This window comes from Populus alba, chromosome 11 (assembly GCF_005239225.2).
Source record: "Populus alba chromosome 11, ASM523922v2, whole genome shotgun sequence".
In the NCBI taxonomy this organism is placed as follows: Eukaryota; Viridiplantae; Streptophyta; class Magnoliopsida; order Malpighiales; family Salicaceae; genus Populus; species Populus alba.
Window position 1 is genome coordinate 11,961,405 of NC_133294.1, and position 72,089 is coordinate 12,033,493.

The 72,089-nt window shown below is 33.4% G+C and overlaps 2 protein-coding genes across 3 annotated transcripts; both read right to left on the reverse strand.

The window, feature by feature from the left end:
• Positions 1-4,317: 4,317 nt before the first annotated feature.
• Positions 4,318-42,284, reverse strand: LOC118035360 (ABC transporter C family member 2). Of its 2 annotated transcripts, XM_035040900.2 has the most exons (28): positions 42,068-42,284; positions 41,375-41,777; positions 40,340-40,518; positions 40,216-40,255; positions 38,004-38,160; positions 37,064-37,178; positions 36,844-36,924; positions 35,356-35,380; positions 33,244-33,300; positions 32,689-32,754; positions 31,537-31,611; positions 31,140-31,247; positions 29,797-29,931; positions 23,702-23,808; positions 23,531-23,624; positions 22,197-22,364; positions 21,183-21,323; positions 20,393-20,593; positions 20,034-20,132; positions 19,781-19,933; positions 18,317-18,702; positions 12,582-12,762; positions 12,112-12,435; positions 9,514-10,270; positions 9,304-9,425; positions 5,883-6,128; positions 5,100-5,526; positions 4,318-4,710 (listed from the first exon to the last, which is right to left on the reverse strand). In XM_035040900.2, the coding sequence occupies exons 2-28, from the start codon at positions 41,705-41,707 to the stop codon at positions 4,613-4,615; spliced, it is 4,875 nt and encodes a 1,624-aa protein (XP_034896791.1). In that variant the 5' UTR covers positions 41,708-41,777; positions 42,068-42,284; the 3' UTR covers positions 4,318-4,612. The 2 variants fall into 2 exon arrangements, with proteins under 2 accessions (XP_034896791.1, XP_073268706.1); XM_073412605.1 differs by lacking the exons at positions 29,797-29,931; positions 31,140-31,247; positions 31,537-31,611; ... (4 more) ...; positions 37,064-37,178; positions 38,004-38,160 and having other exon boundaries at positions 42,068-42,282.
• A 6,832-nt stretch (positions 42,285-49,116) lies between these two features.
• Positions 49,117-53,926, reverse strand: LOC118035385 (DNA damage-binding protein 1-like). Its single transcript, XM_073412258.1, has 2 exons — positions 53,879-53,926; positions 49,117-49,698 (listed from the first exon to the last, which is right to left on the reverse strand). The coding sequence occupies exons 1-2, from the start codon at positions 53,924-53,926 to the stop codon at positions 49,117-49,119; spliced, it is 630 nt and encodes a 209-aa protein (XP_073268359.1).
• Positions 53,927-72,089: the final 18,163 nt, after the last annotated feature.

Sequence of the window (72,089 nt, forward strand, 5' to 3'; positions counted from 1 at the left end):
ATATGGAGTGAGTGATGTTTCATTTATTACATTTTTCTTTTCTTTTCTATATTGCATGATTTGTTGTCTAAGTGGTAGACAATATATCATCGTCTATAATATTTTTTGATCATCAGATGTGATAAAACAAAATCAAGTTTTTGTTAACTTGTTCTCACATGAAAACATCTAAAACAAATGCTACAACCCTTCAAAACCACGTTTCAAGCTATAAAACGACCTATAATTTCTCTAAAAATAATAATAATCAATTTAAAAAACTTTACAAACCAGATCTATTTTTTTTTTCAACAGTATGAGAAGGAAAACTCACCTCTATCAAACTTCTCTTGAAAGGTGCAACCCATTAACATCAAGATCATACCTTTTGTGGTTGGAATATCAACATCTAATAACTTTTTTTCTCCTTAATATTTTCTAGTAACTTTCTCTTTTCTTTTCAATTTAAGGTCTAAAATATAAACAAAATAAAATTTGTGATCGAAACATTAAATTGCCAATTTGAAGGAAGCAAAAATAAAATATATAAAAATCTTTAGACATAAATATGTTAAAATGCAAGTTTTTGATCAATAAACCCCCAAAAAAGCCTTGTGTGTGTCTATATATATATATATATATATATATATGGTCCCTAAAATGTTAATTTTTTTACAAGCAACAAAAGCAAATTTTTTTCCTAGCAAAATCAAGAATCAATCCTCCAAAGCATTCTTTATAAGTCTACCACTCTAATCCACCAATAGCAGTCTCTATGATTTTTTATGCATATATAAAAACATTGAATCTTTTAATAACTTATTTTAAATTGATAATGTTTAAGAATTACACAATTTCACCTTTTGTTTTAATAAACAATCATGTCTTATTTTATTAAAAGATACAAATCATACCTTTTCATGGTTTTTTTTTTTTTTTTTTTTATGAAAAACCATGGCCCTTATAACATAAAATAACACATTTTTTTGTTAAAGTTATAAATTTAAAAGATTATAATTGTTATCAAATATTATAACTCCGCCCCACCAATAGTTACCAATATAATTTTTCATTGAATATTTAATCGCTTTTTTTTTCAATTAAGTGTTTATAAATTATAATTTTCACATTTGAAATGGATAATCACATCTTATTATATTAAAGAATATAACTTTTCACCACTTTTTTTATGGTAACTTTAATTTTATTTTAAAATCATAAAAAGAAAAGTTTAATACTCAATTACCTCAAGTTTCTAATTGTTTCTCAATTATTATTTTTAGCCTAAACTAGCCTAACATTCTCTAAACTTTTGGTCATATAAGACTTAGTCCTTATATTTTTAATTTTAAGTTTCATCTCCCTTATACTTTGAATCATTTGAAATCAGTTTATTCTATTAGGTCTATCAATTTCAATGAAAAAACACAAAATTACTCGTTTTGATTATTTTCTTGCTTTCTTTTCCTTTTGACACGACTTTCAATGTAGATAGAAGTTAGGTTCTCAAGTTCTAAGATTATAGACCTAAGCTAGAGAGAAATCTAGAAAAAACTCTCAAGTGTTTTATTAAGAGTCTTAAATAATAATATTAATTTCAAAATAACCTAGATATTTCTATTTATATTAGTCCTAAAATCCTTCATAGAAAAATGATTCCTAATTAAAATTAAATCCTTTAAAAATCACCTAATTAATATAATCCATCTTGTATTATGAGTTCTAAATTGTAAGATACTAATTAAATTGAAAGTCCTAACCTAAATAGGAAAAAGAAATTAAATACAATAAGGTAAATAAAAACAATCTCGTACAGTAACATTCAAAGGTCTCCTCGATTTTTTATTATCATAAAATCTAAACCCAATAAGAAACATGGTCTTAAGAATCTTCTGTCGGAATTTTAGCTAGATCAAATAACTGGATTAAAAGTTAAGCTTGATTATATTGAACTGCATCAAATTATACTTGATCACTCCAAATAAATAGATACTTTGAATATAACATTATCACTAATTTATGCACTAGTACCAAATATTTTAAATTCAATTTTAGACAAGATATGTTCATGTATAATTTTTTAGTCTAAGCAGAACTTTTTAAGACCTAAAAAATAACCTCACATGGAACCATCATTTGATTTAATGGCAACATTAATTAACGTGTTTGGTCATCCCTCACAACATCTTTGACCATTGGTTGAATTGGTAATTCTAGAAGATTGATCTAATAAGAATATGCTTGGTTTGGATGACACACCCACACTTAAATCTTCTTCAATGCCAGCTGTAGCTTTTTAAGTTGGATTACACACCCACACTTAAGTCTTCTTTGATGCTAGCTTCAACTTCTTAAGCAATTCAAGCTTGTTTTGGTTTTTTTTTTTTTTTTTTTTTATTATTATTATTGTTTCAAGACCTTGAGAATCATTGCTTGATACTAATTTAAGAGCTTCTTGATTTCTTCTTCACTATTAGCAGATGATACATTGACAAGTAGAGTAGTATTTCTATTAATGTTGTTATCATTACTAAGGTGATTTTGAAGTTGTTTACTTTAAAGAAACGACACCTCCTTTATATTTTTCTTCCTTGCTCTTTTAGAAGTTGAAAAAAAGAGGAAAATAATAATAATAATTTAATTGTTTATTTACCCACTATAAATTTTTTTTCATAACCATATTATATAAATTTCAAAATTAATGATTGTCTCAAATCTTGTCATGATCTAATTAAAGGTTGGCACGAGTTGTAAAGTCTTGAAATTCAAACCACTATTCTCTAGCACCATAAAAACATTTGTGTGTGTGACAAGTCATATCTTTTGATGATAAGAAACCTTGTTGAAATAAAAATAAGTTTCCAACTCTTTCGACCAGTTAATAAATCTTTTCTTTAAAAATCTCTCGTTATAGAATATAATCTCATCAAATTTAGGAATAAATATGGGGTTTGGCCTACTTGAGGTAAGTCTATGAAAGTTCCTTTCTTATTCACAATCCTTGTTAGTGTTATCCATTAGTTGAGTTAGATTTGTTATGGCTTGCTCCAAACGATTCATTTTTTGTTCCTGAGCTAGTGCAAAACAATCTAATTTCTGCTTTTATGCTTGCATAGCACCTTAGAGGGCCTCTACTCTTGTATCACAAAATGAGTTGACACCATTTCTGTTTATTAAATATGTTAACCTACTCTAATACCAATTTATGCCTTGAATAGAAGTTGGAGTTTCCAAATCCTAAGGTTATAAACATAAGCTATAAAGAAAACTCTCTAGTGTTTTATTAAAAATCTAAATAATAATCTTAATATCAAAATAACATAGAAACTTTTATTTATATTAATTTTAAAATTCTTTATAGAAAAAAATTTATAATTAAAACTAAAATCCTTTACAAGAAAGGATTTGTAATTAAAACTCACCTAATTAATATAATTTTTAAATAGTAAAATACTAATTAAATTAAAATTTTTAATTTAAATACAATAATATAAATAAATACAATCTTACATGGTAACTTCTAAACCTTATTTGAAAATCTTTTTATTTTCTAATCGAAATTTTAACTCGACAGTAAAGAGTGCCCTTAGAATAATGCAATAAAAGGAATATGAATTTATATGATACACCGTGCTTTTCAGCAGATTAAAAAGTGTGACGATGGCAAAGCACAAGGCAAGGGCTTGGTTTCGGGCTTTTCTATAATGGCTTAAATTTACCATGACTTGGGTCAAATTTAATTTACTTCTCTCAAAAGACACAAGCAATTTAATTACTTTTATGTAACCAAAAAAATGTAAAAGTAAACCAATGACTTGAATTCATTGTAACAATCACCCTTGGCTGAACTCTCTGTTTTTTAACAAATAAATGGACGGCAGGATCTCTTTTAACTCAAACCTGACTCAGAAACCCATTTGTTCAATTAACATAATAAGAACTGCATTCGTCGGATAAGAAAAAACACAAAAATGTTGGAACGTAACAATCCCCAGACAGAAACACATGGATATCAGCCATTCTTTCCACGTCCAAACGGGTTTCTTTATTTTAGCGAACTTGTAGAGGACGGTGACGGAACTCTACAGATGTCGTAAAGGTATTGCCTTTCCAAAAGGAATATAAGACCAAACCAAGGGGCTTGCACTCAAGTCACCTGACTCACCTTCATGGATCCAACAGCCAACAGCCACAACTCATACCAGTGCGAAAACTTATCTGCTCCCTATTCATAACCTTGAGCTTCTGCAGACTCATCGTGCCACTTGACCTTGGGGCAACATATTCATGTCGAAGAGAACAGAAATGTCAAGCATCGCAAAAGGAAGAACGAGCAGATTGACTAGTTTCTACAGCTTATTTTAGAGTCATCAGAGTTCATACATAGCAAATATCCGGATTCTTCTAATAATAGTACACGTTTAAGAATCCATTTGGCGGTCAAAACCTGGTTCATGAGCCTAGTGTACGTGGAAACCAGTGTTCTTGTATATAACACCCTCAAAATCTTTCGCATGAGTCTGACAAATTCCAGAAGCTAAATTAGAAAAACATCAGGTACTTGCAGTAAGTTGCTACCATTAAGCATAGTTACAAAGCCTTCTTTGAACCCAGAGATAAACCACAGCGATTCCTACATTTCAACATGGTTCCAGTCAATTGTTTTGTCTTCTAAGCCATAGTCTGATTGGTGAAGCCTGTTCCGACCCAGTCTGCTCATCATGGCAAGACCTGAAAAGAAAAGGAAAATGAAATATAGTAAGATTAGATATCACATTAAGAATTAGAATTTTACAGCTCTGTTACTGCTTGTTAGGTGTATGCAAGATTATGTTCGCTTCCAGTTTCAAAAAGTACAACGGGAAAAAACCCTTACACTCGACCATTTATAATAATTAAACATACTGTAATGATCATCAGTAACATTGGGTATGAAACAATGGTGTGATATATCGATGAAGCATTATCCACAAAATACTTGCTAGAAGAAAGATTAAGCATTGCAGGAAATAGAAAAAGTTACAAATTTAAACTGACAGGTTGCTTAAATATATTAATTCAGAAGGCATATCAGGATATACGGGGAATATGCAACACAGCAAAGGAAAATAAATTGTTACCTTCAACCATTTTGTAAAGAGCTGACCACCACCCATCTCTGGATATTTGATATTGATTTAGTGACTCATCAATTACTTTGTCATGCTTCCCTTCCAACACTCTTTGCAAAGTTACCACCGCATCCTTTGTTTTCTTCAGAACAGAGTTTTCATCCTCAATTTCCAACTGCTGGAGGTCATTCTGCGATGAAGTGAGGCTAACAGCAAGAGCGAACTGTGCTGCAGCAGCCCAACGAGAGGAGGCCAGCCATCTCCTTGGTCCATCTAACTGTTTGTTCTCTTCTCTTCCCAACCTACTCTCTCGTTCCCCTCCCATTACCAAGCTGCGTAAGTACTGAGCATTTGCAGCTCCTGTACTTTGAACCATCTTAGAGAATGCACTATCTTCCTTTGAAAGCAGTTCCTCCGGTGTATCATACTCCAGAACCTGAAGGAACAAAAACCAGAAAAATAATATAAGCAAAAAACATTAGAATTCGCTTAACAGTCTATCAGTTGATTCCATAATAGACAGCAGCAGTCTGTTGGTCATTGGAAGTGATTGATGGCAGTTCAATATTACAGGTTCAGGGCTAAACTAATAGTAGCAAGTTTGAAGATATGAAAATGACTTGGGATTTGAAACAGGTAACCTGACATAATTTAAGGTTGATTTTCCTTTAAAAGAATAACATTTCTATTCGTTTGTAGCCTTACACACAGAATGTGAGAAAGGGCTTCCTACAAGTCACTTCCTGTGAAAGAAAAAAGAGCCTGGAATATAATTAAAACACAATGTCATACCCGGCCAGAATCAAGCAGAATGACCCGGTCACAATCAATGATGGTATTGAGTCGATGTGCAATAATTAGCATTGTACATGATCTGAATTCTTCTCGAATAGTTTTCTGAATAAGAGCATCTGTTCTGACATCAACAGCTGCAGTAGCTTCATCAAGAACAAGTATCTTTGATCTTCGCAACAATGCCCTAGCAAGACTTAACAACTGTCTCTGTCCAACACTGAAATTATCCCCTGCCTCTGTAACCTAAACAAATTATGAGGAATGTTATTGTTCAAATTCAACAGAGCATTTACAGAAATTCAAGCAAAAGAGTTAATAATAGGTCAAGCATATAACATATGCATATCCAATCGTAGGGATAAAGGACTGGTGAGTTTAGTTTGCAATTTTATGCATATTCAATCATTCCAGTCACCATCAAATTAAAAGGGATTCCCATGTGTTATTCTATTTGCCCTTCTTTCTTAAGCATTTATCAGAACCATATTGTTACACAATTTTGCTATGAACATGTGCCCTTGATAAATTAACTCCTACTTTTAAGCCACAAAAACCTACGAATAGAGAGAATAGCATAACTACAATGATAAAAATGTCAACCATACAGATAAATTGTTTTTTGAAAAAAATAATCAGTCCCATTTCATGTCTCCATTTCACCCTTTATTTCCTTCGTTTACTTTTCCTTTTGTTCCTTTTTTTTTGTCTTTGTATAAAATGATCAAAAATATATAGCAACTGTGGGAAAAAAATAATTACAAGACACTTTGTCGATGTAATACAAATACAAACTCTATAGTCATATGCTTGAGCTGAGTTCTTTCTACTAGATGAACCCATCCAATGGATTTTAAAATTGGAAATATTTAGGACTTGATAAATTATTGCAACAAACCAGAGTTTTAGCAGAAAAAGATAATGACCATAGAATAGAGGAGTTACTATATGAAATTGAAGCTAGAAAAACGAAAAGCAAAGGAACCTCAAGAGTAAATATTAAGAATTTATGTAAAAGGTTTTAACCAAACTTTTCCTTAACACATGCAAGCAGACACTCTCAATAAAAGGTTAATAACAAAACAGTGAAGAAAAAAATGCAGGAAATTCTATAAGATGGAAAAGCTGTAACAGTACTAAAAGACTAATCAAGAACTCTTCTTAGATATTCTTAAAGGGGAGGACAAGAGAAGAAAAACTCTTCCTGCTTAAAATAATTCAGACTAACAGGACTTAAGAGACATTTACAACAAACTTCTACAACATGTTACTCAGAACACCCATCCCCATCTCCTTGCATTGGGTTCGTGATGCAGACAAGAAAAGAAGCGGAATAATAGCATTATTTTATTATGGGTCGTATTAGTCCCTAGGATTAATACTGTTTTCTTATTTACAAGTTCATCAACTCATTGGAATAGGAATCCGACTACTTAAAGCTTTAGGAGTATATAGAGCCTATGAATACCCATGCTTGTAATGCTTTATTTTCAAATAAGAGTTTATTGTGGAGAATAAAGGGCAATAATGGACAATGGTATTTGTTTATTTTGTAATTTTAATATTGTATGATTATTCTGGATTTTATTATTATCTAGAACTATTAATATTTATTATTTAGTAGTTAAATTAAGATTCTAATTCTCTTAGGATGCATATGGTATACTGGAGAGAATTGGAAGGATGAGACTGGACTGAATTAGGCAATACAGGATAAGCTTGTTTGGTGCACATTGGATTGGACTGGAATAAACAACTCTGTATTGCATTTGACAACCATAAAACAAGACAGATCAACACTATATAAGGACGATAATACTCTCATGCTTTCTCATATGAATAAATAAAAAAATAATAATATAATTATTTTTAATTGTTTTCAATTTATAGAATTAATTCTGTTATAAAATAATACTATATTATGTTATTTAATTCTTATTTGTTTAATAATAAAATACTTAATTAAAATATAATTAATTAATTAATTAAATACAGTAATAAATATCCAATGCATGATTGTACAAACCAGGCTTATAATTAGACTGGCTAGGTCATTGATCCAATTACAACTAGTCAACCGAGTCAAATCCAACCATGACTTCAGGTCAAAAAGTTTACTTTGAAAAACAAAAAATTGCTTACAGTAGAATTCAAACCTTGGACCTATTTTCTAAATGATTCAATTTAGTTTTAATATTAGAAAGTTGAAGTTACAATAACTAATCCATTGAATCAGCTAACTAACTTAGCATGTTGACCCATGAGTTGATGATCTGGGATTTTAGCTAGGTGGCTGTGTTAGGTCTAACAATGATCACAAAAAAGTAATTATGTTTCATAAATAACTCTGTACATAATTAAAAAGTAGTCTTTTATTTATTAATATATTTGAGTATTTTCACAAATAAAGTTTTTATTTTATTTTATTTATTTTGAAATTATAAATCTAAGTATTTTATTTTTTAAATAATTGAAGTAAATAAATTTTATTATTGTTGAAATAATTAATTTCTTTTATTTTATTTTTCATATATAATTAAATTTTCATTAATTTTATTTATTTTAATAAAAAGTTATATGCAAAAGTCCAAAGCTAAAAAATGCAATGATATTTTCCAATTTCAGAGAAATAAGTATGGGTAGCATACAAAGAATGCTTTGATAAGTTTGTCCCAGGGGACACAACACAAGCTTATCCTTGGGGGGTGTTCAAGAAAAAAAAAATTATGAGACAAGATTGAAACCACCTCTTTTCCTGTTTCATGTGTACACCAAATAGCTTCATTGGACAATTTGTGTTGTTATAATGTCCCGTGTACCAAACATATCCTTATGGATTTAAGACTTATTATTTTATTTAGTTTGATGCATCTAAATAAACATCTAGATATTCAGTTATAAGTTCATTGAATTATTGAATAAAAATAAAACCTTTTTCAAGATTGTGTCTCTTGTTTGATGGTCTTCCTGGTGGTTTCACACCAATTTATGAATAAAACTTCCAACTACATACTTTTGAAAGCGTGATGCAATCTCTCTTAGGTGTAATAACTCCTAAGAACTTTAAGTACGAAGCTTAGTATTTCCTCCCAAGTGTGACTTCTAGAAAAACTTTCCATCTTTCTACAGTTTTGCAGCAAACAAACCCCCATATCCTCACCATCAAACAGCCTCCATTGGAACTCCTAAACATCCACCCGTTCATACCCAATCAAACCTATAACCATTAGCCACCAAAAGATCAATTCAAACCCTAAAGTCCCTATTAGGGTTACTGTTTACTGTCTCAATAAAACAGTACCAGAACAAAACCCCTAAGCTGCCGTGCAATAGTTATGTTAGATGATAAAATCAGCCCTTGGAAGCAAAAGATAACTGAACAATAAGAGAGATACATTAAAAGGAAAATCTCAAAATATACCTCAGAATCCAGTCCTAAGGAATTCCTTCGAATAACATCCTTCAAATGAGCCCTCTCCAAAGCCTCCCAAAGATCAGCATCATTGTGTTCACTGAAAGGATCAAGATTAAACCTGACAGTTCCTAAACAAAAGAAAAGTAGGGCAGTCAACTAAGTATAATTCATCATAATAATGGTTCAAACTTCAAAATAAAATTTTAGACAGTGTACCTGAAAAAAGAACAGGTGACTGTGGTATGATACCAAGTACTTTGCGTAGATCCATTAATCCAAACTTTGCAATATCACAATCATCAATCAAAATCCTTCCTCTTTCCAGCTCTACAATTCGAAATAAAGCATTGAGCATGCTGGACTTTCCAGCACCAGTCCTTCCAACAATCCCAACCTTGTCACTAGGAAAAATAGTGAAGGACAACCCATGCAAGACTGGTGGAAGTTCAGGCCTGTAACGTAAGACAACATCTTCAAACTTGATTGCTCCTGATGAAGGCCATCCAGGAGGGGGACGATTGCTCTCAATAACAAGTGGAGCCTCTGATGGCAACTCTATATATGTGCCAACCCGTTCCACAGAATTTAAGCTATTCTCGGCCAAACTAGCAAGTCTCAGTACAGCAGTCAATAAACTAGTGATGTTTAAAGCATAACTGAGAAGTAGACCCATTGTAGATGCAAAAGCCTGCTGGTTATCTGCCCTCCCATTCTGCATAACCGCAAAGGTCGCTGTAAACCAAATCATAATGCCCCCTAATGTTTCCAACCGGATTGCCAGCCAGCGGTTTGCACCCATGTTGACAAGGGTGTATCTGACATTGTTGTCCATTGATTTTCCATTTATTCTGGCCATCCGATCATAAGCTTTGTATGCACGAATAGTTGACAGGCCATTCAGAGCTTCTCCAAATTGTGCATAAACAGGTGATCTAGTTATGGAATCCAGTCGCTTTACTTCACGGGCTGTGCTCTGTAGAACAAAATGGTTCTTAGATAGAACTATGCATTTAGAAATAAAAATGCATCCAAGGATAGAAATTATTTATCTTCCAAAAAGTAACTGAAGCATTATAATATGTTCTTTATCCTAGATATACTGCAGCAAGAATTCATGATAGCAATAGTAAGAGAACAAAAATGATAAAAGCTATTTAGGAGCAAAGCATTGCATCAAACTCCTGCTAGATACAGAACTACTCGTCAATCTACAAGATATTCTGATATTCTTTGATTTCAACAAACATGACATGATACAAACTTTATGCTGTAAACTTCCAAGTACCTTAACAGTGTCCATGACAATAAATGATGAAATCTCGAAATCAAAATGCTGATGAATGGTATGATATGACAGATAAAATAAAAAAATTATTGCAATTGCTAGAATTCAGATGAATGAAGGACATGATGATAAAAAGCTGGCTAGATTGAGTTTTTTGCATAATAGCAGCAGCAAAAGTAGTCTGATTCACATTGAACAGACAAGGAAAGAAAGAAAACATAAACTAACCTGCATGAGGGAACTGAGAATAAACATTGGGGCCAATATCATAGAGCAAACTAACAAAATCTTGTCCTTAGTTCTACAACCAATCCAAATTGATGCGAAAGTATGATGGAGTGGCTGTCATATTTAGAAAAGAATTTTCATGGAACCCAAGGTTAGTTTAATTTCATCAATCAAGAGTTGTTTTTGGTCAAGGAACACATGTCCATGGTTGATTTCTTGTTAGGGATTAAAGTTTGAATCAAGTATAATTTATGCAAAACAGGGGGCTTTCATACTTATCAGACTTTGTGGAGAATCGAGTCTTATTTTGGAGCTTAGCATCTGGCTTTAAGAAATTACTCCTAATTGTAGGGGAAGAATTGTTAATTCTGCATCTTTCTGCAAATTTCAAGATTTGGCAGAAGGTCTAGTTGCTCACAAGCTTTTCCATTACGGTTTCCTTTCGGTTTTGGTTTTCTACAAACCTGATGACTTATTCTCTTTTCCATTAGTGTTGTTTTCTATTCCCACCCTATGTCACCTAATCATATTTTGGAGCATGGTTTCTTAGTCTTTACTCTTTAATTAATAATTATTTTATTTACTTTCCTAGTTAATTCAAGAATAGTTTTGAAGTAGTATTTATAAATCTCAGTCCTAGTCTATTTAGGAGTTCTAATTTTCAATAAGAATGTAAATGTCATAACGGGACATTATTTCATAGGCTTGGTGCCCAAGGCTTTCCCTTGTTTCTCTACTTCATCCTTGCTTTAATATTTGCTGCCACGGTTCTCAGATTATTATCAACAGGCTTAATCTAACCCAAATCCTTAGATTCCTTGGACTTCAATCCAAAAACCTAATTCCCATCAACAGAACTACGATTCTACAATCTTCAAAGCTATCCATCATTATAATTCTGTCAAGTCTGGAATACAAACAGTACATAAGTGTGCATTCTGTCTGTGTGTGTGGGCATACACACACACTTTTTTGTTAAATGTCAATGGTATTCAACAAAGGTGGTCAACTATCATTTCACTACAGTTCAATATATATTTGCATTTATTAAAGATGGAAATGGATGGAAATGATCTGATCATACTTGCTTTGAGTTACTAATTTGCTGATGGAACTAGTGTCTGCTCTAATACTAGCATGAGGTAAAAATATTTAACAGAAAAGATTAGCATGAGGTAAATACAAAATGAAAGAAATTACTAAACAGGAAAAGATAAAATGTCAGAAGAGAGGAACATTTTAGAAACAAGTATTAAAAAGAGGAATAAAAGAGGAATGCAAGAATAAAAGGTTCGGGGTACCTGGTAATAAAGGTAGGCTCCATAGAACAAAACCAAAAGTGGCATTATGGCCCATAAAGACATGGTGCTAACAATTCCAATGAGAACAAATGTAGAAAGAAGCTGTGATATTTGGCCCATGAACATATTTACAAATATGGCAACATTTCGATCAATATCACCTAGATCCTTGGCAAACCTATTGATAATACGTCCAAGTGGATTGGTGTGGAAGAAGACCATTGGAGCTCTTAGTATGGAATTAAGCATCGCATCATGCAGTCTCTTGGCGGCATAGAGACTTGATGTAATCAACCAATATGAATTTAATAATGTCACCGACACCTGGATATAAAAGAAAAAAAGATTTAAAATTAAGTTGGCACAGGATAGAAGATACAAGATTTTGAAACTATTCCTTTAAAACAAAAGGATGGTGAAGATGTTTCTGCATTTTTGGAAAAGCAGGAAACAAAGCAACTGATTGATACCTGACCAATTGATAGAATGGAATAAATTAGATTATAGTAGAGAGGCCCATGTCTCTTTGAAGTGCCTTGATCTGTCCAATTGCTCAACCATGTACTACTTGAAACACGTAAAACTTCTGTCATTAAATAGCATATAAAGAGTACCATCACCACCCATGCACCTCCTAATGCATTCTTGTACCTGGTATGAAGTAATCACAATACTCGTTAGAATATTATGGAAGAAACAAAGGTAAGAACCTATCACTGACAATTAATAAATGATTCAGCACACGTCATGCAGGAATCAATAAAAAGCCATTCTTGGAAAAGGAAATACTTGAATCTCCTCCTTGTGCAATTTAGGTGTGGTACCTGCCGTAGTGTTTAGCAAAGATAAAACTAGGGTTCTCAAGATGTAAAATTACAAACTTAACTGTAGAGAAATCTAGAGAAAATTCTATAGTATTTTATTGAATTTGAATAATAGTCTTTATCTTTATAAAATAAACTAAACATCTCTATTTATATTAGTACTAAAATCCTTTATTGAAAAGGATTGCTAAATAAAACTTACATAATTAATAGGAATCCATGTAGCATTAGAATTTCTAAATAATAAAATATTAATTAAATTAAAAGTTCTAAGTTTAGTAAAAATCAAATAATTAAGATCCAAAATTAAACAGGAAAATAGTATCTTCATGTTTCATATGAGATGCTTTTGGGTTTCTTTGCAGACTTCTTTTTAGGCTTGCCGGCCTTGTCAATCTAGTTCATACACTTCTTCGATAATTGTTCTACGTCAATAATCACCACTTGAGAAAAAAATTTCCTCAAGTTATCTGTCAGAAATTAAACTCTTCCATTCTAAAGGAACAAATACTTTGACTATAATATTGTAGCTAACATATTCATGAAGTAGCATGTCTTTGACCTTTGAACTTCAAAATTTAATTTATGACGTGTATAATAAGAAAAAATCCATTTTGATGTTATATTTTTTTTTCCTATGAAATCCACTTATAGTTCATTCCCACATTTTGCTTCTTCAAACATGAGTTCAACATCATATATGTCCTCCAATATTTCAACTGTTGTATTTAAAGGAACACCAAAATAATTTTCCATAATATCTCTAGAAGACTTGTCAGAAATTATTGGGTCCTTCATGTCCTAGTTTGCAAGATCTTCATCATATAAATCTTCTTCATCAGGTCCGCATAAGACAACCTCATCATCAAAAGATTCTTGCTCATGCTGACATTCAACTCTCAGGTTGTGGTTGTTTGTTTTGATATGAAAATGTCTCATGGTCTCCATCAAGTTCATCTTCACTAACACCCTTCACATAGACAAATAGCTGTCTAAGAGGAATTTCAAGAATAGATCCAAGGTCAGGTTGACCCCAATAAAAGTCTCCAAGCACGTTCATCAACCAATATTGATCTTCTTTATCATATGACCTTACTGACTACAAGGATTTGCATGAACTGGTTTAATGAAAGGTTGGTTGAGAAAGTCATCCCAGGCGTGTGCCTCTCTTCTTCCCCGGTTCATGTTTGTGTGCAGCCCTAATGATGCAAATAAGGAGACGGAGAAGGCGGCCTTTAATTCACGAAGTCTACTAGGCAAAGGAGACGTGTAGGATAAAGAGAAGTTGTTATAAGTTTATTAGCTGTCATTATTTTATTCTAGTTAGCTGTTAGTTTCCTAGTCAAATTAGTATATGGTTTTAGTTACTTATTGGATTGTAATTCCTTAGTTGTAGGGTATTTAAAGGGAGAACATAACAAACAATAAAGATCAATTTGGCAAAGAGATTTTGTGTTGCTAGTGACTAATTGTTCTTATTAGATTCAACGAGAGGTAGAACCAGAAAGCTTTACATCAATTTGGCATCAGAGTTTTTCATGACTGTAACCTGGAATGGTTACTCATATACTATGTCAAACAACCACATTCCTAGCAACTCCCTTCATGAACATACCGAATTACAACTTTCTAACTGAATGGATGCTATGGATGAACGTCAACCTCGAGACGGGGTAACATCTCCCAATAGGAGGGGCCGTGGCCAACTCCATGAGGAATCATTGGATGAAAATCACAGGATTGATGGGGAAGACTTGGAAACTAAATTCATCATAGATTTCGAACCTCATCACCATCGGGTTCAACAGCACAGAGGTATTTCCGCGTAACCGTGACAGGCGAGGACTGGAGAATCAACCCATCGACGAACTCACTAAGATAATGAAGGTGGATGTACCTCACTTCTTTGGAAAAATGGAACCGCATGCTTTTGAAGATTGGTTAATAGCAATTGAGGATTATTTTGACTGGTTCGCCGTCTCAGAAGATTGAAAGGTTCGATATGTTAGAATGAAATTGAAGGGGCATGCACGAACTTGGTGGGGAAGTGTGGAAGAATAGCTAAGGTGCACCCGGCGTCCATCAATTTCAAACTAGGAAGAGATGAAAGAACGACTGAAGGAAAAATACCTGCCCATTGATTATGAACAAATGATGTTTTAAGAAATGCTACAACTGAGGCAAGGGTCCTTAACAGTGGACCAATACACATACCGCTTCCATGAATTGACCGTCCATGGTTGAATTGTGGAGATTGACCACCAAACATTAGCTGGATACCACAATGGATTATGTGAACTATACAAGAAAATGTTAATTGCACGATTAATTGATGTGGACGAAGCATACCAACTGGCATTGGGTGTGGAAAAATAGTTAGGGAACGTGAGTGGGAAGAAAACCACGCCAATAGACTTAAAGTCAGGGCGTACGACAAGCTTTTCCATACAAAAACCACAAGTACCACATGAAAAACTAGGGGGCTCGTTGTTAGGAGAACAAAAAGGCAAAACAAAAGTTACAAGTGATGGCCCACAATGTTACAAATGCAAGGGGTTTGGACACTATGTTGTGGTGCCCCACTAGAGATAAGAAGATTTCTTTTATATGTGAAAAGGAATTGACAATAATGAATAAAGCAAAGGAAGGAGAAACGACAGAGTCTACACATGAGGAGGAACACCTGGGCGCCTCAGAGCTGCCAAGTTGTGTTATTCACCGAGTATATTACTGCCAATGAGGAACACTTGCGCCTCAGAGTCTACGTCGTGGGGGATATTACAAATTTTTAGTCCAATGGAAGCATCGATCCACTTCAGATTCAGCTTGGATCAAAGGTACTGAGCTTCAGCGACTGCATCCAGACTTATTTACTGCATATGTTAATTATAACTTGCCGGAGTCAAGTTCTTCAAAGGAGACAACAATTGATGCAAATCAGGAGATAGAGGAAGGAGTTCACGAAGTCTAGGCAAAGGAGATGCAAGGGATAAAGAGAAGTTGTTATAAGTTTATTAGCTGTAGTTATTTTATTGTAGTTAGCTGTTAGTTTTCTAGACAAATTAGTATTTGGTTTTAGTTACTTATTGGATTGTAATTCCTTAGTTGGAGGGTATTTAACGGGAGAACAGAACGGACAATAAAGATCATTATTTTTTGGCAATTATTTTTGTTAAATATAAATTGGAGCGAATCCTTTGCGAAGAGATTCTGTGTTGCTAGTTACTGAATGTTCTTATTAGATTGAACGAGAGGTTGAACCAAGAAGCTTTACATCACTTAGTGCCTCAAGCCTAGATGTAAGGTCATCAAATCTGGCATTGAGGTTGTCAAACCCAATTTGCATTCACCCCTCTAAGACTTATCGCTACTGAATGGCAATTTAGCTAATCTCAAACAGCTTGTATCCTTTGATCACCATCATGGAGATGGTTGCCACCATCTATTCCACGATTCTCTTCACAATTCACCATCAATCCAGATGTTGACCCACTCTTATACCACCTAATGCAGTGTATAGCGAAAATAAAACTAAGGTTCTCAAGCCCTAAGGTTACAGACCTAACTATAGAGAAATCTAGAGAAAATTCTCTGGTATTTTATTGAATTTGAATAATAGTCTTCATCTCCATAAAATAAACTATACATATCTATTTATATTAGTACTAAAATCATTTATAGGAAACGATTCCTAATTAAAACTTACATAATTAATAGAATTCATCTAGCATTAGGATTCCTAAATAGTAAAATGCTAATTAAATTAAAAGTCTTAAGTTAAGTAGGAAACAAATAATTAAAATCTAAAATTAACTAAGAAAATAATTAAAACAAGAAAATAGTAACTTCATGTTTCATACGAGATGCTTCCAAGTTTCTTTGTGGACTTCTTTCGTCCATTTTAACTAGGATAATTGTTCTACATTGGTACCTGAATTCACCCTTCATTTTGTCCATTTTATCTGAACATTTAGAGCCTAGAACCTTTCTGTTTTACAAGGCTGATTTTCATTTTAGTTGCTCTTCCTTTACAGTATCTCCTCCTGAGCTCCACTGATCAGCATATCAATATGCTGATATAACATCATAAAGATTCCACCAAGGGAAATATTGAGAGCAGTTCTATAATCAAAACACTGTAACCAATATCTCACCTCAAAGATGCCTTGCCATTGCATGCTCATTCATATAAGGAACTACCATTTAATATTTCATTTCAACATCTAAACCATGTTGAGTAAACAAATCTATTACCTTACACTATGATTTCGCAATCCTCAACACATCAGAGGATCAGAATGAGAGGCAGCAGCATGCCAATAGGAATAACCAAGAAACAAACAAGCAGTGCAGTATCTTTTTTCTATATTTTTCCTCAAGCAAGAGAAATTTGATTTAACAATGAAATCATATTTACAGCTGTCAATTGTTAAAATAAACTAAATGAAGAACATGTCAGTAAAGTGCCCATCACCACTAGTGGCAAAGGTAATCTTTTTTGTTACAGCAGTTAGATTTTCTAGTGAATGAGAATAAATATGAGTATGGCACACTATACATATTATCCATGGGCTATTTATAAATATCTATGTACATATTTATAGATGATCACATAATAATGTTTTTGGAAAAATAACATCAAAAGAGTCATGAAAAGAATGAAAAGTAGGTGAATGCAATGATGTATGCTAATTATTATCCATATTGTTGTGTGATTTGCAAATAAGAAACAAAACAACTATCAATAACATATTAAACTTGTATTTAAAGTACAAAATAAATATATTTGACAGCATTTAATGAACTTTCTTTTCAACTTAAAATTATGAGGGGCACCCAATGCAGCTTTGTTTGGAACTGTATGAAAATTGTGGAAAATTTCAAGGATTAAATGAGGAAAGTGCAAGCATTTAAGGGGAGCTAATCCCTTCTCTAACATGCAGCTTGGCCCCTTCACCTTCCAAAATTCCAATTTCTAGCATATGTAATATATTGATACAATTTTTTTTCTTCACCTTCTTTCTTTTAGAGAAGCAATGATTTATTGCACGCAAAAAAGAAAAGAACAAACGACTCCAGCAAGGTCAAACACTAGAAAGGTGATGAAGCCCTTTTTAGAGACAGGAGATAGGGAATATGAATAAGATTGAAATAGAATTATCTTCAACTAGCTATCCAAATTGAGGTACTTAAGGGCATGAAAGAGGTATGGGATCGAGAATCTCTAACTAGCATGACTTATTGTTCTGGTAGTTATGATGGGAGGATTCACCAAAAGTACATTGCATGCCTTCCAATAAATATCATTCAAATAAAAACGAAAATTGCAGTTTCACAAAACACAATATTGAAGCACCAGATTTTAGTCTGTATTTTATTACCTTGTCAGCACTTTCAAATTGACAACACCTGTTTCCCGTTCTTCCTGCTTGATAAGAACAGATTTGCCTTCTTTTGGTTTCTTTGTACCACTTACATTCCTTGGCAAGTTATTCATTACCCCATTAGCAACCTGATTTGAAGAGGTTTTATTATCAACAATTTCATTATTTTCCTGTTCTTCATATTCTTCCATTTTCCCTGCATTTTCCATCAGCTTCTGGAACAGCATTCCATTATTAGAGAGGTCCTCAAAGGTGCCCTCCTCTTTGACCGTTCCCTCATGAACTAGGATGATTCTATCAACTTGAGAAAGAAAATGAAGTTGGTTTGTGACCAGAATTCTCGTTTTCCTGCTTAATTCTCCCTTGATGCATTTATCAAAAACCTGGAGATAATAGGTAGTTGCACATAGATCACCTTTGCTAGAATAAAATAAGGAAATTGCTATGCATACTAAAAAATAACACTGAAATTCCGACAGTGTGGCAAGTGTAGGTGGTGAACTGTAGGTCCCATAAATAATAAATAATTGATTAAGCATTAAAAGAGTAATTGCTGCATCAGATTGTATAAAAAAATTTGTATGTTTGTCCGTATGCATACCAATGCTCTAGAAATAAAAATAAACTTATATGATCAAATTTTAAGAACATATGCAGCAAGTGTTACTAAGACACAAGGACATCCCAAAAAGATGAAAGCAGGTATATTTCTTTTCCTACAAGATGCACACTGGCAATTTCTCAGGTTGAACCCTGGATACCTCCGCAGTGCAATGAGAGTCTACCAGCCCGCACTCCAGCAACACAGCAGGTTATAAATGAGAATCAAATATAATAAACTCACATCTAAGTGAAAGGAATTTGTAAGAGCTTCGAGACATTAGGAAAGCATAAATTATCCATTGGTGTGAACATGAGACCAATCAAAACCCCACCCCAAATACAGTGTTCACTTCCCCACAACATTAGACGCTAGAATAGTAGAATCCTACTTCAGCAGGATCTCCTTGGCAATAGAGTTGTCTTTTCCATTCCCTATTTCTCTAATAAATTTGCAAAGACTTGTCCGTCCACGTGGATATGCACGTGGAAATCATAACCCCACCCCAATACAACATTCTCTTCCCAACAATGTTAGAAATTAGAATCCTGCTTCAGCAGGATCATTCCTTGCAATAGATATTTTTCTTTGGTCCCAATCTCTACTATGTTTGCAAGGAATATTCACATGGACATATGCATGTGCAAAAATTTATTTCATTCCTAAAATTTAGAAGAAGTCAAGCCTATCCTACCAATTGACCCTGCATGGATATCAGAGACCCATATTTAATTCTCATCAATATTAGTGAAAAGTATTAACCCATGTATGCAGTGTCTCGGGACCATAAGTCACATCATATTTTCCATTAGGAGCAACCATGAAAAGAGAGCAGCGTCATTTCTAAATAATGAGCTTACCTGTCGGCCTACATGGGCATCCAGAGCACTTAAGGGATCATCAAAAATATAAACATCTGAATTGGAATATACAGCCCGAGCCATGGAAACTCTTTGCTTTTGCCCACCACTGATATTCACACCTCTTTCACCAATCTCGGTAAGATCACCACCCTAGTAATCAAACAGGTGAGAAAAATAAACAATGCATAATGATTAGACATCTTGAAGTCCATAAGATAGCTCCGTTTTACAAGTTTCACAAATAGCTTACAGGCAGTAAATCAAGGTCATGTTGCAATGCAGTCACATCAATTGCCTTCTCATATCTTGCTGAATCAAAGGGAGATCCAAAGAGAATGTTATCCCGTACCTGAAATGATAGACTATAAGTTCACATAATTGAAGGAAAACACAATCAACTAATTAACGAGTGAACTTAAAGTAATTCAAATGATGTAGCCTAACTGAATAAAATATAATACGCCTTGAATGCATTAATGTAATCAACACAGCTTCATTACAAGATTTTAGTTATTACCTCTAACTGCTATCATGACCAATTTACATATTCACACAGAGGACAAGCATACAATAATATACATGCACACAACATAAGCAAGCACAACTTACTGTAGCATTAAAAATCCAGGAAACTTGTGGAACATAAGCTACTGTTCCTCTAATAACAACACTGGCATCTGATGTTGCAGGAAGCTCCCCCAGCATTGCCGAAACAAGTGAGGTCTTACCCTCTCCAGTGCTGCCAACAACTGCAACTAGGCTACCAATTGGTACATCCAAATTGATATTTGACAATGTGTGTCTCTCTGCCTGGAAACAAAACCAAAATCTTAATGGTTACAAGTGCCAATAACTAGCGAACATGCACTATATCAAAGCCAGAACCATGTCCGCATAAAGAAGTGAGCTGGAAATAAATGTATTAACATTGTACTCCCAGTAACTATAGGATGAATTACAAAAATGAAACTATACTTGTGTTCAATTCTCCATACAATTAGATACTGCATGTATGTATAGCTAATGTTGATAACTAGTCATGTGTAATCATTTCTACATCTTAGGAACAAACAGTAGGCATGCAAGTCTAAAGGGGAACTTCATTTTTCCTAACGCATGCATATAGGACAGATAATTAGCATTTCATCCAACAGCAAGATGCAGTAGAAAGAGTAGCACTGAATTGTGAAACACCCAATCCAAGCTCAAATATGATTACTGAATTTGTATATTTACAGAAATGCATAGTTAAACCTAACAAGCAATCCTGCTAATCCATAAAAAGATGATATCATATATAAATGATTGATGCAATAAAATGCAATTGCATGTGCAAGCATAACTAGAGAAAACAGGAGTAAGCATGTAATGCATAAGCACTATAGTTGATGCATGAAACCTTTGAATCCCAAGAAAAGTATCCATTCTTGATGGAAACGGCTGGTAAGCAAGGATCAAGAAGAGGGTTCGGTAGAAGGATTCTCTCTTCAGCTAAAAATAGTTCCTCCAGACGCTTTAAGGACACATTTGCATTTACCACCTGTAAGATTAAAACCATTAGAAACCAAAAGAGCAAAACAAGGCGGGGGAATGTGGACCAAGCAGTTGGTTCAATTAAATGAACTCAGTATAGATCAATATCATGAATAACAATATCTGAGCTATCAAATCATTAAACTAAGTGCAATATATAATTATACAGCAGCAATCAATAAGTAATGTAAATGAAATGGAATTAAATATGATTAGAAACAAAAAGGACAGTTGCTGAATAGAACATATTATTTTCGTGCCTTGGTTTGGACTAATGACAAAATTAAAAGCTGACCACCAAAAAGTTGTTGGAATATTGAAAAGAAAAAAAGATAGGGTTATTTAAAAGACATATGATCAATTCTCTGTATGTCAGTTTTTCTAGAGTGTCATCTTCAAATTATCAGTCCTATGTGTTAATGTGCCAAGGATAAGATTTTGGCTGGCTAAAGTTTTGTAGAAAAAGACATCTGTTGTCCCCCCATAGTAAATTCCTGGTAAGAGAGTTCAGAAAGTGCCTACTGCCAGCTTTTGGCATGAAGCAGTGTTCTCAAAATTCAGACTTGCATCTTCATGGTTGCAAGCCCAATACTCTTGCAATTAGATCAAGCTATGGCTTCCTGGCTAAACTGTTTTAGCATAATGTATTCTATTTCAGCTAATGCAACATTAGTTTAAAAGAAAGAACTAAGTCAATTTCAGTAATTAAATCAATCTAAACAGTTAAAATTAAGGAGTTAACAGCATGATAAATAGAAGCTAAATTAATGACAGAAAAAAACAGCCATCATAGTTATCTCTCTCCACGCAGAAATACCATAAGCAATATCTCAGCAGTAAGCAGGACTATAAGAGATACAATAAAGAAGGAAGACAAAACCTGAGTAATCATATTAGGAAGCATGAAGAGGGGAAAGCGAAGCACAGCAAACAGAGATAGAGATGTAAATGCCCTTGCAGGTGTCAGATTTCCACCAAGCAAAGTGTACATACCAAACGAAATCACAGTCACCATAACTGGAATGCTGTTTAGTATGAAACTATTACACTGCAAAACAAGGAAATAATTGGAAACATGCATAAGCAAAAAAGTGATGGTGACCTCACAGAAAAACCCACAATTATTTAGCAGCAGCAAATACTATCAATTGATCACCCATGATCTATGTATAAAATTTGAAACTAGAAAACTTCTAAGGTGTAGAATAACCCAATACATTTCCATATATAAACAAGTTTCCTCCTGGGAATCAACATTCAATCAATGAAGTTGTCTTATACTGTCAGTTTCTGATTTTGGACTTTGATTGCATTTCTTCTAGATGTGTTTTTCCTCTAGTCCTCAAGTCAATGGTGGCCTCAATTAGGCTTCCTACCCGAACAAGGCTATGCCCTGTTTTGTTGTTTCTTTCCTTTCTCTTTTTCTGTATTTTTCTGAAAGTAGGTGATGTAGGGAAATAACTTTTATGTCTTTGGTGTTTTTTTTTACAATTTATTTCTATGTTTGTAATTTAGTAATGCTAGAGTTTCATTATTTTAGGAAGCTATGCATGGTTTACTTTTATTAAAAATAATATTCATTAGGAAAATAATTTCCTAGTTGGTTTAGGTTACTAGGTTTCTTGGTGTTTAAGATAGAAATAGACTCGGATTTGAGAGTGCTTCTTCTGTTTTGTTACTACCCTCTTTTATGGGGTTTTCTATCATTTCTTCAGCCCTCTCCGATTGGGTGCTCTTTCTACTGTTCAATTAATCCCTCTCCTACAAGGAATTCTTTGATCGTCTATTTCCATTTCTACCTGTCTTATATCACCAGGTACTGGGTTTCTTTGTTCTATAAATGTTCACCAGATCCATATCAAGAAGCTGCATCTTCTCTTGAAATCAGTTCTGCTATTCAAGCTATCGTTTTGAAGCATCAATTGGGATCATACACTACAACTCACATCCATGTGTTTGACACATAGATAGTGGTGAAACAAATCAAAACATGTATGCGGCTGTTTATTTCAAGCTAAGTGAGCATGTCCAGGAGACATGCATGCAATGCCAAAATCAAGATATGAGTAACGAGATTACCAAACTAACAATTTAAACAACAATAGAGAAAGGTGACACTAATATTATAGAATTTTCAAACGGCAAAGTGAGAAAGAAATGAAAATTTTATCAAATATAAGAATGGAAACTTTGCTAAAAATATTCTTGGCATACCGCTCCTAGTAGTGATGCTTTTCGGAACCATGATAATTCATCATCCCTAACACCTTGAACTTTAGCCTGGAAGCTACTTTCCCATGCATAACATCTAAACCATTTCAGCAAAATCAGATAGTCAGGAACAAAACCATATGAAACAAGGAACTCATAACAAAATAATCATACTTCACAGTATCCATTGCAGCCAAAATTTCATTCATGAGGCCAATTCTCTTGTCTGTACGCTGCAAACCCTCCTTAGATAACTTCTGCATTCTGCTTATAACAAATGTCTTTACCAAAAAAAAGATGGAAAAATTAGGGCTTTTGTGACTTAGGCGATGACAAAGGTACAGAGGCACAAAACAAACTGTCAAATACAGCATCATCAGATCTAAAAAAGGCCTCAAATACTCAGATAAATTATACACTCTTTTACAGCATGCATCATCAAGGATGTTTGTTGAAAAAAGTAGAAAAGTTTCTCTTTTCATTTTTTGATAAAAAAATGTGCCGTGTCCCTTCAACACTATAATTGCGCATGCCACATGAACTAATCCAATAGCATTGGAGAAGAATGTTCAATGAGTTCTGCAGTGGAAATGAGTTCTACGAGAAGTTCATGTCAATAGAAAGGCTGAAGTCAAGCATACAGCTGTAAATGCTTAAATAGAAATATAAATGCTTAAATTGGAAATTTACCTTACTATATTTAGCTTCCTAGATTTCCTCTTTATAATTACTATGTACAACACAACTTTTCCTATATAATGAAAGCCTAGTCGAAAGGTTAAGGCAATTCGAACCATTCTGTTATGGTATCAGAGCTAGGTGTTTTCTCACAGAATTCTTAAGATTTTTTGTTTTCTTTCTTGGTCATAGCTTTATGGAGAAGTGAGATAATGTTTGTGTCAGATTCACTGGCAAAAATTATGTTGCTTGGACATTCCAGTTAGAGATTTTTCTCAAGGAAAAGGAGTTATGGGGCCATATAGATGGTAGTGACAAAGACTTGGCTACTGAAGGATCTGTGGTTGCTAAGGCAGCATGGGCTGCCAAAGATGCACAAATCATGTCCTGGATTCTCAGTTCTATGGAGCCACATCTGATGCTTTCTTTGCGTCCTCATAGATCTGCAAAGGCCGTGTGGGATCATCTCACACAAGTCTATAACCAAGACAACAATGCTAGGCGTTTTCAGCTTGAGTTGGCTATTGCCAACTATACCCAAGGAGATCTTTCTATTCAAGATTACTATTCTGGATTTCTAACTTTATGGAATGATTATTTTGATCTTGTTACGGCCAAGGTTTTTGCAGAAGGTGTGCTGGCAGTGCAGCAAGTCCTTAAAATCAGCCAACGAGATCAATTTTTGATGAAATTGCGACCAAAATACGAACCAGTTTGTGCCTCTCTAGTCAATAGCAATCCTATTACATCTTTGGATGCTTGCTTTGGATAACTATTGCGTGAAAAGCAGCGTCTCCATACTCAAACCATTATGGAGCAAGCAAGAGTTGCCTCTGCCACTGTTGCTTATGTTGCTTCTGCTTACAGCAAGGGAAAGAGTCACGATATGAGCAAGACACAATGCTATAGTTGTAAGAAGTATGGACATATTGCTCCTCATTGTCCTCATAAATTTTGCAACTACTGCAAGCAGCCAAGACACATCATTAAGGAGTGTCCTATTCGTCCTCCTCCACACTCCAACAAAGCTTATCATGCTGCTGTTACTACTGCTGGTTCCCCTGTTTCACAGACTCAGCCTCCAGCAAATTTACTAACACGAGAGATGGTGCAAGAAATGATTGTGAGTGCTTTCTCCACACTTGGCCTTCAAGGTACTGGTTCTTCAACTCTTTCTTGGATTTTAGACTCAGGTGCTTCCACTCATATGACAAACTCTTTGCATGGGTTCAGTAATATCCGCAAATACTGTGGATCCTCACATACTCAAACAGCCAACGGTAGTACTCTTCCCATCATGGTTGTTGGTGATGTACCTCCCTTTTTAAAGGATGTTTGTCTCACCCAAGCTTGCTATAAACTTAGCTTTTGTAGGTCAACTTGTGGACAATAACTATGATGTATACTTTTCTAATCATGGTTGTATTGTACAAGACTAGATGTCAGGACAACTAATAAAGAAGGAGCCTAAGCACAGACGTTTATTTTCTCTCCAACTCCTTATTCCACGCACCTTGCTTCCTTCCTCTGTTTTATCTTTCCTTTGTACTGCACCTAAAGTGTCCAATGAAGTTTGGCATAAACGTCTTGGTCATCCAAATCCTAGAATTTTCTCTCATTTGTTGAAATCTGGGTTAATAAACAATAAAGAACATTCAGCTTCAACTGTGTTCCTTGATTGTGCTACATGTAAACTTGGTAAAAGTAAAATTTTACCCTTTTCTTTTGCAGGCAGTAGAGCCACAAACCCTTTCGAGATAATTCATAGTGATATCTGGGGAATTAGTCCTGTCATTTCTCATGCACATTACATACATTTTGTCACCTTTATCGATGACTACAGCCGCTATACATGGGTTTATTTCTTGCGGAACAAATCAGAAGTTTTCTCTAAGTTCAAACTGTTCTTGGTAATGGTTAACACTCAATTTTTTGCCACTGTTAAACTCTTAGATTAGATTCGGGAGGGGAATATATGTCTCATGCTTTCCAATCTTTCTTGCAATCTAACGATATCATTTCTCAACGATCATGTTCCTATACTCCTCAGCAAAATGGAGTAGCGGAACGCAAGAATCACCATCTTTTGGATATGGTCCATACCTTGCTCATTGAAACTTCTGTTCCTCCTAAGTTTTGGGTAGAAGCACTCATTACAGCAACTTATCTAAACAATAGACTTCCTTCACAAGTCTTAGGTCTAGAGTCTCCATATTTTCGGCTTCATCATTGCCATCCTATATACACCAATCTTCACACCTTTGGGTGTGTATGCTTCATGCATCTTCCTCCACCTCATAGAAATAAACTTTCTGCTCAGTCAATTAGGTGTGCCTTTGTTGGATATAGTATTACTCAAAAAGGTTATCTATGTTTTGATCCACACACTAATCGAGTTAATGTTTCCAGAAATGTTATTTTCTTTGAAAATCAATGTTTCTTTCCTTTTTCTTCATCCTCAGCCACTTCTCTAGCCTCTTTACCCTTTTTTGATGACTCTTCTCCTTTGCAAAGTGTTCCAGTTGACAGGTTCAAGCCACATATGGTGTACAAGAGAAGACTTCTTGTGTTGCCCCCTTCAGCTTTTGTCCTGTCATCTGCTCCTCCTTTGCACCCTTTTATGGCTTCTGAGGTAGCTAAAGAATCATGTTGGTATCAGGCTATGCAGGAAGAGTTTAATGCTCTAGAAGCTAATCAGACTTGGAACATTGTTGATTGTCCTTCTGGTGTGACTCCTCTTGGGTGTCGATGGGTCTATTCTGTTAAAATCAAGGCTGATGGCAGCTTGAACAAATAAAAAGCACGATTGGTGGCTCTTGAAAACCATCAAAACTATGGAGTACATTATGAGGAGACCTTTGCTCTAGTAGCCAAAATGGGTACTATTTGCACAATTCTAGCCATCGCAGCATCTAAACATTGGTGTTTACACCAATTGGATGTGACGAATGCCTTTCTTCATGGTGATCTCACTGAAGATATATATATGCGACCACCAGCCGGCTTATTTTCCACTCATACCTCTGTTATGTGTAAGTTACGTCGCTCCTTGTATGGTCTCAAACAAACTCCTCGTGCTTGGTATGAGAGATTTACTTCTATCCTTCTTCAATTTGATTTCCTCAAAAGTAAATTTGATGCCTTTTTGTTTCTACGTAAGACTAAAATGGAGTTGTGTTTCTATTGGTGTATGTTGATGATATAGTCATAACTGGTACTAATTTAGCTCTAATTAATCAACTAAAGCAGCGTTTGCAGAAATCCTTCCACATGAAGGATCTAGGTCCTCTAACATATTTTCCTGGTTTAGAGATTCATGCTGGTTCACATGGCATTTTTTTATCCCAACACAAGTATGCCATGGACTTGGTGGCGGCTGTTGGTCTCCAGAATTCGCCACCCCTTGATACTCTAATGGAAATTAATCTCAAGCTACGCAAAGATGAGGGTGATTTATTATCAGACCCGGCAGCATATCGTACACTCGTGGGCAACTTGCTCTATCTTACAAACACTAGACCTGATATTTCTTATGCAGTACAGCAGGTTAGTCAGTTCATGGCTTCTCCAAGGCACCTCCATATGGCTGCTATTCGAAAAATAATTCGTTATGTTCATGACACAATTCAAAGAGGACTTTGCTATCCTGCTGGTACTTCTCTTGATCTTATTGCTTATAGTGATGCTGATTATGCAGGGTGTTCCGACACTCCGCGTTCAACTACTGGTTAGTGTATGTTCCTTGGCCCTGCACTAATTTCCTGGAAGATCAAGAAACAAGACCGTGTTTCCAAGTCTTCTACTGAGTGTGAATACAAGGTTATGTCCCAAGCTTGTTCCGAAATCATCTAGCTCCACGGGCTCCTTGTTGAGCTAGGTTTTCAGTAGTGCACTCCTACTCCTCTTTTTGTTGATAATACCAATGTTATTCATATTACCGCCAATCCTATCTTCCATGAGCACACGAAGCATATTGAGGTGGATTGCCACTTCATTCGTGACGCCTTTGCGACTAAGACTATATCACTTCCACGTGTCCAGCAATCTTCAGGTGGCTGATATTTTTACCGAGACTCTCACACGACAACGTCATCATTTTCTTACGACCAAATTGATGCTTATGGACAAGCCCGCATCAATTTGCGGGGGGATGTCAATAGAAAGGTTGAAGTCAAGCATATAGTTGTAAATGCTTAAATAGGAATATAGATGCTTAAATAGGAAATTTACCTTACTATATTTAGCTTCCTAAATTTCCTCTTTGTAATTACTATGTACAGCACAACTTTTCCTATATAATGAAAGCCTAGTCGAAAGGTAAAGGCAATTCGAACCATTCTGTTACTTCAGTCCCAGCAATATAAAAATTGCATAGTTAGCCAATCCATTCAGATTTAGGTTGATCAACACACACCACATATTTTTCATCAAGATATCTAGGATTAGATTCTCCTTCAGACAGTTCTCTAGGGTCAAATATAATATGGTTTAGCAGAAGAGATTCTATATTCTGCATTCTGTTGACACTATTTCATTTTCGACTCTCCTAGTAAAATCACACCAAATGAACAGTGCAATTTTCTCTTCTTTATTCATTGCATGTTTTTGCCTAAATAGCTTCGTGACCTAGGGCTTCTCATGACGGGAGGGCCAATTCTAGAAAAATGAATGCAAAAATATACTTGTTCATTCTTTTCTTTTTTAGGTACTTATAGAACAGTGGGTTGGGTCCCTTGGATCCCCAAAAAAAATTACTTCACGGCTTGGGACTTGTTGTGACAGGTCACATCAGTCCTTGGGTCAATAAGAGGCCATTCTGTTTTTTTAGGCCATGGAGACCCATAAGAATTAGAAATTGAACAAGCCATTCAAGAGTAGGACTTGAACCAATAAATTGTTCTTGTACATTCGATAAAATATTTTTCTAGTAATGGAAGCTAACCATTATAGACTGTGTGCATTTCAGTATAGTATAGGTTAGATGAAAGATGTATCTTGATTGGCTGAAGACAAATACAAAATCATGTTGGGGAGCAATTCATCCTCCAAATCATGAAAGCAAAGCAAAGTGAAATCATATAAGAGTAGCCCAATGAAGCTGGTTATAAACCTGTGAAACTCCCAAAAAGCACCCAAAGCATGACACCACAAAGAAGAGAGAAACTATCCTACCACAAAAAATTAAAAATATTGTGCACTCATACAGTAAGTATAAATGAATTGACCCTGGGGCAAAGGGAAACAGAATAAAGTAACCCTTCTAGACTCCACAACATGATCTAAGAGAACACAAGTTCCGAATAATATAGATGAAGGAAGATCACTAGAAACATTCATCCAACTAAAGAGTGATATCATAAGTAAAATCTACAAAAACTACAAGGTCAAAAGATTGTTAAAGTTCCAAGATTTAAAAAAGAAAACAAGAACAAGAACAGAACGCAAACAAAGATGATTATTGCAAACTTATGCTTACAAATGAAACATATTGCTAGGGCATGAAAAGATGATCAAATTAAAAGACACATGCACCATGAAAACAACACTATTAAAATAAGGAACGATGAGGGAAATAAGGCAAACCCATAAACCTGTATGGGGAACAGAAGAACTAGCATTAGTGCGCCGAGAAGAGAAGCAACATTCAACTGCTGATAAAGAAGAACCATGGCAACAATAATACGGAATGGAGCTGACCACAAAGTGTGAAGTGATTGGCATATTTGCTGTTGATAGCAATAAGCAAATTAGTTGTGGTACCAATGAGGGAAGTTAACTAAATCAAGATCAAACTTTAATCCAAAAAAAGAACTTTGAAATTACATGCGGCATGCCTTGAGCCAGTTTATTCTTCATGTTACATGTATCCACAATAAAGTCATATTAAGGTAATTTTGACAGATTTTCATAAATTTCCTATGTTAAATAGGAAAACTAATTCTAATAATAGTAAGAGGTGGAAAAAAATATCTAATCCCAATGTGAAAAGAAAAACCTAGTAAAAAGAAATACACTATATTCCTATAGTAACGACTACATAGTGAATAATAATATTCCTAAGTAGAACTACATATCTATGACAATCATACAAAATTAACATTCCTACACATTGGACTAGTTTCTGATATATTTGTTCTTCTTTCCCCATCACCTCTACTATAAAATTTAATCACAATGAAGAAACAGGTCTGCACTGGGATCCATGCTTTAGGGATGCATATAGGAGCCAGGGGTGGACAAACCTAAGTTGGCTAAAAGAACCTTCTTTTAAGGATCCTGAAACATTTTTCCAGCATCGTTTTTACACATAATGCCCACCTCAAACTATAAGTTTTAAACTTCAGCCTCATTCCTTTCAGGAACCGACAATGCTCTTCTCATTTTTCTTTTTTACATAACAGCCCCTCAGACTATAAGCATTACACTCCAACCCTCAAACCCAAGAACCTATACATGTCTCTGTCTTCATGCAAAGACCAAACAAGTTTGCACACGAAAGGATGTGTTACAGGTATTAATATTGACAGGCTCCTTAGTAGTTCTTTAGTATTTAGGTTACTGGTTCTCCTTTACAAACATTAACAAGATGTATTCACTCACTTATGTGTTCTCAGGCTTCAAAACAGCCACTTTCACAAAATTGTCAGATTAAAACATTAATCATAATTTCCTTCTCAAAACCTACATCAACAGGGTTATAATTGAACAGCAACCGCTTTTTCTTTCTTTTTCTTTTTTTTTGTTGTAAATATAGGTATAGTTGCACGCAGGCACAATAGATAAATAGTGCACTACATGAATTTTTGACATGAGATTGCTCTAACACAAAATCTTAAACCCACCCTTCCATGTCAGATTATGAAAGCACATGCAGTAATATTGAACAATCAAGAACATTATATATGCATACAAAAGAGATACTGAGCAAGCACACCTGAAGTGCTTCAGCATCAGTTGTCATCAAGTTGGTTATTTTTCCAGATGCAAACTTCCGCCGACCTTCGTGGGTCAGCCTTAGAGATTTTCGAAACACAGCAGCAACCTAGAAAGCATTGGTCACACAGATAAATCATGTCTAAGCTTTCAGGTCAGGCATGACCAATGAGAAAAAATAATGCAGGGTTAGCTCTTGAAGAAGTGACCGATTTTTCTCTTCAAACCACACTTGCACTCCCCTGCTACCATTTGCCTCCACCAATTAATTGGAGGCAAGAAAGAGTTGCATGGCAGTAAAATGGCGATACTGTTTAGTTGTGTTTGATGACACCACATCCAAAAATAAAAAATCATAAACTGCATGCATCAAAAGGTCAACAAGAAAATGAAATTACCAAAGTTGCTCTCAGGCGGTAACCAACACGCATGACATTCTGAAAATACTGTGCTTCACATAACACGCCAAATACCTGGATAAGATTACCCCAGATAAGAGATTCTGAGTTCTTATTGATAATCCATTAATAAAAACAAGAGCATGGTGACAATTTGACAGGGATATGTAGGTGGAAGTAATGTCAAATTTTAAACTATTTGGATTGAATAAGGGCATCAGTTCATTTTCCATATTGTATTCCTCCCTATTCCCTTTGTTAGATTTCTTATTATATGACATAAATCTCAAGTTAACTTTCAAATGCATGAGCTAGAGCTAACCAAGCCATCCCCGAATGATAAAGATAAGAAATCATATGAAGAAAAAACTATTCTTCCATGACAACAAAAGCAACATTGACCATTTCTAATCACAAAGTTAATTATACTCAGCCCCATGATAAGTGGCCACCAGTCCTGTAACATGTCCCAATTTAAGTGGCCACTTCCAAATATAGTACCTTGCAATATCTATGTTTCCAAATTTGCCCTTCATATTGTGAACGGTAACACAACCATTTTAAATAAAATTAGCAAATCATGTCTCCTCACAAAGTTACAAAAACAAAACATGGCCACACATTATGGAACAAAAGGAGTTCTATTCCATAATTCAATTTCGTCATGATACTATTAAATACCTTGCCAGAGTTCTAATAATTTTTCATAAAAATTAACTAAAAAACCTCCAAAGCTTGGGGGATATAACATAAAATGAAAACCTTGTTTTTTGACAGAGTAAACACTTGTAAATACTATTTCACTACTTGTATCAAAAAATAAAATTATTGCATTATTTAATGCCTCTATTCTAATAGCAGGAGATGCTCTAACTTTCCAAATGAATGGGGGAGCAGCATAACTTAGTAAGGGCTAAGGCAGAGGACTATCATCGAGATATAAAACAACAAATTTCTACAACAATCATGCAAACTTTCTATTTGTTGATTCATGAACCCTCCTAATGTCACGAGTCTCATCAAAGTTGTAGGCAATTCTAGTCAAACTCTTCACTACAAAAATGCATGGCATTTCAAGTTATCAAAAGCAGCATGCATTATGAAAATAAAAATCAGAATGTTCAACTCAACATTGATTAAAAGAGATCATACCACTCCAGCAAAAATTGAGAAAGCATAGACATAACCAATCCAAGCCGGATCACCTTCTTGCATAGACTGCAGGTGGTTAAAAAATAATACAATCAAAAATCATAGGAAAAATCATTAAGATAATCACATGATGCATTGGAGAAGTGTAAAAATCCTTCCCCGCAACACACAAGCACATTGTAGTTATGTCAAGACAATATTACCTACCAATCCACTATTAAAAGGATAGCCAATTTTAGCATTCTTACAAATATCAAACTTCTAAAGCTAGCCCGACTCACGAGATGTGATAAAGAACACGTCACAGTCATAAAAATAGATGTACACAAGATGGGAACACCAGCTCTCCACATAACATCATTTTTCCTCACACAAAACTAACATTAAATGATTCATCAAATGGAATTGATGAAAAGTTTAAACCAATGAGAAAAACTAAAATGCATGTTTGATTTGTTTGCTAATGAAAAGGAACCATTAAGTTTAACTTCATGGAGGAGAAAAAAAGAAACCAGATCACTTATCCACTAAAGCATAGACAAAGGAGGAGCTAACCTTTAAGAGTTGGTTCAAGACAAGTGGCCCAACAAATTGGGAAGCATCATTGCCAATCTACAAATGATCAATAGATGAACAAATATGTCAGCTACGTCGGCCCAACAAATTGGGAAACATCATCAAGGATTTCTCCTATTTGTAAAAACTAAAATAAACGGTAAATTTTCAAATCATACAAAAAATATTCACTTTACCATCACACTTGAACTTTGTGTTCTTGCATATTTCACAAAATGATACCCAACAAGGAAAAACACAAAACATTCATGTTTAAGTTGATCATGTAAATGACAGATGGTCTTCTCAAGGTAGAATGAAAAACAAAATAAAAACTTTTAAGCTAGTAAAAGTTCAAACTTTCATCGAAGAATGCAAGAATCAAACAAGAGCTTTGACAGCACACAATTTGAAGTTAATGGTTCACATTTCAAGCAAGGCTATTACGACACAAGCATCAAATCAAGTATGACCATTTGAAGCTCACACTTTGAAACTGAAATTCTAGTACTTGACAACAACCGCACCTGGAATGTTGTTCTATGTCCCCCATCTGTGAAACCCATTGGGAGTAAATGGGTGTTTTCTATTAAGCTTTGTTCTTATGGCTTCGTAGATTGTTACAAGGCTCAATTAGTGGTTCTTGGCAACAAGCAAAAGTATGGCCTTGACTACAATGAGACATTCACACAAGTCACTAGGATGACCACTGTCTGTACAATTAAAGCCTTTGCCGCTTCTCAATTCTAGGAAGTTTACATGAAACTTCCCTCTGGCATATCCACTTCACCAACTACTAATGTTTGCCAACTAAATTGTTCTCTATATGGTTTGAAACAAGCACCAAGAACATGATTTGAGAAATTTCAAACCACTATCCTTGGCTTTTCATTCACTCAGAATCAATATGACTACTCTCTATTTCAATAGAAGACACCTAACAGGATAGTCATCCTCCTTGTTTAGATGAACGACATTATTATCACTAGTTCTTATATAACAACCATCTCTGAGATTTGGAAATTGTTGAATTCTACTTTCCACATGAATGCCAACCGTGTTTATCATAACACCAACGCCATCCAAATCAATGCCAATCTTGTTTATCACAAGCGCCTGAAACATATAGAGGTTGATTGTCACTCTATTTGAGAGGCCTTTAACTACAAAATCATTACTCTTCCACACATCTCCACTACTCTACAAATTGATGGTATCTTCACCAAATCCATTACACATTAGCACCATCATTTCCTTGTTATCAAATTGATGCTTTATGATTTACCAACATCAATTCAAGAGGGATGTCAAAGGAAAGTTTTCCTCAAATTGACAACTATTAGTTGGACATTTATAACCAACAGATTATAAACTTGCAAAACTAATTTCTTTGTTGTAAATCTTTCCTTTAATTAGGATGTTGTGGGCTACCAGTAGACTGTTTTGTAAATTGTAGTTTTGCACATCTAAAGGCTAAAAATCAGTTTGTACTCCTTGTACTCTTTCTATATAATGGAAATTCTCCACCAAGAGAAAGCAATTTTTTCCTCAGAGCTCTCTATTATCATTGATTACATTACACATGAGTAGCAATCACTCAGGGGATGTTCATATGGATTCGCCTTAAAGAGAATACATTTATAGATGTAGAAGATCTACAAATTCTTCTCCTTTCCTTTAACCAAATTTACAAAGCCTCATACTAAGCAGCAAGACAAAGTTAGCAAGCAACAAATAAAAGGCCAAGAGCTAGAGCCTTCATTAGCACCATAGAAAATGTAAACTTTTTCACCAATGACAAGAATTATGGCTATATTAGTAGACAAAACATTAGAACATCTACAGTTCATTTAAAAAATGTTACCAACTATGGATTTGATAGAACCACCACATACAGAGCATGCATATTTCAAAATTTTCTAATGTATGCACCTATATAGATTACCAAAAAAAAATGGTCAAACCTATACCTACCTTAGGAATTTACAAACACTAATTCAAACAAATCAATCTAAATCACTTCTCATGAAATGATAAATACATGAATTTTGAGCTATTAACCCAAGAACCAAATTATAACATAAGTTTAATGTCAAAAGGGTAGTCCATTACCTTCCAGAAGCCTCCCCACCAAAACCTAGAAAACAGCAAAGGGTGAAATCAATTAGATTCATATATATATGTCACAAGTGTACAATTCTAGACTGATGGGGACTTTTTAGCCAGTATATGATAACAACAACGATGCTTCTAAGACATGTATGACATGCATGCGAAAAATATAAACATCTAATCCCAACAAGGAAAATTAATTAAATCCACTGGATCAAGAATGAGTAGATCAACATTACATGATCAATGCACGTACATTCCGAAAGATGATAAAAGGTTTACTATGAAAATTGTTGGTCTTCAATATAATAAATGGCAGATAGCCATTGGCCAATCATTTGTTGCATAGAAAAATCCTAAGTGAATATGCCCAAATTAGTTGAGCTTTCATTCAGACATTCATGTGCTTATGTGTATATAATAGCATAACATCTATGCAATTTTAAAATGGTACTATCAAACACAAAGAGTTGGTTAATCAATTGCAACGTAGAGAAATTCCTTATTCATGCACCCTCGCATTCAATGGAACATGGGCTAAATTTCAGTAAATTTCCTGTTAAGAGGAATATTTGCTAGCTGTTTAGGAAGTACAAAGTACCTTTTTAAATGAAAGAGTTAATTTCTTATCTCTCTTTACCAGTCAAGTAGGAATATTTGTGTATCTTATTTAAGAATAAAAGCCTAGTTAGTAATAGGAATAACTCAAGCCTAAAAATATGTTTGTGGCATTTAATATCATTATCAGAGAATTATTATGAATAAAGTGCAGCCTTTTACTTGGAGACTATGATGCTTTGATTAAAAAGTGATTCCTTAAACCATGGATGTTAGGCTTAGGTTTTATTCAAGGAGTGATTCCCTGAATCTACTAGTGTCAGGCTAGTAGTTTTTATTTTATTTTCCTTCAATTCCTAATAGTTGCAGACCTGTTTTCAGTTTCCAAAGCCCTAAACACCTTATTATAAAACTTAAACTCTAATCACAGCCGACTGCAAACTTTTCCCTAGACTTGTCTCCCATCATGTGACTAATCATCAAGCCAAAAGGTACAAAAACAACAATATACTAAAACAAAGAGACAGAAACTCTCAGCATAGGACACTTGACAGCTAGAATAATCAAGTTTGAGACAACACTGTTAGGGCACATTAACAGTCATTGCAATAATGGCTACAAGTAGATGATCAAAATAGAAATATGATTGAAAAAAATGATTGAGTTTTACAATTGACCAACTTTTAACTCTAACCGTGACATTTTGTCACAATCAATGTTCTATGATCATTTTCTAGATGGAATTCTTGTGATTTATCTTATATACTCTACCACTATGGTTAGTTTTCATAGCTGCATCTCTTTATATAAGAGAAATGAATGAAATGTATCCATGACAAGAACATGCAAATACATTTTAGACTTCACCATATAACTAGGTAAGTGAATAAATAGAACAAACAAACCCTACTTCAGTTTCATTATGTTTACCTCCCTCCAAGGCTACTATTTAATGCCCTTAACAGCCATGGTTTTGGTTTTCTTAATTCCTCAGCCCAGCATTTTTGGAACCTGCAGAATCAACAAAACATATAGCATGAAATTTGATATGCATAAGATTTTCAGCAACAAATGTAACATAAACCAAGCAATTTAAATAATGACACAAACATTGATATGTATTGTATCTTAGCAACTTGAGGCAACGCACCTATCATTAAGAGTTTCAGTGCGATCCCACGTATCCAATTTCCAAACATCCTTCTCGGTGATGGGTCTCCTATATCCTAGCTTCATAAGGGGACTCATCCATCCAAAAACAATTTCTAGCAAATGAAAAATGAAATAGCAAATTTAGAAGATAAAACAGTTACACAAAATGCAGTTTCTTCTAAAGAATACCATGAATAACCTTTGCACCATGCCTGAATTAGCATGTAATGGATGGAAGGTGTGTAAAAAAGATTACAGAACCAATCTAAAATAACTCCATAACATTCAATTAGGTTGTTCAGGATACTAGTGTGGCTCAATTTTCGCCCATAGATGATTTTTGTTGTTTCTTTCCCCATAAATTCTTTATACCTATATAAGAATTACTTACCAAAAAAACCATAACAAATTTCAAATTGAATTCACAAATGTCCGTATTTTTTAGTTACAACCAAATAACTAGAATTTTAGACCTCTTGGTTCCATTGGAGCATGTACGAAAGATTGAGGAATAAAACTGTTAGATTTGATTTGTTCTCAACAGCCATGAGATATAATTTTAGGGTGATCTTTTGGTCAACTAATGCATTTATTACACTTGTTATCTCTCCCAAACATGCTAAAAAACTTTGATCAAAATTTTTAGTTATCAAGGTACACGTGTAAAAACAAAATCATTTAATTGAGGAAGCAAACCATTTAACAGAAATAACCAAAGTAGATTAAACATGGAGCAACTAACTTAAATAAAAAAAAAAAAGGTCTAAAGACAAATGGAGAACACATATTAGGAGCTCATCCATCAACCATACCAATTACCACAGCAACGGACATAACCTAATGTTCAACAATTAATGATTGATGTCTTTGGCAATTGGCAATGCCACTAGAGAGTTTGTATGTTGATACACGATAACAAAGTTACAAAATATACATACTGGAAATTATGCTGGCGTGCCTCTCAGGACATATGTACTCTCCTCCAGGTAACTCTTCATATTCAGCATCATCAACAGATTCAAATTGCATTGGAGTGTAACCAGGATAAGGATCCAAGTCAGGAACATACACAAGTAGTAGTATTCCAAACAAGCCCTAACCAAAACAAGACTTTTATATTAGAACCAAATATGCCTACACAATTTAATTCAAGTTGGAAGCCTGCTTATGAAGAGAAAAGTAACTAACTCAGAAACCCAAGGATTGTGAATCACATTCTACCCTAAACTTTTGCATCCCTGAATATTGTAAATCACCACCTTCACCCATTTCCAGCAGAATAAATACAAGTTGTGTGGCAAAGTTGGTGATTTTGATCACAATATGACATAGATTCAAATTGCGCCAATAATAACCAAGCATAAGTACTTAAACAAGTATATCATGTCATATCTAGATGTTCAACAAGCTCTAAAATTATTAGCTCCAAATCGCATTCCATAGCAAGGCTGGGCTAAAAAAAACTCATCCAACAAAACTTTCTTAACAGAGAACCAACAATGGTGAAATTCTTTAACAGATGAATTTTAAAATTTTAGAGGCCATATTGGTTGCCATAAGCCATGTCTAATACCATCTTGAAGCTATTGATGGAGAACCAGCCAAAGATTTTGAATTGCTATTTTCCTTTTAGTTTATTTGGAATTTCTATTTGTTATTAGAGATTTTAGGAATTCAATCACAATTCCTATTTAATATTAAAGTAGCTCTAATTAGGAACGTATCTTAATGCCTACTGGTAGTAGTCAAATCCAGCTTTTTTTTTACTACTAATAATCCAATTTCAATTTTGTTATTACAAATACATTTTGGTGCCTATGCAAGATCAATTGTCATTATGTTTTAAAATGGTCCTTGAATGATTGTTGCAAATTGCAGCTACTATATTTTACTTACTGATATTTCTTCTAATTTGTCCCTTATCTAGTCTTATATTTCATCTTCCCTTCTTGAACTCCCCTTCTACCTATTTTATTCCATCATTTTCATATGTTACCTGGTGTCACTTAACAAGCCCAACTTTGGTTAGAGGTGCCAGATATATGGAAACACCACAAGGGGTAACTTAGGAGAGCTACTATAAATATAACTTTATACGCTAGTAAAACTGATACAGTTCTCATGAAATTTTGTGATGCAGACACATGGAGATATAGCCAAATGTGTTATGGACCGATATTAGTCAATTCTACTTATCAAATATAAAGCGATGTTTTGGTCATATGTGTTCAAAAAAAAAAGCTTCAAAACATTAACATTATGTTGAATAAAGAGAAAATAATAGAAAATTTTGAACCACAAACTTTAAATCAAAATTTCATTGTTGTTAATAGTTTTTAGTTATACCAATTGCAGGTATATGTTATAAGGCTTAGTTTAACATATATATTGCATATTTGTAAGTGTAAGATGAGGAAAAAATTGCCTCTAATACTGGATCCACCCTAATCAAATTCCTTAAATTGTTTAGAAAGTTATGAAAATACAAGAGTTAAATTGTGTCATCAACACCCTTATTATTTTTCAAGAAAGCGATTTCTTGATCAAATTATGAAATCATATGATATAATTTTTAATATTTCTTTCAAAAGTTGAAATCAAATAAGAATTTAAATTGAATATGCATCAACAATTTTGTGGAATATATTTAATACACATACTTTGAAATTATTATGTTGCTTTTTCCTTTTCATGCTTAATGATGTGAAATTTTTTAATTTATTTCAATCAATAAACTTTATAATGTTGAATTAGGGTTGAAGAGACTCTGAAGTGTTTAATTGGGTTCAATAGTTATTTTTGGATCTAATAGGTGTAATATGAAACGAGTTTGAGGTACTAACTAAGCAATTTAAATTTTGAATAGGGTTTGAGTCAGATGGATTAAACTCAATTACTTATCCTTTACAAGCATCATGTTATGATACAGTTCCTGTCTGACATGGAGAGAATAATAAAAATAAAAATAATTACATGAATTAGCAGAGAGAATGGTGAAGTGTAAGATTGGACCACCCACACATCATGGGGGCATTCGACTAGTTAGCAGCTTAGCACTCAAGAGCCCAAGTAAATATTAGAAGGATATGGGGAACCAAAAACAGGAGTATCCTTCAAACTTGAGGATAGAATAGGTAAATAGAAGCAAACCTGAACAATGACCTCACTAATGTATAGATGCAGTACAGCACTGCAAAAACAATTAAAATTGTGAGTTTGCCTTTTCCCAATCAAATGTATAAACTAAAAGCACCTATAAATTGGAAATACAAACTTGTTATAGAACTCCTTCACTGTGAGGATAAGATTGAGCATCACTGCATCACCCACCAAAGTATAAATGACCCCGAATCGAACAAACCATCGAAATTCACGAATATAGACTTTAATTTCTACAACAATCATAACCAGCAAGGAGCACCAAGCAAGGGCCTCAATAATCAAGGAAACAATCTGTCAACAAGAAGATGAAATGAACATTATTTGACTATGAACATCATCATTAGCTTACCAAAGTAGGATCATACCTTACGTCTGCTAATTAACCTCACCCACTCTTAATCTAGTGATGATTTAAATGTACATGCTACTGCTAATCAAATGTATAAGAAAAATAAACCAGAAAAAATTTACTTGAGAAAGGAGAAACAGCATTAGACCAAGGATACATTTGCGTACTAAAAAGAACACAAAACCAAATACGGACTGGCTGAAACACATCATGGCAGAGGCATCCACAATAAGAAAAAATCAGAAATGCGTCATAATATTGTTGTTGTTGCCTTGGGCTGAAAATACCAAAGGGAAATTAAATTCCTGTTTTTTTAACCTGTGTTTGTGGCCTAGGGCATAGGATTAAAAAGAAAAAAAAAAAGAAAAAGGATTTAATGGTTTTTTTAGTCTACTTATCGCAACTTACAGTAATAAATATGAAGTTTGCAAGCTGAAACTACATTTTTGCAATCCATTTCAGCTATTATTGCAATGCAGGCAAAGGTGTTCTTGTAAAGTAGTTTTGGGTTGTATACTTAGAGGTGCTTCTTGATAATTTTTTACATGGGGGTGCCAAAAGCAGGGAAAATAACCTCCAAAGGACAAATGTGATGCTTTTTATCATCCCCAAAGTAATCTAAATTCCAAGGCCTGGCCATCATAGCTTTCATCCTCTTTTATTTATCATGTATGAGAGTTGAGCCACACACAAAAAATTTTCCACGATATAAATTAAGACACTAAGATTTAAAACAATGCCATTGTTTATCCAGATGAATAAAAAAATAAGTGAAAAGGCAAAAGAGGAGAAGCAAACCTCAAATGGAGCAAGGCCTGTTTGTCCATCTAAATTGAGAACCGAAATACCCATGACCAATCTGTACAAGGGCTCGGCGGTAGAATAAAGAGCAAGCAGAGCCAGCAAATAGGCATACCACTTAGACCTCAAACAGAATCTTTGGAGCTTGAAGTCTTTCTTGGTAAGCCAGATTTTATAGAAGCAAAGTGCCATGAGAACTAGATAAGAAAGGGAGACCACCAGAGTGTCGGTGGCACAAGGTGTGTACGCTCCAAATGCATTTTCCACTGCTTTAGTCCACACCCCATCTCTCACTGGTTTGCAGTACCAATCCAATGCTTCAAATCCCATCTTCACTTCTCTTCTCTTCTCTTCTCTTCTCTTGTGCTTATTTAATTCCTCATTTCCATAGAAATTAGACCTGCAAAAATATATTTTAATTAAACAGACATAAGGTGTTAAATACTAAAAAGAAAAATTGAAACAGAAAATTTTGGCTAATCATCAAGTTAACGTTTGTGAAAATCACCAAAAACAAATGACAAGACAACAAATTTTAATTATTATCATATCGATATTAGCACTAGAACTGAAACAATAATTGATGATACAAATAACACTGTGTTCTAATCTTTAAGGGAAAAAATTAAAAAGAAAAGAAAAGAAAAGAAAAGGGCGAGAATTTCAGAGAGAGGGAGAGAAGGAGCTAACCAACACCTTCTTCTTTTCTTTTCTTTTTTTTATCAGTTCACTAAACGGATAGATAGTGTATAAAAGAGAGAGAATATCAAAATCCTAAGCGAGTGGTTAAAACGAAGAAGCAGACAACTCCGTCCTGGTCAACCAGAGGAACCATAAAGACAATACTTCACAAATTCAACGAGAAAACCCTTAAAGAAAAACAAAAAATAGAGAGAGAGGGGGGGGGGTGTATAGATTCGTCATCGCTTACGTACAAATTTAAAAGTTAACTAATTTAATCGAAGAAAAACAAAACTTGATTCGATGCGGATAGTTTTTAAATGGATGGTGTATGTATCAAGGATGATAGTTGAGAATAATGCAAGAGAGAAGGGATATTACCCATTGAAGAGGACAGGCAACAATGGTCCGATCTTTTCTGAACCTACTAATCACAACTACTTTTTATTTTTTTTAAAAAAGTCCCTGGTCAAATGAAAAAACAAGTTTGTCCTTACCACGATCCCCGCAGGCTCTTTTGTGCTGCGTTGGGACTTGGGAGACCCGGCTATCAAGTTGGGCTAAGTCTGTTCGGCCCAATTTATTTTACATTTTAATTATTTTTTATTTGGATTATATGTCGAAGTAACCACAAACTTCGGAGGTGTTTAGATTGGCAATATATTTTTTTAAAATAAATTTTTAATTAAAAATATATTTTTTATATTTTAATATTAACACGTCAAAATCATTAAAAAGCATTAATTTATGTTCTATTTATTTTTGCGGTTGGAAAATACTTTTGAAAAAAATTAAATTTTTTATATTTTTATATCTTTTTTATATACTGATATCAAAAATAATATAAAAGGGACATGAACTTTTTCCTTAATTATGCAAATTAATCCTTAGTGTTGGCAAAAAAAAAAGATATTGAATATTTTTTTAAAATTTTAAATTCAGGCTCTAAAGCTTTAATTATATTAAATCAATAAAATTAAATTTTGTTTTATTAAACCAAGCATTAATCAAGTGAAAAATTTTCATCAACACTTTGAGATCCCCTATGCAAGCATGAAAAACAAATCACCAAACAATCACATAATTTAATTAATGCTAGAGTTAATTTTTCACTCAAGGGTAAACATTAAGATCTAGTGACGGTAAAGAAAATTTTCCTCGACACCTTAGCAAAAAAAAGGTATGCAAGCAATGGCAAAGGACTAAATAAAAAGAAAAGGAAATTAAGGGACCAAAGAGTAAAAAAATCCTAGGAGCCAAAAAAAGAAAACATTATTCAAATGAACTTGTTTGTCCTCTATCTAGTTTGATTATTTTGTTTTTAGTTTGCAACCAAGTAATCAAATATTTTATTAATGAGAATTTTTTAAATCCACTTCAATCATTTAATGTGACATTTAATGTGACGGAAAGATAACCACTAAATATTTCAACTTAAATTTAAATAAAAAAAAATTGTTTTAACAATGTATTTTTTTCTCATGATTTATTTGATCAAATTTTAAAAGTAGTTAAAGGAATATAACTCGAAATGTTTGAGGCTCCATCCACGTAACGTAAACATCTAAAAAATGGTGTTTTGATTTAAGAATATACCCTGAAAAGGTATTTTGTTTTGATCTTTGAAAAAACAAAAGGATTTGGTCCCCACATAAAGTTCCAAAAAAAAGGTATATCACCCATGAAATATATCTATTTTTTAATCTTAGAAAGGGCAAGTCGCCTGTAAAAATCAACCAGTTTTTAAAAAAGAAGGTTGTCTATGAAAAAAAACCAATTTTTGAATTTCAGGAATGACAGGTTGCCCATGAAAATAGATCAATTTCGGAAATGAAATGTCGTCTATGAAAATAAAAGACCGCTTGTAAAAATAAACCAATTTCAAAAAAGGCAAATCATCGATAAAAATAGAACAGTTTCTTAACGAGGAGGTCGTCCATGAAAATATATCAATTTTTGAATCTTATAAAGGGCAGGTCGCCCGTGAAATTAGATTGATTTTTGAAAGAGGAGGTCGTCCATGAAAATAAACTAATTTTTTAAATTTAGAAAGAGCATGCCGCCCGTAAAAATAGATTAGTTTTTGAAATGGAAGGTTGCCTATGAAAATAAACTAGTTTTTGAATTTCAGAAAGGGTAAGTCGCCAATGAAAATAGACTAGTTTCTGAAAAGAAAGGTCGTCTTTGAAAATAGACTGGTTTTTAAATTTCAGAAGGGGCAAGTCGCCTGTGAAAAAGACTAATTTTTAAATTTTAGAAAGAAGAGGTCACCCATGAAAATATACTAGTTTCTGAAAGGGGAAGTCACATATGAAAATAAACTAGTTTTTGAATTTCAGAAAGGAGCAAGTCACCCATACAAATAGACCATTTTTTTCTTTAAGATAGGCAAATTGATTCCAAAATAAACCAATTTTTAAAAAGGGAGGTCACTCATGATCATGAGACATTTCCTCGAAAAGTTTGGTCACCTATTTAATCACTTTTCTTTATAAGCTCTCTTTACAAAAACTTTGATTTTGCTTCGTAAGCATTGTAAAAATATGACATTTGTTGCAACCTATTTTATAATAAAATAGATAATAATAAAATAAATGCAAGGAAATACACCTAAATCAAGCAAAAAAAAAAATGCTCGAGCCCAATGATGAAAGACCATAATGCCAAGTGAAAATTGGTAGGCCAAAATAACATTCCAAGATTTCAATTAACAAAACCCATTAGTAAAAAAACAATAGGTTTTTAAAGACTCAATTGGAATTATGTGTGTTATTAAATCAATAAAAAAAATCATTAATAACACCTAAAAACTAGACTTGAAAAACCGAGAGAAAAATATAGATCAAAATATTGAATCTTAAAAAATAGGACATTAAATTGATTGAATAAAATAAAAAGAAAGAAATAACATATAAGGCTACACATATTCAGAACATCATCTAAAAATAAAAATATATATTTTTTTATTTTCAAAAACATAGTTTATTTATATAAAAGATAAAAGCAAAACTATAGATGAACTAAACAAATCACTCTGAAAATTAAACACATAACAACAAAATTAATAATTTTTTAAAAGAGGTCCTAAACAAAATAAAAAAGAGTAGGTTTTGTCTAATTTTATTTTTAACCGGTCACGTTACTTTATTTCTTTTCAATTTCATTCTTTAAAGTTATATTTTCATGGCTACCATAGTTATCAAACCCAACCTGGGAGTTGACCCAGCCAAGGAGTCGAGTCCTGGGTTACATAGGTTGACTCGAGTCAACCCGAAAAAATTGAGAAAAAATATTTGAGGTTGTAATATTTTATATAAAAAAATTAAAAAACAATTTATGTGGATATAGGCTATACATGTAAAAAATTAAGTTTGAAAGATTATTGCAAAAGGTTTTTTTTAATTCCACATTAAAAAGATATTATCTTATTCTTCTAAGTTGAAGTATTTAAAATAATAAGGTTTTTTTATCCACATTGAAAAAATATAATTTTTTTTTTTATAAACATGGAGTATATATACTAAGGGCTTTCAAATCTCATATTGAAAAAATAAAATATTTTTTACGTATTTATATAGTAAACTTTGAAATGAGTTAGAATTTACGGAAACATATGAAAAAAAGGTTTCTGGTAGACAAAAAATACATTTGAAAAAAAAAAAGTCTCTACCAGGTTTTGTCAGGTCACTCAAGTTATGGGTTAACCCGGCAGGTAGACTAGTTTAGTCCAAGCCAATTGCAGACCTAGATTTTGAATGAAACAGACCCAGTCAAGGCCCTGGATCACCTGGAAAAAAAATTTAAAAAATATTTAATGCTTTAATAGTTTAAACAAAAAAATTTAAAAACAATTTATGTGGATACATGCTATACATATTGTAAACGATTAAGTTTAAAAAATTATTTCAAAAGATTTTTTAACCCACATTCAAAAAATACTATCTTATTCTTATAAGTTGAAGTATTTAACTTAGAAAAGTTTATTATCCCACATTGAAAAAACATAGCTCTCTCTGTTTTTTTTTTTTTTTTTAGCAAACATAAAGTGTGTGTGTGTGTGTGTGTGTCAAAGGGCTTCAAATCCATATTGAAAAAAAAAATCTTCTAATATTTATATAGTGAACTTTAAAATGAGTTAGTAACCAAACTGAAAATTATGAAAAAGAAAGGTCTTTGAGTAGGAGAAAAAATACTTTAGAAAAAAAAAAAGGTATTTATTTGGTTTTTGCTGGGTCACCCGAGTTTCGAGTTGACCTGACAGGACAACCAGTTTACTCCGAGCCAATTGCAGACTCAAATTTGAAATAAAATAGACCCGACCAATGCCATTGAGTTTTGGTGGACATCAAGGCACAACGCTAGTGGATCCTGCTAGGCGGCAAGACCCAACAACATTGGGTATAACTCGACCGCCAAACTCAATAGCATTGGGTTTGACGGCCAAACTCAATAGCATTGGGTTTGACGGCCAAACCAGATCTATCAGCTTTTAGCACAAAAAACATAAAAGGCAACACCCTCAGCTATATTTTTGACTAAAAAATAGCAAAAACAACACCTCCGTGGCGCTCCAGTGTCGTCCACATTGCAAACACTCTATGTCTAATGTGCGGTTTACAATGTAATGAGTCTATGTTAACAATAAATGTACAGTGTTTTCCTCATGCCTTTTAAGGTATTGTATAATAAAAAAAAAGTCCTATTAATTTATTTCCTCTTTACTGTATGAAAAAAAAATACATAACAAAAATCTAAAGAGAAAAAAAATAAAATTTAACATATCCGGGTCTAGTTGAAGGTTGGACCCAATAACCTTGGGTCTAGCTACAAGCCAGATCCAATAGCGTTAGGTCTGGCTGCCAAGCAAGACGCAACACCTGGTGGAAGCGATTTGGGTCTATTTGCCAAGCTAGAGCTAATAACTTTTGGCACAACAAACAAAAAAGACAATACCTCCCAGTAGCAATTTTTGACTAAAAATCAGCAAAAACAACGCTCCTATAACGCTGCAATGTTATTTATAGTACAAACACTCCAAGTCTACAATTAACTATAACTAAAATGACTCAGTTTTTTTTACTGTGAACTGCATAGTACACTCTATAGTGAAAAGGCTAATCTGCTTTCTTTTTTTTTTTCTTTGTTTTTTTAAAAGAATATTTTTTTGTTTATTTTTTTTTTGTTAATGTTAAATTTTTCCTACTTAGTTATCAAACTTTCATGACATAGATTCTGGGTTTAATGGGTTAACCTAGATTTGTTTTATGATTTTTCTTTTTAATTATTTTTTTCATTTAATTTAGTTTGTTAATGTTAATGTTAATTTTTTTTTTCTATTTAGTTATCAAAATTTCATGACATGGATTCCAGGTTTGACGGGTTAACCCAGCTAATTCTGGGTTAACTCGTAATTTTTTTTCCTATTCAATTATCAAACTTTCATGACACGAATCCCAGGTTTGACGGTTTAACTTGGTTTGAAGGGTCATCCCAGTTAATTTAGATTTTTTTTCCCTAATTTTCATTAGTTTTTTTCTTCATGTAGGCTTTTTTTATTTGTTTTTTTCTTTTAAGTTAGTCTTTTTTTAGTAGTTTTTTTTTGCTTTTTAATTATTATTATTTTTTAAATTAGTTTGTTAATATATTAACTATAATTAAAATGACTCAGTCTTTTACTCTGGATTGCACAGTATAGTCCACACTGAAAAGGCTAAGTTATTTTTTTTTTTAATTTTTTTTTTGCCTTTTGCTTTGTTTTTTTAAGCTTTTTTTTTTTTGGTTTTTTATTTGTTTTTTTAATGAATATCTTTTTTTGTTTAATGTTTTTGGTTAATTTTATTTTTTTTTCTATTTAGGTATTAAACTTTCATGACACGGATTCCGGGTTTGATAGGTTAACCTGAATTTTTTTTTCTTTTTAATTAATTTTTTTTTTGTAATTTAGTTTGTTAATGTTAAATTTTTCTCTATTTAGTTATCAAACTTTTATGACATGGATTCCGGATTTGACGAGTTAACCCCACTAATTCCGGGTTAACCCTAAATTTATTTTTTTCTATTTAGTTATCAAACTTTCATGACACGAATCCCAGGTTTGACGGGTTAACCTGAATTGAAGGGTTAACCTGGTTTAAAGGGTTAACCTAGTTAATTCAGATTTTTTTTGTTTTTTTTTAATTATTTTTTTAAAAATTTAGTTTGTTAATATTAATTTTTTTCTATATTTATTTATCAAACTTTCATAACACGGATCCCAGGTTTGACAATTTAACCTGGTTTGACTAGTTAACCCAGTTAATTTAGATTTTTTTTCTTTTTCTTCATTAGGTTTTTTTCCTTTGTTTTTTTTCTTTTTAAGTAATCTTTTTTTTTTTGCTTAATTTAGATCATTAATATTAATTTTTTTCTATTTAATCATCATACTCTCATGACATGAATCCCAGGTTTGACGGGTTAAACTGATTTGGTGGGTTAACCTAGTTGATTCAGATTTTTTTTTTGTTTTTTTCTTTGTTTTTTTTAATAAATATTTTTGTTGTTTAATTTAGTTTTTTAATGTTAAATGTTTTTCTATTTGGTTAACAAACTTTCATGACACGGATTTCGAGTTTAGCGGGTTAACCTGAATTTTTTTTTCTGATTTTTCTTTTTAATTAATTTTTTTGTTTAATTTAGTTTGTTAATGTTAAATTTTTTCTATTTAGTTAACAAACTTTCATGACATGGATTCCGGGTTTGACGGATTAACCCAATTAATTCTGAATTAACCAGTAATTTTTTTTTCTTATTCAGTTATCAAACTTTCATGACATAAATTTTAGATTTAACTGATTAACTTAGTATAATCTATAAGGCAATAAGTCTATATCCACAGTAACTATATATAGTGTTTTTCCGATGCTTATAATATATTATGCATACACCGCTGGATTCCTTGTAAGAAAATGATTCTTGACTTTGATATCCCTCCAAACCTACAAAACGTATTTCGTATAATGAAAAAAAAAAAAAAACCTCTTGCAAACAAACTAGTGAGCAATCTTGTTGAGACAGTGATATCAACGTAGCCTTGCCAGCTCTTCCACTCTCTCGTAAAGCTCCTCCACAGTAGTATTCATTGTCTTACCAATCTCTTCCATCCAACTTTGGTTAAGATCAAGGAATGTCTCGATTAGATCACCATCCAAGAAATTTTTGGCATCTATAGTTTTCTTCTCATTGTTGAATGATCGCCATTGCTCATGGCTCAATCCTCCAACTCCCTTTATCACCTTTCTTAAGTTTGACTGAAGCTTCTCCAAAAAAAGGTATTGCTCACAAGAAAGTGAAGCAATGGCCTCAATTACACCATTAACAGTCCCAAATATAGCAGTCGGGATCTGGCCACCATCGGAATCAGGTAAGTGCATGACAAGAGAACCATGTCGGAATCGATTGACAAATTCTCCAAGGTGATCCTCACCCAACACCTCAAGACGGCATCGTTCCTCCTTTGTAGCACCTTCACTATTTTTCCAAATTATAAATAGGTTGAAGTTATTTTCTGCACCAAGGTAAATGTCATCATCAAGAATCTCAACTGATGACATCCAATTTGCATTATAATCACGAGCTCTCTCTTCGACAACACCTTCTTCATGCTGAAGAAAAATGAAGAGTTGTGTCAAGTTAAGAACCAGAAAGAACATAAATACTAGGACTCGGTATTGTGGATAAGAAGCTGGTTCCAGGGACAAGAACCATAAAAAAATAGGCTCTCAATTTTTGATGCATTACTAATGTCAAAGAAAAGTAGTTGAGCATCAATCAAATGTAACGACCATGACGTTGGAGTGTGGAAAACAAACACAACCTGAATTATTGGTACAAGACAGAATAAAAATTGGACCACAAAAGATTACCTGTCTAGAAATGCAGCAGAGTTAAAAGGACACATGATTGACTTCTTTCAAGTTTACATTGCTATACAGTAGTTTCTTGTTGCTGCTGTAAATGGCAGCTGGCCTATCTGATGCAACAAATACATGGTTGATGATTCTTCGATGAGAAAGTGCGGAGTGTTAAAGGCTGGGTACCCAAAGACACCTTTTTCCTATCTTTCAATTCACCAGTGCTCAAATTCAATAGGAAGTTTAAGAGGTGACCATCTCCGAGGGCACAAGTAGATATCTAACTATATGAAGGATAGTTTAATTGGTTAGGTTTTACGTTTGTTTTTTAATGGTCATGAGTTTTTGAGTTTGCTTTTTAATGGTCTTAGCTCAAGTCCTTTTAGAGCCACCATGATCATTAACTTAAAAACTCATGAGATTAGTCGATGTACGCACAAGCTAGCTTCTACATCCACTTTAATTCAAAAATAAAAAAGTATGATATCTGATGAGGAACAAATAAGATGTACAAGTAGAGAAATTATGAACATTCAAAATTACCACCCTCCTCCACAGGGTAAAAACCAAACCAATGTGAAACCCAAATAATGAATTGGTGAGTTTCATTTTCACTGTTTATAATAACAAGTCAGTTACATAATTTTGGTCCCACCAAAGCAGGGTTAGAACCCAAAAAACATCAAATGAATGGCAGATGGGTAATGGTAAAAAATTTCTTGGCTTGTTTGGTACAGTAAACTTTTTGAGAAATATTCTCCGCAAGAACAACTTATCTTTTGTTTTGAATTAAGAATTCTATACTCTGCACATGTGACACAATGTATAACATGGAGTTGAAGCCATGAACAAACTCAAGCAGGTCCAAAAAATAAGAAAACTAAGACTGAAATTGATAAGCATACCCCTTCAAAGGAACATAGAAGAACTGCTCCTGGGTATTATCTCCCCTCCCAATTTCTCCTTTGTTATGAGATTTAGAACAGGCAATGAAAATGGATTTTTTTTTCAAATTGTCTATTATCCAAAGAAATGTTGAGACCAAAATGATTCAAAACTCTACTATATCATGAGGCTGAATTCTCCATTATCATTTCTTTGGCATGAGTTGAAGTGGAATTGAGTAATACAGCCCCTCCCCCTCCCCCATCCCACAAGGAAAAATATCAACTGTAACAAGGCTGAGCAGATTATGGAAGCGTTTGGGAACGCGGTGCAAACCGCATTCCCACCAAATTTAATTTTTTTTTTTTGCTAAAATTTAATGCGGCTTGTACTTTTTGGATCGTTTTGATGTGCTGATGTCAAAAATAATTTTTTTAAAAATGAAAAAACATCTTTGGCATGTATTTCGGCACGAAAAGTTATTTGAAAAGCAACCGCTACCACACTGCCAAACACGCTCTATATATACAGTTCTCACAAGTTTATGGCAGCCCACAACTGCTTTTGATCTGTATTTGATCAAGCTAGTGGAATTAGGGTTTGTTTTAGAAGAAATAAGGTGAAATAAGACTGAGAAGCATCTCGGGAATGATTGCATTTAATAACCTAACAGAACAGTTTCACGCTTATTTCCACTAAAACCCATGAATCACAAATGCCAACACCATAGCTTAGGAATTGCATGAAACAAACCTGGGTGGCATTAGCTGTGGCAACATTTGTTGAATACCTTGATGGAGCATTCCATTTTTTTATTTTAATTAATATGAATGTTCAGGCCAGCTTATAAATATCTCGATTAATCTTACAAGTTTTAAAATTAATGACTATATAAACATAAAATCACTTTGAAATTTATGAGAATCATTTGTAAGCTCTCTTGTTGTAGAAGTTCCAGTCTTTGTAGCCTGGCAGGCCAATCCTTCCCATATTATGACATATAATAATGGATAAAATATCTCTCAGAATAAAAAAGTGGATGCCGATAAATCCTCATCACATGGCTTAATTTCACATAATTGTGTCCATAACATTTTTGAAGAGGACACAATAGAACCATAAGAGAGAACATTACTTGTATCCAACCATAACTTTAGCACATGACAAGAATAAAATAAAAATTTGGGGGAGTATTTGTTGACTCAATAATTTAATCAGTTAAATAGATTTGGTTTGATTAATCTGCAATGGTTTTCTTTTCCAATAAAGAAAATCTGAATGCATGCAGCTCATCATCAGCGCGTGATAGGGAAATTAAAAAAAAACTCACTTTTCTTTCTCATGGGTTATAACTAAAAGGTGAAGAAGCCTAGCATGATCACCAAGTAAATACCTAGAACCATCAGCATCAACTCTTATTCTCTATGCTTTGGTGATAGATTAGCAGTGCAAATAAAGGAAAAAAGGTCATGAACACATAAAAAAGTCAAACTTGCAAGTCCAGAAATTTACTAAGAGAGCATAATATCAGGAACAATTCCACCAGTGTCCTACAGGTCTAATTGGGATTGCTCCAAAAACATTGGCGCTGCAATATACAATTGTTTCTTCTCCAATAATTAAAACACCACAGAGAGGCGATGGCATTGGTATTAGTAAATCAGCGCCATTGTCAAGATTGTTCTGCGACCACCGACCCTCAATAAAGTCTTTATCTTTCAGAGCAACCTCATATGCAAGGGCGGAGCCTTTTACAAGGCTTAGATGGGCTGTAGCCCAGGTCAAAAAATTAATTATAAAAAATTCAATAACCCATTTATTCTTTCTCTTTTACAAAAATAAAAGAGAAGGAAATGTTCGTGGTGTAAGGTAATGAAAGCCTTTATTTACGCCTACTCCCTAAAGGTATAGGTGTTATAGCAGGCAGTGGGAACTCTTGAATTGAGGCTTCCAAGATTATCTTAGTTAGTATGTGATATGTTTCCTGTGCTAACCAGTTTCAGACTACAACCATGAAAAAAATGATCATTTTCATATAAAAGTTCTTGTCAGGAATTTCTATACGAACAATAAAGTACCCAAAAAGGGTGAAAAAGAAGGCACAAACCAAAGCAAGCAATAAATGTGCATGCCCTAAAAGAAGCAAAAAGAAACACAACGAAGTAAATAATTAAATAAGAAAAGGTTACATTCTAAAATCTAAAGTGTCCAAGGACTCCAAAGATCAGCCAAAGTAGTGAAGAAAAGTGAAAAAGAAAATAAAAGTGAAAAGATGTGAGGGATGCTATCTGAATATTGCAGTACTACAGAAACTTGCAAATGAATTGTTTTAAGCGGGGGGGCATGGCTGCTTATTTGGAATATATCTACATGCTTTAAATTTTAATTTTCTAATGCAGAGTGCCAATCATGCTCTAGGATATCCTTAAATAGCTAGGAAACTTAAAACAACCATTAGATACGAGAAGAGAAAGTAACTTTTCTAGATTTATCACCACTTCAAATTTATCAACATGTATAAAATGTTCAAAGGATTTGTTTCTTTAAAAAAAATTCATTAGAAAGAATCATTAATTCTTTTGATAGGTCGTTGGTAGATTATCCATTGAACTGATGTTGAGTAATTAGATAGGAGATTACATACATCATGTCAAAAGCCTCTTTAAGCTGTCCTTTATTATCAAAAGGAATAACAACCAATAAAATTATTAATTTTCAATCCTTTTTTGATCATAATGCAGAGAAAAATGCGAATAATACTAGTAAAACTCACACTGCCATGTTGAAAATTCAAGATGGAATGTAGCTGGATGTGTACCTTAAACAACCCATCATACAAGTGGAGTCCAACAATCAAGATCAATTATGCCAATCTGCAGTAAGAAAGAAACCAAAGATATGAACTAGGTAGGACAAAGTCCATTGTCATTTCCAATGAAAAGTAAAGGCACACTTCTCAGAGTAGGGAAATCTCTAAAAAACAATCCTAAAGCTTATGCGAAATGACAGAAAGACTCAATATGAACCTAGAACTGTGAATAATTACCTGACCATTTTTTGTTGGGTGAGCTATCTGGTCTGATACATCCCCCATTGCTCTATATGACATGGTAAAGAAAGAGTCAATGCAAGAAGAGCATAGAAAATATCATCCACATATTACAACAATTTCAGTTATTCATCAAGGCTTCTTACATCTAAAGAAAAGAAAACTAGAAGATGTTTATGTCACCTACCCAACTAACTCTGTTACTTTTGGCTATATACAACTTCCCATGTTTCCTAATCTCAAAATTGACATAATGAGAAGTGGTTATTGATAAATTGTTGAGTGGTTGGTATGAAACTTTTAATGATTGGTGATAATGTGTAGCATATTATGAGAACTGATTTATTATAATGACATAAAAACTTTATATGCATTATTTCTTACGGCAACAACAAAATTGCTATACAAGAATTATTATCGGCTGCATTGACGAGATTCAATATATGATCTGTTACCAATTAAAATAATAAAAATCACGTGTAATTTGTGTTAAACGCCCACACATAAATTAGTGTTGATATATATATATATATATATATATATATATATATAATATATATATATATATATATAAAACAGACATAGCCGACAGACAAACATATATTATGTGAAAACTAATTACCATGACTAATAGGACTAGTGCTCTGGTTAATGGACAATTGAAGAAACTAATTATTCTAGTTAATGAGCAATTGAATAAACCAATTAATTTGATAATGGAATAAAATGTCAGTTTGGACTAGAGAGAACATTAATATGTTCTTAAGTTGTGCTAATTGTATTGATTTGTAAGATTAAAGTTAAAATAATAAATTAACAATTTAGTAATTGATGTGGTAGATATATAAAAGAGATAATATTAAATAATCATTGTTTATAAAGCTAATTGTATTTGACGTTAAGAAATTATCAGGTACCTCATAACATTAGTAGTAAATCATGATTTTAGAATTGGATTGAGATATTTGATGAAGTATCAATAACTTGGTATAGTCCAAGTATATGAAAAAACTCCACCATAATTTTGACAGTGTATATTATATAATTTTAAAAGATAGTTATGCAAAATTATATCCAAATGGTTGGGCTTGTCTTATAAAATGATTAATAAGTTATTTGACTGACTAATTGACAACAGCAATAACTAGTAATAGAGTAAGGTGTATATGAGTTTGATTGTGTTATCAAGTTAAGGATTAGGTATTAAATTAACTCTACTGACAAAATTTAACGAAAAAGAAAAATGATTTGAGCATGTCTTTGGAAGTATAAAAATAATGAAAGGTTATATGATAAATTATAAATAATAAAAATGGACATGACATAAATGGAATGACTAATAAATTGAGAAATTTTTTTAATATGATAAGGGTGATATATCGATTGAAGTACAATATATCTTAGATGTAATAAATGCTCGGAAAGTAAAAAGATGACATGAATTAAATATGTTATGAATTAAATAACAATGTGAATTAGACGTGTGATTGTTACAATAAGTTACGATATGTGCTAAGGTGGTTGAGAGAGGAAAATATCATATGATTTATATGTGTTGAGAAAATAGATTGTTTTCATAAGTTGTGAAATAATAATATTAATATAAATGAAATATATTCATGAAGTAAAAATGGTTATGAAATAATATCAATGTGAAAAGAAACATTGTATGAAAGTGTTTGAATAAGACCAATCAATTTTAAAATTGTAAGGAATAAATTGTATAGTGACGAGTTAAACTATATTATGAATGAAAACAATTGTCATGATGCAAGGGTGATAATGTGATGAATAAAATGATGGAAATAAAATTTATCCGGGAATAATAAAAAATGTAAAATGTTGAAAATTTATCTTTAAGATCAACATTCTTAAAGAAAAAAAAATATAAAATTGGTTTTGATCATATACAAAATGTTAGCGACTGAGATGATGCAAATATTCAATGTAATTTATTATGTAATTTTGTGCATGTAACAAGTAATTTTCTTTGAAGACATTCATTTTTTAATTAGGGTCATCAAGTTATTTAGTACTATACAAAAAAAATATTTGTATTTTCAGAAAATGAAAAATTTACACATAGGTAATGGGGATGCTAGGGCTTTCCTTTATATATATAATTAAAAAAAATTTACCTGAATCTATATGTACGTGGTCATTGAAATTAAATAAGAATGCAAGTGAAAGTGAAAGTATGGGATGGAACACTTTCTCTTTTCTCTCTCAAACTACAAGCTAAAAAATAAATAAAAATAAAGTTTTGGATCAAAATTAAATTTTATAAAAAATTAAAAAACTGAAAGTTTATTATTTAAAAAGTAGACAACAATATAAAAATAAAAAAGAATTACAGAATTTTCAGTTTTATGGTAATAGACCATTTCCTTTTAGTATGTTTTACAATGTAATATAATAATTTTATTACACATTCATATATTTTTTTGTTATCATTCAATCATCGCCATTTCATCATTAAACCCAATTTCTTTTGAGAACATTACTAATTTTTATTTAATATATGTTTTAATTGTCATTTGTTTTCCAATCATAATATTTATTTTCTTTTAAATGTTAAAAAAGTCCCTCATTTGATTAAAAACATTTCTTCTTATATATTTTTAATAACAATCACTATTTAATTAATTAAGTTTATTCAATTTATAAAAAAATAATTACTCTAATTCATTCATTTTTTATTGTTACAAATGATTAAATTAAAAAAAAACTAAGTGTATAATGATTTTATTGTTGAAGATGCATTGTCTACACGCTCACAAAACATTATGGATTGAAATAATCAATTTTTTTTTTTGAAATTCAGTTTGGTTCTCAAACTTTTCCCCCCCACAATTGAGTCATTCTCATCCCAAATTAATAGCCAATCACATCTTTTTTAAAGAGATGGTGAAATCGAAACATAGAGGACTAAAGTGAAAAACATGAAAAAAATAGATGGCAACTTTGAATTTCATAGAAAAATTGTTTGGCCCCCCATTTTTTTAATAAGTGTTCGATCCCTTTAGTTGTCAGAAACTTACTGTAATACCAAACTCTATTTTTCTCATTTCTTAGTCATTGTTTTTGGGAGGGAGAGAGAGACACTCTTTGAAATTCAACGTAGAAAGAGAAATCATTTTTAACAACTATTCTAACCATCAAAATGGTTGAAATTAGTGTCAACAAAATCCAGTCAATGAGGGAGTCTTATAATAGTTGCTTTGAGCTTTTATTTTGCTTAAAAAAACAAGATCTAAGTTGAGAATAAAAGATTCTATTTAGGTTGATTTTGTGAGTTGGTCTTTTTTGGTTTATTAGATTGATATGTTGGTTTATTGATGTTTAAGAGTGTTTGTAGAGTATTTTTGGGTTAAAATGTTTTTTAGTGGTTGTTTTTGAGCTTTTTATATTACTTAAAAAACTAGTTTTAAGTCAAGAATGAGAGATTTGATTCAAGTTAATTTTGTGAGTTGGTTTTATTTATTTGGTTGATAATGTTGGTTTGCTGATGTTTTAAAAGTGTTTGTATAGTGTTTTTGGGTTAAAATAGATTTTTGTGGGTAAAAAAAAACCTACATGATTTGATTTTTCAGGGCACTACTATAGTGGATGAATTATGGGATGGTCGTTTGTCCATTTTTTTTTTTTAAATGAACAACTTGTTGTCCACTCCTTTAAATGAAAAAAAAAACATATAAGCACAGACGTGAGGGTTTGTGGTTAAAGGCTCATACACCTAGGTTATTCCATTCATAAGCTTAGGGCACTGGGCCATGGGCCAGGCCCCTAGGTTATTTTTCACATCTCTTTTGTTGTTTTATCTTTTAGTATATTTAGGTTAACTATAGATTTATGTAAATAATTTTTTTAACCCGGTTGAATCCATGACCCAAATTGCAGGTTCAACTAGTTAAGCCACAACATCTGGTCTATTATTTTTTTGTGTAATGCATTTTTGCCCCTAATTTTTTAAAAAATAATTTTATTATTTGTTATTGATGATCTATTTTTTTTATTTTAATTTAAAACAAAAAAAAAATACAATTTGACCTTTTTATTCAATAATCTGTTTTTGCCATCTCAGTCTCACACACCTATCATGATTTTTCTTCTTTTAAAAATAATATTTCATATAAAAAAAACATTCTCATACGTTTTTTTTCATATAAATCTATTAAATAAAAATTAATTCATTAGGATAAAAAATTATTAAATCCGATAACATGCATGACTTGCATCACGACGAGATTGGTTGGTTGGCTCAAGTTCAATTTAAAAAAAAAATTATTTTTTTTTATTAATTTTATCCTTCAATATCGAGGTAGTTGGAGATTTAACTTTTCAATTTATATTTTTTAAAAATTTTCCCCAATAACCTTTTTCATGTCAATCTGAATTTGATATAGATAAAATCCAATATATTTCTTGTCTTAGTATTAAATAAAAAATATTATTTAATATATGTCTAATTTCAAGTTATGATTAAAATCTATATTTCTTAAAAGACACGTTTGAAATACTTTAAACTCTTTTTTAGCGTTTGAATTTTTTTTTTTTACTCTGAAACCGCGTCACAGCTAGGCCAATGTAGTCGTTGTATCTTTATATAGAGTCATGTTAAAGGAGGGTCTCATGAGCTTATCTTTTTATTGCTCTTGCTTTCCAAATACTCATTACTAAGGCAATCTCTTACCTCTTACCTCTGCGGAAAAAACCTACACCGCAAGAAAATCAAGCTATATAAATTGAGATGTTGTTCGACTAAAAAAAAAAAAAAACCAAAAAAACTCATGCGACATTGAGAGATGAAGTGCATGTGTCAATTGGGTAGAGGCAATGTAAGAATTTTGCCGAGAAAGTCAAAGCAATAAATAGAGATTGAAAGAGTCAAACCCATCTCCCACAATCACGCATGGTTTTACAGCCGTGAAATTTGTGTTACAAGGGAAGAGCAGCAAACACAAAGAAACAGAGAGGGAGGGGCAAAAAAACAAAAAAAGCGGAGAGTGCAAATGCATTGCAGTCTCCCTTTTTGGATCTCTCTCAGAATAAAATAAGAAACAATTAATAATTGATATCCAACACACCCTTTTCTTCCATTTGACGATTGATATATGTATCTAATATCCTAGACCTAAAAATCGTGTGTTTCTGCTAAAAATCTTGCCATGGAAAATGCTAGCCGCGTTCGAGCATTTTCATCTCCTGAATTGCTACCGCTTCCAACAAGCTCTACTGATCAACGGCCAGAAGATTATAGCTTAGAAGGTGATTGCATTTTCCTTTTCCTTTTCTTCCTTCTTGCTTCTGCTGATCAAGAGATTAATAGAATTCATCATGACATGCCACTAAGATCATAGATATTGGAAGGAAATAAATTAATTAGAAATATCCAGCTGCTTTAAAGCTTTTGCATTCATGTATGGTATATAGCGTGGTAAAACTAATGAAAAAAAAAAAAGATTAACGAGAGTTTCCCATGAGGCTTCGTATTTGCAATTAGCAGCATGCATCGAGCTATTTTTCTTTGTTGGGTAGAAGTAAACATGTTCTTCCTATTTGTACATAAATTTCTTCTTCCGGTATAAGGTGTTGCAACAAATGTGAAAGCTACTATTAAAACTTAAATCCAGGATCAAAAACGAAGCTAGCACAAAAGACAACGATGACCGTAAAATGCGAAGGTTCGCTGGAATGGTGTCATTCTGGATGATGATATTAAAACTATCCGAATCCAAAAACCTCTCAATCTGGCGAGAAGAAGGCACCTCAGCTTAGGCGGTGCAACACGGATCTTAGACGGAGTCAAGCATCCAGCAGACAAGAAACCGCAAGAAATCTGTAGGTGACGAGAAGAGGAGCGGTTAAGGAAGCAGCTAAATGCAAGCATGGCGGCTCGAAAGAGCCTAGAAATGATGTGTTTCAAGCTTGGGAAAGGAAAGGAAATATGGCAGCAGAGATTGCTAAGAAAAGTTCATGAATTGAATGAAGCGGAGGAGCTGGTCAATTGACCTCAAAGCCCAAAAATGAGACATTGATGGCAAAAACTTCAAGCTCGTGCCGCCGCAGCAAGAAAAAGCAGCAATAGCGGAGGAGAAGCTCAAGGAAATGCAGCATCCTTCAGGAGCGTAACGCGGACGCTTTCAGAGCAAACTCTCAAGTCCCTTTGATAGCTGTCGATCTTTAAAGAGAAAATACAAAGTTGGCAAAAGAAGGAAAACAGAGGAATTTGCGCTACAATGGATGTGATTAAGAATGGAAGTAGGTGCTGGCTTGAAAACATACGTAGCTTTAGGAGCAGAGTGGCCATAAGCAAGATATTGAGGAGGAGATTTTCAAGCATTGGAGCAAAATGTTTGAGGGTTTTGATATGAAGATCTCAAAACACAGGGACATTGAATGTGCTAAACCAAAAAGCTGCCGATCAAAAAATACTAGCAAGCCTCCTGTTCTTGAATAATATGAAGAAGAAACGATGTTTTATTTTCCCCAGAGGAAGACAAAAACTCTTAGGTATACTTCAATCTATTTATAATGAGGAAGCAGTTGTATCATATCCAAGTAGACATGATTAGTGATGTTGCTTCAACTGTCCATGTGCAATTGCCTGATTCAGTTTTCCAGTGTATAACACTCCCTAAACAGCTGTGCAATTCCAAAAAGTGTTTTTTTTGTTTTTTGCTGTGTTGCTTGAGTCGCAGATCTAAGCTCTTAGAAATAAGTTCTTAAGGTTTCTGATGCGTATCTCATTGTAATGGGATCCCGTTATTGTGTAAGCAATTCTCTACATATGTTCAATAATTATTAATTAATGCTCTTAGTGTTGAATGTTGAACTTGTTTTGTGAAAGGTGTAGTAGTATCATGACGGTAACTTGAATAATTCAGTTAGAATATTGAAGATCAACCACAACAGTTGACTTTACAAGAACAATAAGAACAAAATAATGAGGAAGAGTTCCCAGGTTGCACCTTCTTTACCTCCTGGCTATAGTACAACTGGATCCCTAAAAGTTCAGTTCCACGGAAGACAAACAAATAGCATACAGGAGATATACGATGTCACACAAAGAAATTAATCTTGATAATGCTAGCATACTTATTTGTTTGCAGGTGATGATTCTAATTACATTTGAAAAAGCTTCTCCAGCAAAGCTAGATGGAAGAAAGAAGGAGGCTAAGTTGCGGAGATCTAACATAACTTCCTAAGGAACAAAGGTAATTTGGAGTCAAATGGGTTATTTAAAACTAAACAAATGCATGAAAAGGGACAAGTTAAGAGACAAGTTACAGTAGTTTGAAAACTAAAAGGAGGAATTGATTGGTTCATTCTAGAGATTTTGATTAATAAGTTGTAAATTTATTAAACTAGATATTCATATACTTTTAGATCATATCTGAAGTTATATATGAGATTTTATTGCGATTCTAGTTATGATAAAAACTAGATATTTTTATGCTTTTCATCATATTTAGTAGGTCTATTAGCTCATCCAAATAACTAAAAACTGCATGTTTGAAATCATGACTAAAATCTGCTAACAATAGAAAAATTAAAAAAAAAATATTTTTTTCATATGATTTGTGGATTCTTACAAGGCAAGGAATTCCATTACACGTGGAATCATTATTTTGTAAGAATTTTTTATGCAACAAACAATTCCTTGTTATTTTAAAAGGACATTAGAAGTGTTTAGAGCTTACTTTTTCTAATACATATTTTTTATGCTAATAAATATAATACTTTCTATTCAATCGTTGGATTGGGTTAAGAATTTTTCAGAAGATTTTAGAGGTCTTTTTTTCTTCATTTGTTAGGATTAAAAATTTTATAGTTTTGATTAGATATTATAAAAGTCTTGCGATAAGGTCATAAAAGCTACTGTGCGAGATTTATATTATTTTTTCTAGTTGGTTTATGATTTTTTTTATTTAGATTAGTACTTTTTTATTATTTTTTAAAATAGATTTTTTAAAGATGTTTTTATCTATATACAAATAGAGTTGGCTCGGACTTAATTTGGTTTTAGATTAATTAAAAAAACAGAACTTTGATTGTGAGAGATTGCTCATACTTTATTTTTTTTTTTTTTTTATTAAACTCTTTTATGAGTTGTGAAAGATTAAATGTTTTTGTGGTGTTTTTTCTTATATTTTTAGTTTTTTATTCTTTATAATCAAAGATTTAAGGCTTTTCATCCAAAAACCTTGATTCATTGGTTCAAATAATCATTGGGTCAAGTTTTTATTAATTTGATTTAAAACTTTATTTAGGTTGTTTATATTTTATTTGTGGATTCAAGAATTCTTACCATAAAAACATGAAAATATATTTTATGAAAAGCTAAAATTGAGTGAAACACGCAAAATGATATTAAATTGAGTGTAAAATATAAAAGAATGTGTGTGAGGATTTTTTTTAACATAAAAATTTGAGATTTGACAATGTCTTCTAAATACATGTCAATCCCTAAAAGAAGACAAGACCATGTTCCTTTTCTTACAAGCTACGTAACAAAGATTTGAGTGTATAAATGTGGGCATTCGATAAAGATAAAAAATCAAATGGACAGATTGCAGCTATACTTATTAATTTGTCCAGGGTTTATAATAAAAGGAGTAAGAGGAAACTTTAGCAAGGCTGACGATTAAGAATCTTGTATGAGTTGGATGCTTTTAAGGAGTGAAAGTCCACTAGATTCATATACTAAAAGAAGATAACAACCGAACAAAAGGTCGATCAACAAGACATGAGAGATTTGTTGTGGATGTTTTAAAAGGTTCAGAAGTGATGATAGTAACGAAAGGAATTGGGCTGCTGCCTCAAACTGATAAATTGAGAGAAGGATTTGTTTTCTGGATTGCAAATCTTTGTTGCTGAAACTTGGAAGGCATGGGTCATCAGAAATATGAAGTGGAGGCTAGAAGATGGTAGTACACGAGGAGAGTAATCAAAATTCACTGGAACTTCTTTGGGAAGTACCCAAAACCCCTTTTGGTTTATCAAAATCACTTGACCTCCATTCAGAAGCCTTGTGTTTAGTTTCCCAAACAGATGTAGATCTGCTGCTGCTTTGACTTTAGGTGATATGGTTTGACTCCTCAAAGTTCAGAAAACTTCATTCAATCATATACCATGATTTATTGATTACGTTGAAGAATATATGAACGACTGAGATCCCTTTGCAAAAACATTTCCGAAGGCCTTCTTTGATGCTCGTTTTCATGCCCGTTTGGTAAGAAAAAAAATTGCTTTCCACTAGTTAGGTTTCCATTAAAAATAAAGATGAGATCCACAGATTTTGAAAGAAGTAGCATTTGGCTGCTTTCTCGTGGGCCAGAAAGCATAACAGTGGAGGGGCTCCACTGTCGGCATTGTTCACATAAACAGTTAAAATTATTTTTTTTGTTTTTTAATCATATATATATATATATATTATATATATATATATATTTGGAAAAAAAGCCAGTGGGAGTTGAATTAATTCATTCGCACTGTTCACATAAAAAGTTTATTTTTTAAAAAAAAAACCAATGCAGTTAATTAATTCTCACTCACGCACTGATTCACGTACCGTGAACAATAATTTTTTTTGTTTTTTTTTTTAATTAGGTTTAAGAGGGTAAAGTTAAAATTTACTCATACTGTAATGTCGTCAATTTTTTTTTAATTTGTTTATTCTGTGATAATATAGTACCTTAATTTTATTGCATGCTCCAAAAATTCATGGAAATTGTAGTTCTTGTGCGAATAAATTTTGTATGTAATAAAAATTGTAAATGTTTTTTTGTAAAACAATGAGTTTTACTCTAGTATTTAATATTAATTATAATAACACTTTTACATAAAATTAGAAGGATATCGTATGATGATGTAACATTTATGGAATTTCGATTGCAATTCGCCAATTATCGTTATTCTGCCGAGTCCGATCCCAGTTTAAAAAAAAAATCAGTTTTTATTTTTATTTTAATTGTTAGTTTTATTCATTTCTAAATTAAAATTAGAAGGAGGATTGTTTGATCTGATTTGTAAAGTACAAATAAATTTCAGGTTTATGTCTGTTTCTCTTTGGCGCCGCTTAAGGATTACCTAATTAAAATATATTAGTCATTATTGGATAGATTTTTCGTATGTAATGACATTGCATATAGTTTAAAGGAATAATAATAAAAAATATTTGATATCAATATTATTTTATTTCATGATGTTAATAACAGTAGTTAAAATCTATAATATTTAAATTAAAAATCATTAACACATCACACACACGCGCGCAACACACATTGGGACACACACACACACAACACATATATATATATATATTAATTATTTATAACCCTATTGAAAAGGCATTTTTTTAACCAAACACATTAAACTACTTTTTGTTCAACTCAATTTTTTACAACCATTAGTTTTAACCAAACATGTATTTTTCCAAACTAAACCTTCAATTTAAAAGTTTTTTTTATAAAAATAACTTTTTTACAACAACAGCCTCAATACCAAATACCCACCTCGACGGAGTCCAAAATTTGAACACGCTTTTTCAAAAAAAAAAATTAAAAAAATATATTTTTGAAGTATTTTCGTTATATTTTTTTTTTTGTATTTTTAGAATTTTGTCAAAAAAATTCAAAAATTCATTTTCAACACATGTAGCTATTAACGCGTCCATTTTAAAAATAATCAATAACTTTTTATCATCGATCTGTCATAATCTAGTTTTTAGATTTCCTCGAAAATTATCATTTTCTTTTAAAATAAGAATAAAGCACAAAAAAAACAATAAAAAAAAGAAGACAAAAAACTTAGCAAAAACAGGCTGAGAAGAGTTTCAAACGTATGGAGAAACTAAACTGAAATTCCAAGAAAAAATTGGGAGCCCATTTGTACCGAAGATTGAAAAGACAAATGCATATATAAGGTCAAATTAAATTATTATTATTATTGAATGAATCTACATAAAAATTAAGTTTAAGAAATTTAATTAAAGTTTTAATAAGTCAATTTGATTTAATCATGAGTCCAATTAAAGGTTTAATTAAGCTAAGACTTAACTTGATTCAAAATTAAAAGAATTAATTAAATGCAAGCACTTAAATTAGACTTTTAATGAGTTAAATTAATTTTATTAAGGACTTAATTGGTGAAAAATAAATTTGAAAGCTTAATTTGAACTTAATTCAAGTGAGAGCATGCATGTCGGGACTCGAAAGATGATGAACTATGCCTAAGTAGGGCAAAGCATGAGGGAACTCTAGTGAAGGCCCGCAATGATACTGACATGCAAATCATTCATTTGATATTAGTGGTGGTTTGAGAGACTTTTTGGACGGTCAATGCACGCACCTGTCACCTCTAAGACCTCTAGACCCTTGGGTATCAACTTTCTAATATGCTCTTGTTCCAACCCCAAGTCAAGCGAGACCACTTGTTGAGTTTATGCATATCAATAAACAGAGGAAAAGAAACCTACAAGGATTTCTCTAGTAACGACAAGCAAACCAAGAAATGTCCAACTTGAGAATTTGGCGCTTGCAGCTTTCGAATTGTAGTATAAAGAAGTGTCCTCAATAACAAACCAAGCCGAAGTTCCTTGGAAAAGAGCGCTTCCTCTCTTTTTTTCACTCACATTTGAGAATTTTGATTCGAGAAAATGATTGTCATGGCACTACACAAGTACAACACTCATTAACAAAATCCGTATTCTTCTAAGATACCCATCTATTGAAACTTCCACGTTTGTTCTAACTTGTTAATTTTCTTGATTAATGTTCTGAACTGAATGCAAACTTGACTTCTTCCCCTTGTTTGCCAGGTTTCCCCTTCATATATGAGATTTTCTCATCATCAACCAAAGGGTATTCATCTCTGTCCATTTGGTGGTGAATTGGATTGACATTGTTTTATCATGTTTATCTCAATGGAATACATCTCTCGTTCCTTGCGCTCAGGAGTCAGGATTCCTCTTACCCGTTTTTCCATTCTTCTTCCTCTTAAGGTCACCACGACCTTGTTTCAACTGATCAGTAATCATGTTATCATCACCCATATCCAGAGTTTCTCTAACAGAAACAGAAGGAACATCAACATTGTTGATTCAATTCGAGAAGTGAGGCGGAAACGAATTAGCCAAAACAATTACACAAGCTACGAATCGGGAAATGAGTGATTGGCAGCTATAAAACATAAGTGTGGCAGTGAGCGAGCAAGTTACACGAACAACACTGCACGTGATATTAGGATAAATTTTGGTGGGATAATGAACTGAACAGGAACTCATTTTCGGGGATATGATTCAGAGGGGTTTTCATCATCCGAGTCTTTTGATATCACTGAAAGTAGGAACATTTGGTGGTGGTATATCCAAAAGTTGATCCACATCAGTGTGCTTACTTGACTTCTCTCCATCTTCATCTCTCAACCAGAAGAAAGGCGATAGTATGGGTTCTCCCTTTTCATCAACAACAGGATTCTTCCTTTTAAAGTCAACCCTTTTGTTTTCTCTCGATCCAGTTCGTAGTGCCGGTGTGTCTGAAAGAGTGTATTGTGGAACTGAACTCTTTTTTCTTGGTTGGAAAGGGAAGTGATGGGAACAGATAATTCCATGTTGGATTTATCAATATCTTCCATTACCATTTGTTCTTCTGTAACATAAGAAGGAAGACATGGTAATTTAGTTGATGATAGAGTGATAAAGATATTGAACCCTGAAGCAATTTTCATGCTTTTGTAAATGCTAACCAAGTTATCCATACGAGGAGCAGAGCGAGCCTCTGCAGCAATTATTGCCAACAAACAGTGCCCCTCTAATATTTTGATTTGGAAATTGATTTCTTTTTTATGAAATAATCATAAGCGTATGGCACTTTACAGACTGGACAATCAGAACCTGATTTCATTACACGTGAACTCAAAGGAAACAAACACTATAAACGCCTAGAATGCTTTGGTATTCATACTTTATTATTAACTAAATGAGATTATTTATACAGCAATGGATAGTAACAAGAACGCAGGATAAGCTCCTTTATTCAAGGATAACTAACAACATGATAACAGAGGATAACATTAATTCAAATTCAAAATTACAAGATTCCTAACTATATCATCAACTAGTCTTTTTGAAGACCAGACTGACATTGCTAGCTAACATCCCCCCTCAAGATGGACGGCCTTGAGTAAGTCCAATCTTTTCCTTGAGTAACTCGAACCGATAACAGGGAAGAGATTTTGTCAATGCATCAGCAAGTTGATCATTAAAGGAGACATGACAAACCCGAAGAACTCCAGATTGAACTCTTTCGCGGACAAAATGGACATCAATGGAGAGACATGTTTCATCCTTGAATGAAAAACTAGATTTGAACTTAGTTGTGTTGCATCAATATAATCATAGTAAATCACATAAACTTGATTAACCGGATATTGAAGTTCATTCAATAATGAACATACCTAGCTAATTTTTAAGGCCGTGTCAGCCACATAACAATATTCAACCTCCGTAGATGATCGAGCAATGGTTTGTTATTTATTGGATGACCATGAGACAGGATTTCGACCAAGGTGTAGAATGCAATCACTAGTGGAGGAGAAGTCATCCTTGTCCCCCTCCCCCCCAATCTGTATAAGAAAAAGCATGCAAGTGAGCAGGTGATTGATGATGCAGAAGAAGACCTATTGCACTGGTGCTAGAGAGATAACGCAGTAGTCGTTTGACAAGTTTCCAATGGGCTTTAGTCAGTTTGTGCATGAACTGGGACAATTTATTCACAGCAAAGGATAAATTCGGTCGAGTAAGTGAGAGATATTGACGACTTCCAACAATGGCACAATATTCAGATGGATTAAGGAGCAACTCACCCATTGCAAAAGTGGGAGGACGACCTGGTGGCAATGAAGTAGCCACAGGCCGTGAGTTGCTCATGTTGGTGCAATGCGAAAGGCCTTGAATATACCTGTGCTGAGAACACACTAACCCGTAAGGATGGGGTTGAATTTCCACACCAAGGAAATAAGTCAAAGGCCCCAGATCTTTCAGTGAAAACCGTTTGGCTAAGTTTTGAACAAGGAGGTTGATTGCATGGTCATCATCACCTGTGATGATAATGTCATCCACATATACTAATAAATATAAAAGATGTCTATGATGTTTAAGAATGAACAAGGAAGTATCATTCACCGAATTTGTGAAGCTGGTATCAATTAGAAAAGTGTGTAGTTCATGGTACCATGCACGTGGTGCTTGCTTGAGTCCGTAAATGGCCTTATGCAATTTGTAGACAAAATATGGTCATTCTCTGTCTACAGAAGCAGGCGGCTGAACCATGTATACATCTTCCTGTAGACATCTAATTGTCGCATCCTCCACCCATGACTCACTGCAATGGATAGAACAAGACAGACTGTGGTTGGCTTGACAACCGGACTAAAGGTTTTGGTATAGTCAAGCCCTGGCCTTTGATGAAAGCCTTTGGCTACTAAGTATGCTTTATAGCGAGCAAAAGTGCCAATAAATTTCATTTCAAACTAAAAATCCATTTATAACTAATTAAGTTAGAAGCATAGTGAGGAGAAACCAAATCCCAGGTTTCATTTTGAATGAGAGCATTATACTTATCCTGCATGGCATGACGCCATTTTGCTTCTTTTAAAGCATTTGTAACAGATGTAGGCTCTTTAATATCGGTTGAAGGAAGGTGTGTATGGAAGGTGAGTTTGCGGATAGGCTTGTGAATGATATTTTTTGATCTAGTGGTTATGGGATGTGAAGGTGCAACTGGTGGAGCAAAGGGAGGATGAATGAGCAAAGGGGACTGTGAGGTGGGCAGCGTAGAGGAAGATAGAGTGAGAGATATTGACGACTTCTAACAGTGGCACGGTATTCAGATGGATTAAGGAGCAACTCACCCATTGCAAGAGTGGGAGGACGACCTGGTGGCAATGAAGTAGCCATAGGCCGTGAGTTGCTCATGGTGGTGCAATGCAAGAGGCCTTGAATATACCTGTGCTGAGAACGCACCAACCCGTAAGGATGGGGTTGAATTTCCACACCAAGAAAATAAGTTAGAGGCCCTAGATCTTTCAGTGAAAACCGTTTGGCTAAGTTTTGAACAAGGAGGTCGACTATATAATCATCATCACCGGTGATATCCACATATACTAATAAATATAGAAGATGTCTATGATGTTTAAGAATGAACAAGGAAGTATCATTCACTGAATCTGTGAAACTGGTATCAATTAGAAAAGTGTGTAGTTTATGGTACCATGCACGTGGTGTTTGCTTGAGTCCGTAAATGGCCTTATGCAATTTGTAGACAAAATATGGTCGTTCTCTGTCTACAAAAGCAGGCGGCTGAACCATGTATACATCTTCCTGTAATTTACCTTGAAGGAATGCATTGTTGACATCTAATTGTCGCATCCTCCACCCATGACTTGCTGCAATGGATAGAACAAGACGGATTGTGGTTGGCACCAACCCGTAAGGATGGGGTTGAATTTCCACACCAAGGAAATAAGTCAGAGGCCCCAGATCTTTCAGTGAAAACCGTTTGGCTAAGTTTTGAACAAAGAGGTCGACTGCATGGTCATCATCACCAGTGATGATAATGTCATCCACATATACTAATAAATATAGAAGATGTATATGATGTTTAAGAATGAACAAGGAAGTATCATTCACTGAATTTATGAAGCCGGTATCAATTAGAAAAGTGTGTAGTTTATGGTCCCTGAAAATCCATTTATAACCAACTAAGTTAGAAGCATAGTGAGGAGAAACCAAATCCCAGGTTTCATTTTGAATGAGAGCATTATACTCATCCTGCATGGCATGACGCCATTTTGCTTCTTTTAAAGCATTTGTAACAGATGTAGGCTCTTGAATATTGGTTGAGGGAAGGTGTGTATGGAAGGTGAGTTTGCGGATAGGCTTGTGAATGATATTTTTTGATATGGTGGTTATGGGATGTGAAGGTGCAACTGGTGGAGCAAGGGGAGGATGAATGAGCAAAAGGGACTGTGAGGTGGGCAGCGTAGAGGAAGATTGAGTGGGTTATATGGTGGGAGGACTGATGTTGGCTTGAGTAAAGGAGCTGCTAACAGGTTGTGCTGCAGAAGTTTGAACTACAGGTGGCGTGAATATGGAGGGCACAATTATAGGTGCCATAATAGATATAATAGAAGGTATCCATAGCTGTAAAGAGGAAGAGTTTGATACAGACTCTGATTGTAGTAAATTAGGATAAGGAAACATGGACTCAGCAAACTGAACATGACGTGAAGAAAAAAATTTGGAAGACTTAGGATAAAAATAGATGTAAGCATTTTGAGATAAGGAATAGCCGAGAAATATGTAAGGTTTGGACCGAACATTGAGTTTATAAGCCAAATATGGATGTAGCAATGGATAACACAAGCACCCGAAAATGCGAAGTTTAGCATAATTAGGAGATTTTTGAAAAATAAGTTTAAATGGAGAAAAATAATTTAATAAAGGTGTAGGCATCCGATTGATTAAATAAATGGTAGTGGAAAACACAAAAACAATATAATATTTAAAGTCATCAATGGAGTACAGAGGAGTAGTTCATACAACAAAGAAAAATATTTCAAGAGGAGTATGATACTCTAAGGTGGAAGCTGAGAATGGAAGTTTGTGAGTTTTGTTACATTGACATGCATTGCAGGAAAAATGTTTTTCCAATGAAAAAGTGTCTAACTTATTTTTGGAAAGGATAACATTGAGAATAGGAGGTGATGGGTGACCTAATAAAAAATACCAATTTATTTGTGCAATTGTTGAACTGGAAAAAAGTAGTTAGAGAAGAAGATGTTGGACTGAACCCTGACCATTCATAAATGCCACCCTTGCTCTCATCCTGAGCTCGAACCACTTTCGTTAGTGGATCCTTCACAAGAAAACACCAAGGTAAGAATTCAATGAAGACATTGTTTGTTACACAAAACTGATAAATAGAGATGAGATTTTTTTAATGTCAGGTACACAAAGAATGTTCTTGAGATTAAAAAAAGATGAGCCTATATATAGAGTTGATGAGCCTGTATGTGTAATACGCAAGCATGTACCATCTCCAATCATAACATCATCCGAACCAGTGTATGGAGTGTGGAGAGATAGGTTGTTGAGATCAGTTGTGATGTGGTGAGAAGCACCACTATTCAGCAGCCACAAAGGAGTGTTGGATTCATTGCTGGTGGTAAGATGAACCTATGACCACCAAGAATTGGGACTGTTGTTGGCCTTGGAAATAATTGTCCTTTGAGGGACAAACTGGAAGGAGGGGCATCTTTTTTTGGTGTGCCCTTGAAGTCCACAGACTTGGCAATATCCCAGGTAAGGACGAGGTCCAGGACGTTGATGATGAAGACCCTGATTATTAACATGTTCTTGTGGTCTTGAAGAACTTTGGAAGGAAGTGCTCCACTATGGTGGGGTGGGAGGATGAGATCAACCAAAAGAGTTCTGAGATAGATATTTAGAACGAACAGTTGCTGCATTGGTCGTAGGTGAGAATTGTAAGGGAGCTTTGTGTGAGGCATGTAGAGAGGCTTCAAACATAAGTAATTTTTCATGAAGTTTGTCAAAGGCTATTGAAGGGTCTCGGGCTTGTACAACACGTACAAGTTCTTTGTATTCATCATCCAATTCATCACCAAGGTATTAATTTCATTAATCCATGAATTAGTTCAATAATTTATCCATTCACCGAAACACTATTCCCATTAACTAGAAAATTAATTTATCATCACGCTTATTCATAAAGGCATCAATTTCATTAATCCATGAATTAATTCAATGATTTGTCCATTCATCAAGGCACTAATTTCATTAATCCACGAATTAGTTCATTTCATCACAAATTTTATTTCCTCAAGTAAACAATATAACAATTATTAATTGATTAACCACAATTTATCAAATAGAAATACATATTGATCAATAATAAATTCATGGCACCATATAATTACCTGATGACTGAGCTCGAGCTAAATTCCCTATTGCGATGACGGCTTGACACCCTCTCTTTAATCGACAAGTATATCACATTATTTCTTTTCACATGTACAATAAATATGTATACTCTTTATCATTCAAACACCTTAATCAAGTTTATTTATTCATATCAAACATTAACTAATATCATTATTCTACTTTCCATATTGACACAATCAATAA

What these genes read in the sequence shown, in the direction of transcription:
- LOC118035360 (XM_035040900.2), bottom strand. Translation starts at nt 41,707, where the DNA reads ATGGGATTTGAAGCATTGGATTGGTACTGCAAACCAGTGAGAGATGGG. An exon ending in CCTTAGGACTGGATTCTGAG is followed by an intron (nt 6,129 to 9,303) that starts GTATATTTTGAG and finishes TAATTTGTTTAG; the next exon opens with GTTACAGAGGCAGGGGATAA. An exon ending in TCTTTACAAAATGGTTGAAG is followed by an intron (nt 4,711 to 5,099) that starts GTAACAATTTAT and finishes TTTTCTTTTCAG; the next exon opens with GTCTTGCCATGATGAGCAGA.
- LOC118035385 (XM_073412258.1), bottom strand. Translation starts at nt 53,926, where the DNA reads ATGGGGGATGTATCAGACCAGATAGCTCACCCAACAAAAAATGGTCAG. An exon ending in ACCCAACAAAAAATGGTCAG is followed by an intron (nt 49,699 to 53,878) that starts GTAATTATTCAC and finishes ATTTTTCTTCAG; the next exon opens with CATGAAGAAGGTGTTGTCGA.